This window comes from Phacochoerus africanus, chromosome 3 (assembly GCF_016906955.1).
Source record: "Phacochoerus africanus isolate WHEZ1 chromosome 3, ROS_Pafr_v1, whole genome shotgun sequence".
In the NCBI taxonomy this organism is placed as follows: Eukaryota; Metazoa; Chordata; class Mammalia; order Artiodactyla; family Suidae; genus Phacochoerus; species Phacochoerus africanus.
Window position 1 is genome coordinate 88,579,884 of NC_062546.1, and position 72,089 is coordinate 88,651,972.

Sequence of the window (72,089 nt, forward strand, 5' to 3'; positions counted from 1 at the left end):
TAGATTATATTGTTCAGTTTCCCTATGTATTTATTTGTCCTATCCAATAACTATTAAATACTATAGGGGGCATTTCTCACAGCTAGAAACTGTTGTTCTTTCACTCTATGTCCCATTTTTGCTTTTTATAGTTCATGACAGTCATACGGAGTAAATTACTTTTATATTTTCATTGTAGATTTCATCTTTCATCATTATGAAAGGACTCTTTCCATCCCATGTAACACAGTTTGCCTTGCAATCTACTTTGTGTGACATTTATATTGCTACCCTGATTTCCTTTGGTTTACATTTCCCTGGTAAATCTTTTCCAATTTTTAGTGTTAGGGTTCTGCATTGCTTTGTTATACCCAATGCAGAGTTGGAGAGTTGGGTATTTTATCTTTAATAGAAGGTAAGTCAGTCATGTTTTTACCCATAAATATCTTCAGTCTTCTGTCTTTATGTACATTTTGGTTTCTGTTTTTAACCTTCTTTATTCTTTCCTATCTTTTGTTACCAAGAATGTACTTTGTTTGCTTTAATCTTCTCCTGGACCTAGATGATAAACACACTGTTTTAGTTTTTCTCAAAGGTTACTTTTACTTTTTCCCTAGATGATTTTTTCACTCTATATTTTTCTAGTTATTGATATCTGGACTCCTTTGACTCCCTGATTCCGTGAAGGACAATTTATTGTGCATTGAAGGCTTTGGATTGCTCCCCCTGCAACTTTCCATTTTTTAAATGTAGTCTTTGCTTAGACACACTTATTCTTATTTTCTCCCAATTTTGCAAGTAGGTTTATAAAATTATTTAAAACATTTCATTGATTCCTCTATTCATTCAATAAATATACATTGAGTCTACACTATAGATCAGATGTTAAGGATAAAATAGAAAATAAGATAGACAAACCTCCTAAACTCATGAAAAAAAATCTGGTGGAAGAGATGGATAATAAATACATAATAAATATTAAACAAAGAAAGTGATATCGGCTAAAGATTGTTGCAATAAAAAAAAGGTAAACACAATAATTTAATAGAAGGAGTAAGATGTCATTGGCTTATGTAATTGGGGAAAGAAGCTTCTTTGGGGAGATGGTATTTGAGCAGTCACCTGGATGATGAGCTAGAGCCATCTATACACAGACTCAAGGAAGAGCTTCCAGGCAGAAAGAGGAGCAAGTGCTAGCTTGATACAATCAAAGGCAAGAAAGAACAGTGAGACTAAAGCAGGTAAACAAGAAGATGAGGAGTTCAAGTTTATGTCAGACTGGCAAGCAGAATCTTGTAGGACTGCATTAGATACAGTTCTTCAGAGAAATGGAATTAATAGGAGATTAGATAGAGAAGGAGATAAGGATAGAGTTTTTCTATATATAATGAAGATATATATTATATAAATAGAAGATACACACACATATACACATATAAAGAGATTTGTTATAAAGAATTGGCTCATGTATTCACGGAGGCTAGAAAGTCTCTGCCTTTAATAAGCTAGAACACAGAAAAATCAATGGTATAATTTGAATCAAAAAGCCTGAAAGAACTAGCCAAAGACCTAAGTAAGGCAGTCAGGCAGTAGTGTCTTCTTACTTGTGGAAGGGTCAGTTTTTTGTTCCATTTAGGCCTCAATTGACCAGACGAAGCCCACCCACGTTAGAGAGGACAATCTGCTTTACTCTGTCTACTTATTTAGATGTTAATCTTATCCCCCAAAGCCTCATAGATATACACAGAAAAATGTTTGAACAAATTTCTGGGAACCTCGTGTCCCAGTCAAATTGACATAAAATTAACTATCATGGGGACATAAAAAGGAGAGCAGCTTTTATTTTGAATGTGATAGCAAGCCATTGAAGGATTTTAAGCAGGGAACTGATATGATTTACTCATTTAAAATAATTAACGAATCAGGAGTTCCCGTAGTGGAGCAATGGTTAACGAATCCGACTAGGAATCATGAGGTTGCGGGTTCAGTCCCTGGCCTTGCTCAGTGGGTTAAGGATCCAGCATTGCTGGAGCTGTGGTGTAGGTCACAGACACAGCTCAGATCCCGAGTTGCTGTGGCTCTGGTGTAGGCTGGCGGCTACAGCTCCTGTTAGACCCCTAGCCTGGGAACCTCCATATGCTGTGGGATCGGCCCTAGAAAAAAGGCAAAAAGACAAAAAAAAAAATTAACGAATCGGATACAATATAAAAACCTGATACAATAGTGACAAGAAGGAATAGAATTAGGAGTTTATAACAGTAGCCCAAACTGGATGTCATGGTCATTTAGACAAGTGTGGAAGTGGAAGGATTTAGAATACATTCTGAAGGTAGATGGTATGGGACTGACTCATAAACCAGATGTTGGAGTGGGAAAAAAAGTTGTCAAGATGAAAATAATGATTATTTCAACCTAATTAACTTAGAGTGGGTTGAAGCTTTTCATTTAGTAATAAAGGGAAATCTCAAGAAGAACATAGAAATCAAGAACTCTGCTAAGAATGCAATTCCACTTTTTTTTAAGTTGAAAAACAAAATTACTAAATAATCTTTGTCATTTCACTTGAAAACAATTTTTATGTTATCTAATTCTTTTTTGTGCAGGTATAGTTGATTTACAATGTGTGGTGCTTTTAGGTGTGCATCAAGGCGGTTCAGTTGTACATGCATATATCTCTATTTTTTCTCTTTTCCATCATGGGTCATTACAGGGTTTTATATAGTTTTTTGTATTGTGCAGTGGATCCTTGTTGGTTTTCTATTTTATGTATAGTAGTGTGTATGTGTTAATCCCAAGATCCTAATTTACCCCCCATACTTTTTTTTCATATTAATTCTTCAAGGTCTGGTTTGTATTTTTTCAGATCTCAATTAAGACCTTACATTTTTAAGTTTCCTATCCAAATGAAGTCAGGTTTAACAGTGAAAATTTTGGGGGGAGGGATGGGGGGATGCTTTAACTTTTCCATTTTAATGAGTTAAATGAAATTTTCTGAAAAGAATTCATCTAAGTATATTTAAAAGCTATCCAAGAAGAGATGTAAAGTAAGCATTGTGCCTAAAAGTTGGCACTCAGTAAGAGATCAAGGCTTTCTCAGTTTCTCAGTGCTGCTGTAACAATTTACCACAAACTTAGTGAGTTTAAACAACACAAGCTGTAGGGTTTCACAGAAGATAGGGGAGTGGGAAGTGCCAGGAATTAATCCCTCCAGTGGAACAACTATTGAACTGGCAAGATCCATCAGAATCAACTATGTAGAACCCTGGAATTTTAATCAAATACTTTCAGCATTTAGGGGAGCACTTGATGAAGAAAGAGACTGGTAAATTTTGATTAACTTCAGAGTTTTGCATGGCAGCTACTATCTTCCATGTTTCAATTCCATGGAAGTCAGCTGTGGGGATGGTGGTCCACATTCCTCATGAGGCTTATTGGTGCCAGGTTGAGCAAGAGGGCCTTGACCCCCAAGGAGCAAGATTGTGTGATTCAATCTGCCTGTCAGTTCGCTGAGGGACTGACAGAGTATCTGGCCATTTTTTCAACTACCATAGGCTTAAGCAGCTTCCTGGGCAATGTCTGCTGAAAAGTTTAAATAGAACATTTTAAAATTTCTTTATCTTATCTTTTTGGATTATTTCACTGGCTGACCATGGATACAATAGAAAAGACTCCAGTGACCACCCATGACAAAACATATAGTCCTTGGAAAAATAACTTGGAAAATTCACTAAACTAATGAACAACTGTACCCCCCCCACCAAACAAGCACTCATCAACCCCTGGAAAGGAGAATATGGCATCCAGAATTTCTATATCATAATATTCAAAATGTCCAGCTCTCCACAAACAATCCAAAGCATAGAAAAAACAAGATAAAGAGAAATTAAGAGAAAACATTATTGATGATGCTCAGATAATGGAAATGCTAGAAAAAGATATTAACTGTTATAAGTATGCTCAAAGAGCTGAAGGAAACCATGTAAAAGAAATAAAGGAAATCAGAATAACTATGAGCAAGGAGGCAATAGATATAAAGATTTAGAAATGACACAAAAGGAATAAAATAGGATTTTCTAGCTGCCAATGCAGTAGCTGAAATTAAAAATTCACTAGGGAGTATCCAACAGCAGATTTGATTATGCAGAAGAAAGAATCATCAAACATGAAGATAGGGTGATTGAAATTACTAGTTTGCAGAGCATAGAGAAAAACAAAGAAAAATGAACAGAAACTAAGAGACCTATGACACATCATCAAGTGTACTAGCATATACATTCAGATATATCCAAGGAGGAGGAAAATAGAGAAAGTTACAAAAAGAAAAATTGAATAAATAATGACTGAAAACTTCAAAAATTTGATTAAAGTCATGAATTTAAAAATCTAAGAAGCCAAATGAACTTCAAAGTAGGATAAACTTAAAGAGATCCACACCATATCACATCAAAATAAACTTCCAAAAAACAAAGAAACTCTGAAAAGAAGGAACAGAGAAGTAACTCCTCAATACAAAGAATTCTCAGTAAAATTACAGTTATAGCTATCTCTCATCAGAAACCATGAAACAAGAAATCAGTAGGATATTTTCTTTATTTTATATTTAATTTATTTCAACTAAAAAAGAGAGAGAGAAGTGAAGAAAGCTGTTATCCATGCAACTCACCTCCCATCACCCACCTCTGGCAATCACCAATTTGTCCTCTGTATCTATGAGTTTCAAATCCTTCTATGCAACACCCTCCTTTCTTATTACAGTCTTTGTTTGAAAGTTTATTTTATCTTATATAAGCATAGCTACTTCAGATTATTTTTTGTTACCATTTTCATAGAATATATTTTTCCATCCCTTCACTTTCAATTTTTTTGTCCCTATATATAAAATGAGTCACTTATAGGCAGCATATAGATAGTCTTATTTTTTAATCCATTCAGCCACTCTATGTCTTTTGGGAAATTAGACATTTTACGTTTAAAGTAATTATTGTTAGGAGTTTCTGTCATGGCTCAGTAGAAATGAATATGACTAGCATCCATGAAGACTCAGGTTTGATCCCTGGCATTACTCAGTGGGTTGAGGATCTGGCATTTCTGTGAGCTGTGGTGTAGGTCACAGATGCGGCTCAGATCTGGCATTGCCGTAGCTGTGGCATAGGCTGGCGGCTACAGCTCATATTTGAACCCTAGCTTGGGAAACTCCTTATGCAGCAGGTGTGGCCCTAAAAAGACAAAAGAGAAATAAAGAAAGAAAGACAGAAAGAGAGAGAGAAAGAGAAAAAATATTTATTAATTTTAATAATAATTTATTAATTTTAATATTAATTTTAATAATAATTTATTAATTTTAATATTAATTTTAATAATAATTTATTAATTTTAATAAGAAATTATTATTAAGTATATGCTTATTGCATTTTCTTAATTGATATCTGGCTGCTTTTTTTGTAGTTCCTATCTTTTCCTTTTCTCTTCTCTTGCTTTATTCCTTTATGGTTTGATGAATTCTTTAGTAATATGCTTATATATACATTTTTGCTTTGTTGTTACTGTGAGGCTTATGAATAACAACTTGTACTTAAAACAAGCTGTTTTAAAATTATGACAAGTTTGATTCTATTGTAAAGTTCAAAATTATGACTCTCCCCATACACATTTTATGGATTCGTGTCACATTTCACATATTTATGTTATGGATATCCCTTCACTAATTTTTGTAATCAGTTATTTTTACCAGGTTTTTACTTTAACCTACATGTTAGCTTTGTAAGTGATTAATCTACTACCTTTACCATAGGAAGGTGAATATTTATTCTTTCATATGTGCTCTTGTTACTAATTAACACCATTTTTTTCAATTTAAAGAAGTCCCTTTAACTTTTCTTGTAAGACTGTTTTAGTGGTGATACACTCCTTTAGCTTTTGATTATCTGGAAAACTCTTTATCTCTCTTTTACCTCTGAATGATAACTTTGCTGGATAGTGTATTCTTAGTTGGAAGGTTTACTTTTTTCTTTCAGCACTTTGAGTATATTGTGCTATTCCCTTCTGGCATATAAAGGTTCTGCGGAAAAAAATCATCTGATAGTCTTATGGGGGATCCCTTTTATGCAACAGATTGTTTTTGTCTTATTGTTTTTAGTATTTTATCCTTGTATTTAACTTTTGACATTTTTAATTGTGTGTCTTGGTGTGGGATTCTTTGTGATCTTTTTATTTGGAACTCAGTGGGCTTCTAAGTTATGGGTATATGTTTCCTTCCTCGGGCTAGAAGAGTTTTCAGCCACTATTTCTTCAAATAACATTTTCTGCCCCCTTTTTAATTCTCCTTCTGGAATCCCTGTGGTGTCTGTTTGATGTTGCCTTATAAATCCCTTAAGCTTTCTTTACTTTTTACATTCTTTTTTTTTCTTTCTTTCTTTTTTCCTGGTGCTCTAATTGCGTGAGTCCCACTGTCTTTGCTTCAAGTTGACCAATCCTTTCTTCTGTCTCATTTGATCTTCTGTTGAACCCTCTAGTGTACTCTTAGATCTTCAAACTTCTACCTGGTACTTTCTTAAATTTTTCATCTTTTTGTTGAAGTACTTCCTGTGTTCATCCATACTTCTCCCAATTTAGTGAATAGTAATATGACTATTACTTTGAGCCCTTCATCAGGTAAAATACTTACCTCCATTTCATTGAGGTATTTTCCTAAGATTTTATCTTGTTCTTTCATTTGAAATATATTTCTCTGTTTCTTCATTTTGCTTGACTCTGTGCATTAGTTTCATTAGAGTAGATTAAATAACCTCTTTCAGTCTTGAAGACAAGGCCTTTTGTGGGAGATGAAACTTGTCATTCCACCCATCCTCAGTTCTTGGTTGTCTCTTCAACTTTTATGCTTGTCCAAGTAGCCTATTATATTTTTAATAGCTCCAAATAGTTAAGGATGTGCTGAGACTTGTCAGTATCCCAAAAGAGACACTCTAAGTACCTAGATTCAGGCTGACTAAAAACCAGACCTTCAGTCATCAGATTTTAAAGTATGCAGTATATATAGTACTGTGGGAATACAAGTTAAGTTCTGCTGGTCACAAGAGCCAGGCAACTGGAGGTGTCCTTTGGAGTCAGTCACAGAAATTAGAACTCTAATGTAGTATATAAGCTCTTCTCTGGGTTATACCAGTGTCCTGGAGCAAGGCAGAATGAATGCATCAAGATGATATCCACAGCTTACATTCCTTGATAGTAGCTTCATAGGCCATTAACTGTGTGCCAACCCGGAAGCCTGCACCTGCTGAAGTCCAGGAACAAGTAAAGAATCCTCCATAGAAAGACTGGTGAGTGTGCCTCGGTCTCCTGTGCAGTAAGGCCTGGGGATGGTAGCCTGCAAAGAACCATCTCTCTTATTGCCATAGTCCTGTAGGACCCAGGGATATAAGTCCCAGGTGAGCCACATGATCAAGGGGCATCCCCTGGGCAGCTGGCTATGAAACCAGGACACCAGACACATGTAAACATCCCCTTCAGGAGATACTGGAACCCTGAAGAGCAACAGAGGTGAGTACAAAATAGCACCTGACTTCTGAGGTCTCTGGAGAAGATTACAGTCAGCCCAAGATGCATGTTTAATTAGAAAACCACCCCTCAGACCACAGTCAAGATGATTAGCTAATAGGTCTGCTTTGCAGAAAGACCAGGCTCCTGGGTCTCTTGCCTCTTGCTGTGCCCTGCAAGTGGTAGAACTCTCTCTGTTATTTACAGTCCTGAAGGACCCATAAGTGTAAGTCCCATTGGCCATCAGAGCTATGTGATGTAGTGATGTCCCCTGGCAGCAGTTACAAAAAATCAGGGCACCAGACAAGGTTATTAATTTTTATGGGTGTCACTGATTATTAAAGTTCTATGGGAACAGGAACTCAAGCTTCCCCATATTCCAGAATACCCTAGGCATTAGCCACAGAAAATCAAGGTATGTGTAAAATCTCCTTCCAGGACATTCTGGTGCTCTGGAAACACAGCAAAGGGAGAGCATTAAGATGGTGCCTACCAGTTCTCTGGAGAGTGTTCCAGCAGACTTCTAGGTAGGCGTGTGTTAACTTAGATGCCTTACCCTGAGGCCAATGCTTTAATATGAGCAGGTGAGCCAGTTTAAGTCTGGGGGCAATTGTCTGCCTCTGAGCAGATCAAGCACACAAGACCTTTAAGGGTAGTTTCTCAGATGATTACAGTCATGTGGGTCTCAAGACACAAACCTCATTAGTTTTCAAAGTTAAATGTTTGGGGGTTTGTCTTTCAAGTGTATATTTTAAAGCTTGAATAGCCGAATGTGGGACATCGCTTCTCTGGTTTTGAGTTCCCTCCCATTGTGGGTCACTGTTCCAGGGTGGAGTTTATGGTGAGATTGTGTCCCAGCCTCTCCATCCTACTTTGAAGCTGTCTTCTTCTTTGCCCAATGTGTAATCATCCCCCAGCCAGCCTTTATGTTTTTAAAGAGAAAATTATCCCATATGTAGCTGTAGACTCAGTGTATTTGTGGGAGGATCATGGATCTTCTTAGTTCACCGTCTTAACCATTATACATTTTAAAGAGCTAAAAATTTTAAGCTATAAGTGAATAATTCTATATCCATAAAAATGTACTTCAAAAATATAGAAGTAATTAAGGCATTCCCAAGTAAACAAAAGCCAAGAGAAGTCATCACTAGTAAACCTGATCTACAAAAAAAGTGCTAAAAGTAGTTTTTCAGGCTGAAATGGAAGGACACTGACAGAAACACAAAGTCATAAGAGGAAACATAGATTTCTGGTAAAAATCTATGAGACTGAATTGGCAATCAAAAACTTCCCAATAGGATTTCTCTGGTGGCTTGGTGGGTTAAGGATCCGTCATTGTCACTACTGCAGCACAGGCTCAATCCCTGGCCTGGGAACTTCCACATGCCATTGGGCACAACCAAAAAAAAAAAAAAAAATACACAGAAATCAATGGCATTTCTATACACTAACAATGAAAGATCAGAAAGAGAAATTAGCAAAGAAATCCTGTTAACCATTGCATCCAAAAGAATAAAATACCTAGGAGTAAACCTACCTAAAGAGACAAAAGACCTGTACTCTGAAAACTATAAGACACTGATGAAAGAAATCAAAGATGACACAAATAGATGGAAAGATATACCATGCTCGTGGATTGAAAGAGTTAGTATTATCAAAATGACTATACTACCTAAGGCAATCTACAGATTCAATGCAATGCTTATCAAATTACCAAGGACATTTTTTCACAGAACTTGAACAAAATATTTTAAAGTTTGTTTGGAAGCACAAAAGACCCAGAATAGCCAAATACATCCTGAAAAGGAAAAATGGAGCTGGAGGAATCAGGCTCCCAGACTTCAGGCTATACTACAAAGCAACAATCATCAAAACCGTACGGTAATGGCACAAAGACAATAGTATAGATCAGTGGAACAGGATAGAAAGCCCAGAATTAAACCCACCCACCTACAGCCAACTCATCTATGTCAAAGGAGGCAAGAATATACAATGGAGAAAGGACAGCTTGTTCAATAAGTGCTGCTGGGAAAACTGGACAGCCACATGGAAAAGATTGAAATTAGAATACTCCCTGACACCATACACATAAATAAACTCCAAATGGATTAAAGACCTAGATACAAGACCAGACACTATAAAATTCTTAGAGGAAAACATAGGCCAAACACACTCTGACATAAACAACAGCAACATCTTCTCAGATCCACCTCTTAGAGTATTGACCATAAAAGCAAAGATAAACAAATGGGACTTAAAAGTTACTGCACAGCAAAGGAAACCCTAAACAAAATGAAAAGACAACCCACAGAATGGGAGATAATCTTTTCAAGTGAATTGACTGACAAGGGATTAATCTCCAAAATTTATAAACACCTTCTGCAGCTCCATATCGAAAAAACAAACAACCCCATTCAAAAATGGGCAGAAGATCTAAACAGACAGTTCTCCACAGAAGACATCCAGATGGCCAAAAAACACATGAAAAGCTGTTCAACATCACTCATTATTAGAGGAATGCAAATCAAAACCACAATGAGGTACCGCCTTACACCAGCCAGAATGGCCATCATCAAAAACTCTACAAACAATAAGTGCTGGAGAGGGTGTGGAGAAAAAGGAACCCTAGTACACTGTTAGTGGGATTGTAAATTGGTGCAACCACTGTGGAAAGCAGTATGGAGATTCCTCAGAAAACTAAACATAGAACTACCATTTGATCCAGCAGTCCCACCCCTGGGCATCTATCCAGAGAAAACTGTGACTCACAAAGACACATGTGCTGTGATGTTCATTGCAGCACTCTTTTCAATAGCCAAGACATGGAAACAACCTAAATGTCCATTGACAGAGGAGTGGATCCAGAAGAGGTGGTACATATATACAAGGAATATATTACTCAGCCATTAAAAAGAATGAAATACCAGCATCTTTAGCAACATGGATAGACCTAGAAACTATCATGCTAAGTGAAGTCAGCCGTACAATGAGACACCAACATCCAATGCTTTCACTGACATGTGGAATCTGAAAAAAGGACAGACTGAACTTCTTTGCAGAACAGATGCTGACTCACAGACATTGAAAAACTTATGGTCTCAGGAGGAGACAATTTGGGGGTGGGGGGATGTGCTTGGGTTGTGGATGGAAATCCTGTGAAATTGGATTGTGATGATCATTATACAACTACAGATATGATAAATTCATTTGAGCAATAAAAAATTAAATTAAAAAGATAAAAAATTTTAAAAAAGAAAAGGGAGAGAAAAGGAAAGAAAGAAAAAGAAGGAAAGAAAGAAGAAAGAAAGAAAGAAAGAAAGAAAGAAAGAAAGAAAGAAAGAAAGAAAGAAAGAAAGAAAGAAAGAAAGAAAGAAAAAGAAAAGGAAATCCAGGACCAGTGGGCATCATTGGTGAATTCTACCAAACCATAAAGAAAAATAAGCACTAGTACTACTCACATTCTTCAAAAACATAGAAGAGTAGGAACCACTTCCTAACGTATTCTGAGGCCAGCATTACCTGATACAAAAGCCAGACAAAGATGCTCTAAGAAAATAAAACTGCAGACCAATATGTCTTATAAATGTCAATGCAAAAATCCTGAACAAAATACTAGCAAACAGAATCCAGTAGGGCATTAAAAGAATTTTGCACCAAGACCAATTGGTATTTTTCCAAGGAATGCAATGGAGTTTCACCATAAGAAAATCAATCCCTGTAATACCTCATATTAGTAGAATGAAGGGGGAAAAAACCTTATGGTTATCTCAATAGACATAGAAAAAATCATTTGACAAAGTTCATGACCTTTTATGATAAAACAAAAAAAAAAACACTTAATGAACTAGGAAGAGAAGGCAACTTCCTCAATACAATAAAGTACATACACCAAAAGCCCACAGCTAATATCTTACTCAATGGTGAAAGTCTTAAACCTTTCCCCTAAGATCAGGAACAAAACAAGCATGCCCACTTTTGCTACTACTACTGAATATTGCACTGGAAGTTCTGGACAGAGCAATTGGGCAAGAAAAGCCAAGACAAGTGATTCAGTTATACATATTATAGCCAATATTGATAATAAATAGCCTTTAAAAATGTGAATCACTATATTGTACACCTGTAATTTATATATATTATACATCAACTACACTTTTATAAAAAAGAAAATATACACTACAGTAAAAAAAAAAATTGTGTTTCTATATAAAGAAATGAACATTACAAAAAGAAAATTAAGAAGACAATTCCATTTATAATAGCATCCAAAGGAACAAAATACCTAGGAATAAATTTAATCAAGGAAGCTAAAGACATGTGCACTGGAAACTATAAAACATTGCTGAAAAAAAAGGTAAAGAAGACCTAAACAAATGGAAATTCATCTGATTTCATGGCTCAGAAGACTTATTGTTAAGATGGTAATATTTCCTAAAGTGCCCTATGGATTCAATACAACCCCGATCAAAATTTTGATGACCTTTTTTTTTTGGAAATGAAAAAAAAATTATCCTTAAATTTACATGCAATTGCAATTGCAAGGTATCCCAAATAGTCAAAAAATATTGAAAAAGAAAATCAAATTCAGAAGATTCACATTTCCCTGTTACAAACTTACTGCTAAGCCACAAAAATCAAAACCATGTGATACTGGCATAAGCTGTAGAGACCAGTGGAATAGAGATGAGAGTTCAAAAACACACCCAAACATCTATGGCCAGATGATTTTTAACAGGGATACCAAGAGAGTCAAGGAGGAAAGAATAGTCTCTTCAGCAACTGGTGCTGGGATAACAGATAAGCTCAGTCATAAGAATGACATGAGATCTTCACCTCATTCCATACACAAAAAATTAAAATGGATCAATGATCTAAATATAACACCTAAAACAATAAAACTACTGAAAGAAAACATAAGAGTACTATATGAACTCAGATCTGATAATGTAGTTTTAGATTGGGCACAGAACACAAGCAACAAGAAGAAAAAAATAGATAAATTTGATTTCATAATTAAACTTTTGGGAGTTCCCTTTGTGACTCAGTGGTAATGAACCCAACTAGTATCCATGAGGATGCAGGTTTGATCCCTGACCTCTGCTCAGTGGGTTAAGGATCTGGCTTTGCTGTGGCTGTGGTGTAGGCTGGCAGCTGTAGTTTCAATTCAGCCACTAGCCTGGGAACTTCCACATGCCACAGGTGCAGCCCTAAAAAGCCCCCCAAAAATTAACTTTTTTGCATCAAAGAAGATTAACAAGGAAGTGAAAAGACAACTTTCATATAAAGAACTCTTACTTCTCAACAATAGTAAAAAAAAAAAATCCAATTTAAATATGGGCAAAATACTTAGTCATTTCTTCATATTGGCCAGCAAATATAGGAAAAGGCAACATTACTGGCCATCAAGAAATATAAATAAAACCCCAAATGAGATATCACTGCATACACCCACTAGGATGGCCATACCTTTTTTTTTTTTTTTTAATGGAAAGAAAAATGACAAGTATTGGTAAGAATGTGAAGAAATTTTAACCTTGTACATTTCTGGTCAAATGTAAAATCATGCAGCCACTGTGAGAAACAGTTTGGAAGTTTCTCAAAAAGCTATGTATGGAATTACTATATAACCAAGCAATTCTACTCCTGGTTTTATATCCAAGAAAAAAATGAAAATATAGGTTCACATGGAAGCTTGTATTTGAATGTTCGTAGGAACATTATTCATAATACCCTAAAGGTAGTAACAACTCAAACGTCCATCAATGGATAAATGGGTAAACAAATTGTGGTATATATACACAACAGCATATTATTCCACCATAAAAAGGAGAAAAGTTTTGATACATTCTTCAACTTGGATAAACCTTGAAAACATTATGCTAAGTAAAAGAACCCAGACACCAAATGTAACATATTGTATGATTCCTTTTATATGAAACATCTAGTATAGGAAACTCTACAGAGACATTACTTTTGCCAGGGATGGAGGGTGGAATAGGGAGTAATTACTTGGTGGGTAGAAGTTTTCTTCTGGAGTAACGAAACCTTTTAAACTTAGATAGACGTAGTGGTTGCACAGCATTGTGAATGCCCTAAATGCCACTGAATTGTACCCCTTAAAATGATGAACTATGATGCATATTTTCAATTTTTAAAAACACACGTTTTATAGTTTTGAAGGTAAGAATTTCAAAATCAGTCTCACTGGATTAAAGTCAATGCGCCAGCAGGGCTGGTTCCTTTTGTAGGCTTTGAGGGGAAAAATCTGACTCCTTTGTCATTTTTAGAAACTGCCTACACGTCTAAGTTTATGATCCTTTCCTCATCCCCACTCCAATTTCTTGCTTCCATTGTCATGCTTCCTACTTCTCCCTCTAATTGTGAGTCTCCTGCCTCCCCTCTTTGAGAACCCTTGTGATTATAAAAGAGCCCATCTGGAGATACGTGGGGTAATCTCCCTTCTCAAAAGCTGTAGCTTAATCACATCTGAAAAGCTTATTTATTTGTTTGTTTTACCATGTGGGGTAGCATATTCACAGGTTCCAGGGGTGAGGAAGTGGACATCTATAGGGAACCATTATTCGGGCTCCTATAAGGGCTAAAGATCTAAATGTGAGAGTGCTTTGTCTATGAATGGTCTTTAAAGCTGTAAGAGCAGAGTATGAATACTCCACCCTCCCTTTGTATCATGATTTTCCCATTATCAAGGTCTTTTTTATTTTTTTATTTTTTTGCTTTTTTTTTGCAGGGAGGAACCGGGGGCACTGCACCTGCAGAATATGGAAGTTCCCAGGCTAAGGGTCGAATTGGAGCTGCAGATGCCAGCCTACACCACAGCAACAGCAACGTAGGATCCAAGCTGCATCTACGACCTACACCACTGCTCAGGGCAATACCAGATTGTTAACCCACTGAGCAAGGCCAGAGATCAAACCAACATCCTTATGGATACTAGTCAGATTTGTTTCTGCTGAGCCACAAGGGGAACTCCCATCAAGGTCTTATTTTTGAGCCATCCCCTTTTAAAAGAAACACAAATGAGTATAAAATTGAGTTACAACAGTGTTCTATCAAAAGTTTAGCAAACATTTCTCTATTGTTTTCTGTCCTGTACTATAGCAGAGGATAAGGATGATGTCAGGGGAAAAAATGTTCAATTGTAGGCAGGGAAACTAATTTTTTCCTTCACAGATGCCTCCAGTTACTTTTCCCTTCTAAAAGCTTTCCAGTACATATCTAAGAATGGCTCTCTTCCTTTATGTGACCTGATGTGACAAGTGCCTCTAATACATACACTGAGGTCTTTCCTTCTTTCATCTATCTGGTAACATTTTTAAAGTATCTACTCTATGACAGTAGTGAACAGGAGAGATTAGCCCTCACAGAATGTAAATTCAAGGGGAAGTAAAAGTAATAAATAAATGTATGACTTCAAGTAGTGATACAGTGAAGGGAAATTTAGAGGGTGAGGGAAAGATAGTAATGAGGGCAGTGGCCCTCTCTCAGTGTTGCTGAGAATTGCTGAGGCACAGGTCCAAGGATAGAGCAGCTGGTGGTCAGGCAGGCTGCAGGAAACCAGGAATTTGAGAATAGTCATTGTGATTATTGCTGATCTAATTATTTAAGTTGCATCCTATTTGATGTTAATATTAAGTTTAAACTGCTCCTTCTTTTTCTTTTTTTTTCTTTGACTTCTTAAGGCCTCACCTGTGGCATATGGAGGTTCCCAGGATAGGGGTCAAATTCAAGCTATAGCTGCCAGCCTACACCACAGCCACGGCAACACCAGATCCAAGCCATGTCTGCTACCTATACCTCAGCTCACCGCAACACTGGATCCTAACTCGAAGAGCGAGGCCAGGGATTGAACCTGCATCCTTATAAGGATACCAGTCAGATTTGATCCACTGAGCCATGACAGGAACTCCTAAATGGCATCTTCTTTCCTCCATGTCTGTAATCTTCTCGCTTCTTATTTTATTTAATAAATACAGTGTTTACTATAGGTCAAATGTTGGGTTAAACACCTTATCAATAGTAATTGGATTTAATTTAAATGTCCTTCGAGGCAGTCAATTATTATTAGCCTCATTTTACAGTCAAGAACACTGAGGCACAGAAAGGTTATACAACTAGCCCAATGTCACATTACTAGTGCAGATGGGATCAGGATTTACGCCCAAGGTATACACCTTCAGAGTCCATACTCTTGATTCTATTTTGTGTTGCCTCTCCATTAAACACTATGTATATTTTCTCTCCATTCTTTTTTTTTTTTTTTTTGGTGGGGGAGATATCTAGTTTGTAATATCACTGTTTCAGTATTCTACATCATCAGTTTTGTGATTTTTCTCTCTTCGATGAGGATTTAAATTCTGCAATTGTATGTTTAGTTTCTTTGCAGTCCTCATTATCATTTCAGACTATTTCTTCCTCATTGTTTTTTGTTCCTGTTTCATGGGAACAAGACTTCATGCCTCCTTCAGAGTAGTTCAAGAAGTTTCTCAATGTTTTATTCCCTATATCTTGTTGTGCCTTCTTTTTAATATATTCTATGTTGGGTTTTTCCATTTTCCTAATCTTAAAATTAGCAGAGATGCATCTAGACTTGGTATGTACCTGCAGGTGTGCTGTGTAATTCCAGTCACCTCATTTGCTGGCCACTTTGGTTTTGGTAAAGCCACTTCCCATGTGTATGGCCAGAGGGCTATACACAAGAATTGCACAAGGTTTCCAAACTCCAGTATATAACAAATTGTGGTCTAGTACAGTCCAGCTGCAGAAATGCCCTTCAATTCTCTGGGTCACTGACTCTAAAGTGAAAAAGTACCTCCAAATTAGACTCCAGCATGCAATGCTTCTAGGGTTCTTCCTACCTGCAGGACTTTACTCACTGAGACTACATCTTCTGTGTAATACTATCCACATCTACATCCTTATTGCTTTTCTTCTCTGTAGATTTTTTGGAATTTTATTCTCTCAGGGGACATTATTAGGTGTGTAGGGAAGGGAACCACATTCTGAGCATCACAAAGTAAAATAGAAGAGACAGTGCTGGCATTTAACTGATTGGCTCCACTTCAAATTTTTTCACAGCAGCCTCCACTTTGATGGTTAATGCCTGTGCAGTCATGGTCATTGAATATTTTGAATATCAGCTCTGGGTAAAGACACATTCTACAGGAGATCAAACCTGCTCTGTTTCTTTGGCAAAGCATATGTGGCCCCCTCCCAACTGTGGTTCTCATTTTAGTTTTATAGGTCTTGTAACTTCTGCGGGCACTCCCATAGATTCTGGTAGCACGTTACCCATCATCTGGGTTATTGGTGTGGTTTATTCAATCCCCAAATACTAATAATAAACTACTATATGCCAAGCATTTTGCTAGACCCCGGGGCTACAATTCTAAGTCATAAATATATGACCCTGCTCCCAGATTTCCATCTTTTCCCACGTCTTCCTAGTTGGAATCTGGAAAACTCTCTAAAATTGCTATCCAGCAATCATTTCAAACTGGAAAATGATAATATGCTTTTAACGAGACTCATAAACAAAGCAATGTGGAAAATAGAAAAAAGCTCTGGGCTGGAAATCAGGCAGCTTAATTTCTCATCCTTGCTTTGCCACTAATGGTTGAGGACCTTGGGTGAATCACTTAACCCCTCAAGGTCTCAGTTTCCTAAGTGTGAAATAAATGAGTTGGACCAGATTCTCTCCAAGATTCTTTCCAGCCAAAAACTTCTACGTCCGCAAGATAAATGTTCTTCTCATTAATGTGGAGGCTCAGAAGCCATTTTTTATCAGTAGATCTCAAACCTTATGTTTATCAATACAGTAGTCTGATTCTCCTGACCCTCTTTATACCATTCCTAATAAGAAATGTACCAACCATATGTGAAACACATGGGATCTGTCCAAAGGCTGTGCAAGATACATAAATTTCACAAGGGAAAGATGCAAAACACATGTTGACACATCTCAAATCCACATGTACACTTTGGTTACGGTTTAATGGTACTTAATTTTGATGGTTATTCAGAAATATGTTTAAGGTACTCCTTTGGAAGTGACTTTTAGATAGAGCCCAAGAGTCCTTGTGTAAAAACAAGTAGAGTTTACTAAATTTCTCTGAGGTGCCCAGAGAAATAGAAGTCTTCTGAAGTTGATCACAGAACTAGGCTTCTCACACCTTGCAGCATCTTGATAAAGTCACAATAAAATGGAAGGCTAAGTGAACATCAAACTAGTTGCCTCTCATATTAGGAGATCGCAGTTCCACCTGTAAGCTCACAATGGAAAGACCCAGCTGGACCACCTGCTTTGGCCATCAGTCCCAGTTTGGGGCCCTCTTCCAGAGTTCTGTATGCCATGCAAATGTAAGTTTATGCCCTTCTTGCTATCTTCTGATTTCTACTCATTCCTCAGCACCCCATTCTAATGTCACCTCCTCTGTGAAGCCTTCCCTAATCTCTCCAAGGACTATTCCTCCATTTATGTCCCTTACCCTTTCTCTCACTCTACATCTATTATTGTTCTTATAATGCTAAACAACATATGTTTGTTCTTCATATTGAGTAATAAATGTGCTTTGTGATTTTTGGAATTCCTAGTGCCTAGCAATACAGTTGGCATATTTGTTAATGAATCTGTGAGTGAATGAATGGATGGATGGATGAATGAATGTTAACACTGAAAGTCTAAGATTTGGTAGGATCTTTAATCTTGGAGGTTTGATAGGAATGGCCAAAGTCAATATCCTGTTTCAGAACAGAGAATTTGTAAATCTCTCATGGAAGAATTTGAATTCAAAGAAAGGTATACAAGGTCTTTCTAGTGAAATAAGACATAGTGAGCACTGGCTTCCATATCCCATGTCATCCTCCTTCCAAATGAGTGTGTAAGGAAAGGAAGGCATGTTGCTGGTGTGGGAAGGGTGCCTCAAACTGTTTGCTTACTGTTAAATTTGAGAAGAAAGTATTTCTGTGATACAGAGGATACAAGATACACAAGAAGGGAGAGACCAAGATCTGACAGATCAAGGCCAACCAGCTGCAGAGCTAAGGAACTAGCAAAGCTCCTGTAGATGCTGATGCCCCATCTTCTAAGCCTGTGCTGTTCCACATTGAGAACATGGCCAAGATGCACTGTAAATGCAAAATACACACCAAATTTCAAAGGCTTAATTCAGAAGAAAAACAATGTTAAAATGGGAGTTTGGGATTAGTAGATGCCAACTGTTGCATTTGGTGTGGATAAGCAATGAGATCCTGCTGTATAGCACAGAGAAATATATCCAATCACTTGTGATGGAACATGATGGAGGATAATATAAGAAAAAGAAAGTAAAGTTAACTGGGTCACTTTGCTGTATAGCAGAAATTGACAGAACATTGTAGATCAATTAGAATAAAAAATTGTTAATATCTTATTTTACTATTTTTTATATCCACCCTGTACTAAAATGTTGAAATGATAATAGTTTGAATACACTAAGTAAAATAAAAATATGTCATTTTAAATTTGATTTTTTAACTTTTGGCAAAGTGGCTACTAGGAACTTTTAAATTGTCTATGTGGCTCACATCACGTTTCTACTGGACATTGCCTTTCTGAGTCATTGCTTTTCCTTTTTAAAAAAAATAAAGTATGGTTGATTTACAATGTTTCCTCAATTTTTGATGTTCAGCAAATTGATCCAATCACACAGTTCCCTCTGTTGTACAGTAGGACTTCATGGCTTATCCATTCCAAATGTAACAGTTTGCATCCACCAACCCCAAACTCCCCATCCATCCCACTCACTCCCCACTCTTTCCTGGAAACAAGAAGTCTGCTCTTCTTGGCCATGATCTGTTTCTGTTTTGTAGATAGGATCATCTGTGCCATATTGCTTTTCTTTTAATTCTAGCCATCATTTCATCAGCTTAGAGTTATCTTTGGTTAAGGGAAGGTTAACCAAAGAAGCTCTGGAAGGATCATATATTTCCAAGACCCAGAAGTGCCTCTCTTGGTAAACTGACATACATTCATAGAGGCAAGAGACCTTGCCCTGTAGGCAAGTCACTGGACTTCATATTGACCACCATAAGCGCCTGCATGTTTTCTTCAGTTCTGCCTGAATTTTTCCACTTCATATCAGCAGGAAATCATGGAAGAGGAATTGACATTTTTCACAAGCACATACTGATAAGAGCAAGTGGCCAGGCTAAGGGCAGCAAACTCACATGTCTATAAAGGCCAAGCAGATAACAAGTGAAGCAAGCCAAGTGTATTCTCTCAGTACGATCGTGCTTCATCTGCACATTAAATACAGAGGATTTCTTCACTTCCCCAAAGAAGTATACTCTCCTTTATTTCTGTTTTTGTTTTTATTTTTGCAACATGTGATTTCTTGGCCAAAGTTTCATTTCTCTGCTTTTGCTTTAAAAAGAAATTTCACTCAACTCTTAACTCAATTTAAGAATAAAAAACAGTTCAAACATAATGATTGATTGCCATCGACACTGGCCTCAGGATAGGGACTCTGTAGGGAGTTGTAGGGACTGTGGAGAAGTAGGGAACAGGTCCCCACCCACAGGAGCAGCCCTGACTCACTTGGCCAGTAGGTGCCAAGTGTTAATGTGGGCCCCCTGTGGCCAGATCTGATTTTTCAAGATGTCAGAAATCTGGATAGTAATATAAAATCTCCTAATTTTCAAGTGTTTCCAACTAATGCAAATGTTTTTAAAACACAGTATAAGCCAGAATTCTGTGATCCAAACAAAATAATCTCTATAGACTAGAGCTGGTTCATAGGCCACCAGTTTCCAATCATTGGTCCAGTGCTAGATATTAGATAATGTAGGGGGGAAAAAAAGAAAGAGAAAAGGAAATTACTATTTTTGAACATATATGACTGGAATTTCATTTTTTTCCTCATTTCATCATCCCAATAGCCTGTGAAGTGTTATTAGCTTCATTTTCACAACTGAAGAAACAGAGGTTCATTTGAGTTAAATGATTTTTCCAAGATAAGTCAACTAAGAACCTTTCAAACTGGGGGATGCTGTGTGCTTATCATTCCCTAAAACTGTCTTCATGCTAATGCTTCCTATTCACTCCCAGCTCATGAGATCTCATTCAGCTACCAGCTCTCCAGGTCATCCCTCCTCATCCCATCATTACCCACCTCCTCTGATCTCCTGGGCACTCACCTCCTGGGATGCAGTCTTGGCAATTAGAAAGTACCATGCCATTTTGATCTCTCCTCAAGTAGGCAGGGACTGGGATCCAGGTTTCTGACCCCTTAGTATGAAACACAAAGACCTACACTTAATGTAGTTTCAATAGATGTTTGTTGCTTGTGATACCACTGTATCATCTCTTGGCTCACTCACTTGCCCCTCCCTTCTTTGTGTGTCTTCCATTCATCTCCTTCACCTCTTCACTCAGATCATTCACGGTGACTGTATTACATCATTGATGAATGATTTCATGTGAGACCCATGGAATATGGGAACAGCTGCTGGGAAGGGAGGAGAGTAAGGACCAGCCCTGGCAAGCCTTCATTTGCCAGACAGAATCCCGAGGCACAGAGGGAGTGAGGGCTGGGCCATTGTTACTCAAGACTGGAGTCACAGCACTGGAAAGAGAATTCAGTCTTGCAGACAGACTGAGTGAGAATTAGAATCCCAACAGGCTTGCCAGAACTGAGGTCTTCTTCGCCCGATGTCCTCCTTTTTCCCTAACACTCCCAGTGTGTCCCAGAGCTTTCTCACTTCAACACAATGAAACTATTTTTGGCTAGACCTGATAGTCTCCATGCAAGCAAAATAACTCCCAGCTGGGATAAACTCCTCTCCTTCTCCATAATAGGCTGCCAGCAATCTGCACCAACACTGTGGCCCCTCTAGCTGTTCACTCCTGGGTCCCCATAAAGAGGGGGAATATAGCAATACCCCAAATCTGGTATACTCCTGAAGCAAATTACTAGTAACTGGTGGAAGCCTTTCCACATTCCTTATTTTGTTTGACATTTACAATAGCCCTATAATTAACAGGCAGGTGTTATTATGCCTGCTTTAGAGATAATAAAACTATAGACCATAGAGGTTAAGTGACTTGCCTAAGTCATTAGCAGCACTGATGCTCAAACACAAACAAGCTTCTGAATCTTCAAATGTATCCTCTTGGGTTTAATCTTCCACAATAATTTCTACTCTTCTGATTCAAAAACTTCTACCTTGCCACAGTGTAAAATTGGAAAAAATATTAAAATGTAGAAAGAAGAAAATAAAGGACAGTCCTAGTCTTGCAACTCAAAAATAACTGTGATTAACATGTTGATATATTTTCTTCCCTTATTTTTTTTCTGTGTGTATTTTTGAACTGATTCAAGAGCATGCTATTTATATGGAGTTTGTATTATATAATATATCTACTCAACATTAGGTTAGAATAAATTCCTCTGTCATTAAGTACTCGTTGAAAACATATTTTCAGGGGTGGGAGGAGGGAAAAGTTACAAATTTCTATCCATGTTGTTGTAAATGACATTGTTTCATTCTTTTTATGGCTGAGTTAATATTCCTAGAGATAATCATTCTAAGGGAAGGTAGTCAGACCATAAAAGACAAACATCATATGATATCATTTATATGTGAAATCTTTTTATTTATTTATTTATTTATTTATTTATTTATTATTTTTTAGGGTGGCTCCCATGGCATATGGAGGTTCCCAGGCTAGGGGTCCAATTGGAACTGCAGCCACCAGCCTACGCCACAACCACAGCAATGCCAGATCTGAGCCACATCTATGACCTACACCACAGTTCACAGCAACGCTGGATATTTAACCCACTGAGTGAGGCCAGGGATCGAACCTCCAACCTCATTGTTCCTAGTTGGATTCGTTTCCGCTGCACCACGACGGGAACTCCTATATGTGAAATCTTTTTTTAAAAAAAGATATAAATGAACCTATTTACAGAACAGAGAAAGACTCACAGACTTTGAAAACAAACCATGGTTACCAAAGGGGACAGGTGGTGGAGGGAGGGAAGAACCAGAAATTTGGAATTGACATGTGCACCCGGAGGTATATGGTTGACCAACAGAGCCCTCCTGTATAGCACAGGGGATTCTACCCAATATTCTGTGATAATCTATGTGGGAAAAGATTGAAATGTGTGGACATGTATAACTGAATCACTTTGTTGTACAGCAGAAATTGTCAAAACACTAAGTCAACAATACTTTAATAAAACATTAAAATAAAAAAGAATATAGTCTCTCACAGATAAAAATAAAATAAAGTCCCCCCAAAAAGGTACAAATGGCTAGTTATAGTATAAATGAGTACCAGAGACATACTGTACAACATGATCAAGATAATCAACACTGCTGTACATTACAATGAAAATTGTTAAAAGAATAAATCCTAGGAATTCTCATTACAAGGAATTTTTTTTTCTATTTCTTTAATAGTGTATCTATATGAAATAATGTTCACTAAATTTGTGGTAATCATTTCATGATGTTTATAAGTCATATCATTATGCTGTACATCTTGAACTAATGCAGTGCTGATTGTCGATTATATTTCAATAAAACTGGAAAAAATGATGCTGTGATAAACATATTTTTGATTAAATTTTGGTCCTCATCACTGGCTAAGTTAAACAGTGAAAATTTTCCTTAGGTTATATGATGAACCAAGCAATTAATCAACAAGCATTCCAAGGCTGTGAGCTGAAGCATCTCACAAGGGCTGGATGCAGGGGATACAGGGAACAGAAACTATACTCTTTCTCTCTCTTTCTTTCTTTAGTTTGTTTGTTTGTCTTTCTTTCTTTCTTTCTTTCTTTCTTTCTTTCTTTCTTTCTTTCTTTCTTTCTTTCTTTCTTTCTTTCTTTCTTTCTTTGTCTTTTGGGGCCATACTCGTGGAGTATGGAGGTTCCCAGGCTAGGGGTTGAATTGGAGCTGTAGCTGCCAGCCTGTGCCACAGCCACAGCAACATTAGATCCAAACCGTGTCTGCAGCTTACACCACAGCTCATTGCTATGCCAGATCCTCAACCCACTGAGCAAGGTCAGGGATTGAGCCTGTGTCTTCATGGATACTAGTCAGGTTCATTACCTCTGAGCTACGACAGGAACTCCAGGGCACTATTTTCTCAATGGCCAATTGTTTTCACTTTTGAGGCCAAACTATTTTCCAAATCTCATCCTTCTCTGACACCCATGCCCTAGTTCGGGGCACTTCTGCTGTTTTCCCCACACTGGTCTCTTGCTCTTGGCCTCCCTCATGACTCCAAACCTCCTCTCTGAATGGCAGTCTGGATGAGCTCTCTAAAGCTGTATCTATGCCATTACGCAGGGAAAATCCATCACTGAATTTCCATTGCCTTCCTGAAGAACATCCAGATTTTCTTAGAGTTTCTTAAATTCTGACACTATACAATCAGAATCAAAGCCAAGTTCTGGTGCACAGCAGGCATTCAAAACTTACACTGTTATGCTTCTCACTCTCTAGACATGTCAGTACGAAATCATTCCATTTTGATTGTTTGTCTCCCTCCCATTAGCCTAGAAACCCCCTTACCACAGGGTCCCTACTCCGTCTCCAGGTTCCAGCACGGCCTCCTCCTTTGGAAGGGGGCATTTAAGGAATTCTAGATGCACTGGTTCTGTATGTTTAGAAAGGGATCCAGAATTATATGCACAATTAAGCCAACCTCCGAGGAAAACCATGCTCAGAGAACTTTAGAAGCCGCTAATGGTTTCAGACAGAGTTGTCATTAAAATTTAGAAAATACATTAAAAATACAGTTTTAAAACCATCCTCTCCTTTTATTTCAGGGATGAGACTCTCACATCCCTCTCCTTTCATTGATTTTCCAGCTTTGGATGGAGCCACCCAAGTTCTGAAATTTCTACCGACCGAGCCTGATCAGTTCTGATTTGGGGTTGCTCACAGTAATGAGTTTGAACAGCATCCTCAAGCTATTTCCACTTCTATTTCTTCTTAAATGAACAAAAAATGAAAGACAAAAAAAATAGTGTCAAACTGGCAAGGCAGAAGATGGAGACTTTCTTAGTAGTGTTTATGTCTTTCCTGTTGCATAGTTTCTCCCTGCATGGAATGTTCCACCATCTTAGCAGCAGGAGCTGACAGGACAAGGATTACAGTTTTGTGCAGTTCACATATACTCTCTCATTGGATTCTGACAATGCTGTGTGAGGGACTTAGGATAGGCATCACTACATCTAAAAAGTACAGACATAGAGTTCTCATTGTAGCTAAGAATCTGACATAGTGTCAGTGTGAACTGTGGTGTAGGTTACAGATGTGGCTCAGATCTGGCATTGCTGTGGCTGTGGTGTAGGCTGGCAGTTGCAGCTCTGATTCAACCCCTAGCCTGGGAACTTCCATATGCAGCAGGTGTGGCCATAAAAAGAAAATAAAAATTTAAAAAATAAATGAAGGCACAATGTATGTGTAATATATATGGCACAGATGAACCTATCTACAGAAAAGAAACAAGCTCAGGGACTTGCCAAGAGGGAAGTGGATGGAGTGGGATGGACTGGGAGTTTGAGGTTAGTAGATGCAAACTTGCATTTGGAGTGGAAAGGCAGTGAGATCCTTCTGTACAGCACAGGGAACTATATCTGGAAACTTGTGATGGAACGTGATGGAGGGTAATATGAGAAAAATAAAAATATATATATACACATATATATACATATATATATATATATATATATATATATATATATATATATATATGACTGGGTCACTTTGCTGTACATCAGAAATTGATAGAGCATTATAAATCAGCTATAATATAAAAAATTAAAATCTTAAAAAAAACTTCAATAGATGTCCATTCTCTGCACAAGGAAATAGCCATTGTAGCCGGGACTAAAGGTTGCCTGCATTATGCTCTCACGCAGAGGAGCCAATGTCCTCTACAAGGGACTAAGGTAGCTTGTTTTCACTCTGAACTCTTATTCACATGCTCTTCCTTAAAGCTTCTGAACCTTTCACAAGCCCTGCTCCTGCCTGGAATTCCAAAACTTCAAAAACTGCTTCATGTTCTAGATCTAAGTCTCCTCTCAGAAGACTAGCCTTCCCCAGTTTCTGACTTCTTGCTCCACTTACATTGACTCTGATCTATAAGCTGCCATTTCCTCTAATGAGGTGGTTGTGCCATGTTAGTCTTGACTCCCCAATTTGCCAATAAATTCCTTGAAGGTCAAAACTCTGCCTTAATGACTTCTTTGTGAGCCCCAAACCAAGCCCCCTACCCTCGAGCACACAGTAGGTGCTCAAAAGTCCCTGAGGGATGAGTGGATGTGAATCAGTGCCATGACAGCAGGTGTGAAAGATGGAGGATGGGAGATGGGAGTCTGGGAACCTGGCTGAGGTTATGAGGCCTTGGGAAACTCTCCTTCCTGAGCTCATGCTGCTCATTTAGAAAAGAAAGGCATTAGACAGGCTCATTACAAATATTTCTTCAAGTTCTGTGAATCCATAAATGTATGGAGTAGATGGGAAATTTTCTTCTAGAAGACAATGAGATTTTTTTTTTTTTGGGAAGGGCCATACCCCTGCCATGGATTAGAAAAAAAAATCATTGAAGACCTACTTTCTCACCAAATGTTGATCATGCATCCTGTAAATCCATTGATTTTTTAAGCCCCCAGACCCCATGGCCATAATGAGATCCACACACTTGTCAGGTGCTGAAGTCATTTGGTCTTTGGCTTTCATCCCACCAGCCCCCAGCACATGGGAGTTGGCCATGACTTTCACACACGTGTTCCCTCTTACCTAATCTTTCAAAAGGAAACACAGCATTATAAAGTTTAGAGAGAGGCAGGAAGGGAGAAGAAAGGAGGTGAAGAAAAAGAGAACCTGAAAAATAGTTTTCCAACCAAGGAAAGAATGTCAAATGCATGGACCATTAATCCAGAAAGCCATTCTGAATCTGGAGGGGACTATTTTTGTGAATGTATGGGGTGTAGTGGTCACAATACACACAAGCACACACCCTCTAGTTCTATCTGAATATAAATACATACAAGGCTTACAAATTAAGCATATTTGTCAGGCTGAGCAAACTGGTGGTAGTTAAATTCATGGGGTATGTGCATTACATAAAAACCAGAATCTTAGCAGCCCAAGACCTTATAAAGTAGCTAATCATCACCAACACCGTAATTACTCATGAGCCCAAGGAATGTACGCCAGGCCTCCTCAGACTTGTCTAATATCGGGCAAGAAAGGACCATAATTATATTTCATATCTGGGGCCAACCCTAGAAATGCATGTACAGAGAAAAGTGTCTCAACTCTCCATGCCCTCTGAAGTGAGTTTAGGCACTTGGACTTGTTGCCTTAAAGAAAACAGTAAATCCTGCTTGCTTGAGATAAAATTCAAAGAAAAAAAAAATCAGAAAAATATTTCCAAATGCCAAATCAGGGGGGAAAAGTGCCCTTTAACTAATTGAAAAGGCTGGGAAAAATTTTAATGAGAAAAGTATACATTACCAAGTAGTATGCAAATTAAATTAGTAAAATCAAGTAAGTAGAGGGGGAAAAGCTAAACCCCCAGGATTACAGGATATAGGATGTTTTCATGACAAACATAAAGGTTTTCTCAATTGAATGCTATAAATTCTGAAATTATTTTAATTCCATTACTTCTCTTGATCCCAACAATATCTGAGCAGTAGGCAAAGCAAGGGATATTAGTCCCATATTTGACCAGAGAGAAAACTGCCATCCCGAAAAGTGAAGGGACTTATCCAAGATCACACAGCTGCTTACCAGCAGAGTTTGAAGTAAAGCCTGAGCCCTCTGAGACCTGATCAAACATCCATCTCTCCTTTCCAAAACACCCCCTAGGGTTGGAGGCATGTTGATCTATTTCTTACTTCTGTAAACTCTTGGCTAGAAAAAGCTAATACATTCTTACCGGATTTGGATTCAGAACAAATTTTTTAATGTTGAGACAAGCAGTCTAACAAAACATTTTCACCTACATAATCTGGTCTGAATCTCAAAATTCTAAAAACTTCCCATGAAAAGAATGTAAAACTTTTTTTCCAGTATCAAGAGTGAGCAGTCTGATGGGCCCCCAAAGGCTGATGCAGTGAGTCTCTGATAATGAAGTGTGACAGTAATTAGGTCTTTGAAACCACTCCAACATGGGAGTCCTGGGACTGAAATGGACCACTCATTAGCTGTGTGATCTTAGGCCAATGATTTAACCTCTCTAAGCTTCAGTTACCTATGAAAAATGGAACAATACCTACACATCAAAGACCATGAGAAATTTCATGACATATAGCATGTACCAACGATTGCTGTTCCTCTCCCTTTCCTTGTTTCAGTCTTCTTAAAATCCAGTTTGTGAAAATAATGAGGGCACTTCTAGATCATTATGCTGAAGAGCCACCTGACCATTGCATACGTTGGGTTTTGATTCAGAAAGATTCAAATGATACAGTCCATTCACTGATAAATACTTATATGTGGCCACTGTTCCAGGCACTGGTCTTAGCATGATGAATAAAATGGACACAGTCTTCCTCTTCTTAGAACTTGTGTTCAAAAAACTGGACAGCTTCTTGACATTGGTCAATATTTCTGCATATGGAAGGTGGGATGCTTAGTGAGCAAGTCCATTGGTAAGACTCTCGTGAAACATGATCTGGTCCATTTAATTCCCCAAGGGAAAGACGAGCTCCCTGGGAGGTATGCTCCCTGGTGCACAGAAAGGTATTGAGTATTTACTGGGTGCTCCTTTGCATCCAGTAAAGCAATTGGTTGACTCTTTTCTCCAGAATCATGGTCACTGAGATCATATCTTTATTGAATCTCATGGGACACCCCACCCACCAAGCTAGAGAGAACTTGGAGGTGAGTTGCTGTACCTGACAACTTTCCTAAAAGTTGGGGTTTTGTCTAAAAGCATAGCTCTGTCATTTTGTAGCCAACAGATGCACTTCTAGCACATGAGAGGTGGAGGCAGCTTACCTCACCTCAAGGGGCCCAGACCTTTACCAACACCCCCCTCCCCCACCCCACCCTGTTTCCTCTCTGCCACAGAGCTCTCTTCCAAGTGGCCATTATGAAGTAAAACAGACCAAAAGGCCAGCCAAGTCTGCCACAGTTTGCTTCTGTGCTCTCCTAGACCTTCTCTAGGCTTAGAGTTTGGGCCTCAGGTCCCTGGGAACACCAGTGCCAAACAGGTTGCCAATGAGGGACAAGACATGAAAGTATCCTTGTGGCAGTATAAGTAGTCCCCCATCCTTTTTTTCATTTTTATTTTTCTTCTCTGTGGCTCCTAACAAAATCATTTTTCTGGTTTTGAAAGGGATTTGCAGGAATGCAGAGAACAGAATGGTGACTCAGAAGATGGTGACCTAGTCATCTGCTTTGCATTGTCGAGTACATTTTTCACATGTTACTGGGTGAAACTAGCAATAAAGGGCACCAAATGCCAGAAATAGAACAAAAGAGATAAAGAAAAAGAAAAGGCAAAAGATCTTATTTCCTCTAGAGAAATCTGCCTTGATTCAGGACATTGGTGTGGTAGGAAAAAATCATTTTGCTTTGAACAGCTCTTTCTGACTCACATTTTGGAAAGAATGTGCTGAGCAGATAACAGCCCCCTGCCCCCCAAAACAGCTCTGCTGAAATCTGAACACTCTAAGTCCTCCTTGTTGACTTGTGAAAGAGATCTCTCTATATTCATTTGGGCTCTGTGCTCGTCACATGATACCAATACATTCCAAATGCTAAGATACAAGATTACTACTTAACCATAGAACAAACCATCAGGAATTTTAATCAAGACAATATCCAATAATGAATAAAGATGGAATGTTTTTGGAGGGATTCCAGAATACACATTTGGGAATTTTTAATCTTGCTCATCTTTGAATCTAGCAAAAATGTTTTAAACTTTTCTGACCATGCCATTTTAGGCTGAATCCAGAAACCAGCTACTATCTAAGGTATTAAAGCATTTCATCTACACAGACATTGAATTCTCCAAATCTTGGCCAGTAATTGATACCAGATTAGGTGAAATATGAATCAATAGACATGTTCCTTTTCATGCAGTGTTTAAGCTGAATTATTTTATGATATGAAAGATGAAAAGAAGTCAAGATAATAATGATCAGTGTGGGACAAGGTTATATTTTTTAATATTGCTATATTTTAGGAATGACTTTATTTTACTGTTTGCATTCAGAACAGATGGATGTGTAATGGTTTATCTAATTATTTAATTAAACCATGGCTAAATATTTAGCATGACTTTGAAAGCTGTCTGAATCAACATTAATTGTAAAGAGGTATTTTTATAATAGTTTTATTATCAGCAGTAGCTGACTGGAAATGTGAGTTTCAACATTATTTTAATTGTCTTTGAAACAGGAAGAAGGGTGTTGCCCAATACTGAGTTTGAAGGTTGCCCATGGAGTTATTCTTCCTGTTGTCAGTTGGGGTTTTCCCACCCCACCCTAAGCACCACAACCAAATGGAGACAAAGAAGATGTTCCTCACACAAGACTGCTTTGAGCATTGGTATTTGGGTCTTTAAAAAGGACCAAGTGATGGTTGGAAGATAGATGTGAAAGATGGAACATAGATTAAATGTGACGTGTTACACTATAGGAAAGGTATTTTTACAGAAAATGCATGCAGTAGATCAAAGACTTCACTGCACTTATTTTTGTCTTTACACACCTACTAAAGCTGCATTTCTGCTGATGAGTGAAATCCTAGCTCTTTGGTCATCCCAGGAACCTAAATTGATACATCACCCAGCAGCATTAAAATGTTGGTTTTGTATGATTAAAAGTCTGGGTGCACAATTTCACTGGAAGGAACAAGAGTTATAGTCATTTAAAGTAAATCAAGACTAAATAATGAAAATGAGAAAAATGGTCTGTGTAATTGCCCTGTTGGTCGTCTCAAGATCCCAGCTGAAGGGGAGATTAGAACTGAGGTCTGGGCTGGGGATTTTTCGGAGGACTGGATGTTAATCTTAGGGCAGGTTCTCTGACGCACCCTGAGTAACTCCGATATGAATGAGGAGCAAGAGGGGGCCAAAAAAGCATTTCTGAAGCTCTCTTGGACAGTAATGGATTGGTCTGCTTTTTCTTTTCACTTTGTTTATTTTTAAAAAAGAATTATTTTCAAATCATCTTGAATATTACAGATATTTACCTGTGTCTCCTAATCAAGCATTTCAGACAGAACCTGGGCTGTGTAGTGAGAGTTTAAAAGCGGAATAACTCTACGCTGTGGAACAAACTCATCACAGAAAAGAACTGACAGTGCTCCCAAAGAATAGGAGAAGCTAATAGAGTTATATATGTTTTAAGAGGTAGATACGATCACGTGTGCACAATATAAAACAGAAGGTTTCTAATGATTGAAAAAGGAGGGGGGAAAAGCTCCTTGGTAGTAGCTTGGTGAACTTTGGCTGAACTTCTCTGTTTGGCAGGCTCTGGTGCGGACAGTCTAGGATGAGGCATTAGGGCTCACATCTGAGAAGTTGACATCAAGCAGACAGCAAGACATGATATCTTATTTTCCTGAGCCATGCTGACACAAATTGAACTCCCCTTATTATTTTCTTATGCCAGTAAAGTTGCACTTGGAATTTAAGCATTTTGTGTGCAGATGTTGAAGGCTGGGTTGGTTTAATTTAAATAATTTGCAGATTGTTTAGTAGCACTCCAAAGACAGGAGTGTGCTTCATCTGAGTTCAATTTTATGAGCTTTGGTTTCTGATCTTCCGCAAGGTAAAAACTGAGCTCTCTCAGTTTCAGTAAAACCCAAGCGTTCAAAAATACTGCTGCTGCCCCAACCGCTGCTGGCTGTTAATTGAAGAAAATGGAAAGGCCCCAATATTGCCTCTAATTTGCTCATTTTCGCAGTTCTCCATTTGAGGAAAAACAATGTGCCTTAGGAAAGACCAGATAGGGGCTCGGAGGGGAAAGGCCCGAGATGGTCAGGTATCAAAATTCAAAATCAGACATAATGAGGGCTGACTTGTTAAATACTCATTCCTGGCTTTTTGGCTTTAGAATCATTTGGCTTCCAATTTTTCGGGGCCGTAGCAATTACGCATTTCACTGTTTATGCAGCTCCCTTTCTCCATCAGACCTTTCTTTCTCTGATGTTTACTTACCCAGTCCTTCTAAAGATTATATGTGAGCTCCCTGGAGCCCAGGCATAGATGCGTGATTGTATTCCCATTTATAAGAGTTGACTGCTTTCATTTTCCAGCTCAGGGTTTGTTTGCCCAGCCAGGCCCCACATACTAAACAATACAAGAGAATGCTTCTTGGAAGAAAGTAAGATGTCAGTGTACATTACAACCCCCCTGAGGTAAGTGGAGAGCATTCATAAAGGACTAAAGAAAAGTACTTTATAATGAAATGTACCTCATATAATTTATGACCTAATACTCAGGGATGAGTTTTTCTCTTTGGGAATGTATGTCTGCACGTGAGAGAGAAGAGCATGTGCGATTGTAGAAAATTCTTAATAATGATCTGGGGAAAATATGTTCTTTCCCATTTGGGCCATGACCAAAAGTGATTTGCATCAGCCTCTGTAACTTCACAAGGATGTGGCGTGGTCCACCCCCAGGCCTCTGACCCCCTGCTGTGGTCAGTGTGTTGGGTGTGGTCATGGCCTTGATCTCAAATGCAGAAAATTTTCCTTCCCTGCACAAGGGGGAAGGGAGAGTGGGATATGTATGAAAAAGTGGGTGGTGAGTGTGTGAAGGGGGGTGGTGGCTTGGACTTCTTCATCTGGGGAGGATTCAGAGCTCCCTCTCGCAAACCAGCCCTCAGTAGCTATGTACTAAACTATAGGAGAGAAATAGCCACAGTTGGAGTTGAAAGTTGTGGGCTGCTAGAGTTTTTACTTTTCCCTTGTGATGGACAAGATAAGAGTGACTCCAACCAGATCTATTTATTTAGAAGAGAAAATACCAATAGACACTTTTATTTTCCTTCACTTTAGCTCCCCTAATGAAAAATCTCACAGGGGCACCAATTTGACCTTTGGATTGGAATGGAAGCATCTTCCATGCAAATGAAGCCAAAGTGGTTGGAATTATAGTTTATCCTAAGATTTTAGAGTTGGAAATGATTATAGGGATAATCTGGTCTACACCCTCATTGTTCAGATAAGAACACTGACTCCCAGGGAGACAATGTGACTTAGCTAACTTCACATAGCTTGTTAGTGGAGGATCCAAGCCCAGAAGCCAGGGCTCCTGATGTCCTCATCCCACCACAAGATTCAGCCATCCCCTACTCCTGCAGGAAGTCCAAATTCACCACAAGAAGAAGGGAGAGTTGTCTCTAAGAAGCATTTCAAAAGAAAATTCATAGATTACTAATGCAGTTTTACAAGTGATTTGGTCTATAAATCCTCTTCCTTACCACCTCCCAAGCCAGAGAAACTCAAAGCCCCATCACCCAACCAGAATACCAGGTGAGGATGAAGGACTCCCATATCTAGAGCCATTACAGGGCAGGATGCCCAACTTCTCTCCCTACAACCCGTCCTGAGTCTCCAAGAAGATGGTCTGTAGGAAAGGCTTATTGGTGCTTCTTTTACTAAAAATGGGATCAGGAGTGGATGATCCCAGGAAGATTCAATCAGAGATTAAATTAGGAAAGCAGGGCAGCCCAGGTGAGGATATGTTATCAGGATGAAGGGGCAATTGAGACCATCCATTAGACCACACCTCAAGAAGCCATGTACACTCCTCTCTGGATGATGTCTGGTGGGGGAAGGAAGGACAAATGTATCCTTGGATCCTGTCTCCCCCTGTCAGAAGCTTGCCTTACAGGCATTATTAATGCCTCTGCACTTCTAGGTTGTACACATGTGGGCCTGAGCACCATCCCAAGATGGCATCATCAGAGAAGCTCTGGGACTGGAGTCAAGAGATGGGGACCGACCACTTGTCAGAGGTGCTACCTGTTAGAAGTGAGGCATTGCTGGTTCGAGTCCTCACAGAGCTGGAACAAAGGCAGGTGCGGCCAAGAGTCCCTGAGGTAGTACATGGAGGAGTCCAGCGTGCCTTGAGAAATAAATTCTGTCCTCTAAACTCATCTTCCAGTATGTATGTAGGTAAAAATATAAAGATATAGCATCAATAGAAAGTCAGGCAAAGCACACTAAGTCACAAACAAATAAAATGTGCTGTGCATATGGCTCTGCCTTGCCCTATTCTTTACCTTTACAATTATGTTTGTAAAATAACAGCTCTGATAACTAACGTTTGGGCACCACATGAATCCACTGATCACTTGGAAGGGGCTCAGGTTCAAAACAATTGTATAATGAATGTCACCAACGTCCCCAGCAGTTTTTACCCTAACCAAGTCGTCAGTTTAAAACTCCACCAGAGAATCTCTCCAGCCTATGCCTTGGTCACAAAAATACCTTCACCCTGACCTTAATGATAAGCTTGGGCTTACTTGCTTTATAGGTTTGCTTGTGTAAGCAATTATGTCTGAGGAAAAAAAGTTCAAAAATACCCCCAAAACTACAAGGCTCCCTCAATGCTGTTATCCCATCCCTTCTAATGACCTAGGGGTTCCATGAAACAATTAACAGGAATGGGAAACCAAGGCAAATGCGTGGCCCACAAACAATGGCTCAATGAAGGCATGAACACTTCCAGAAGATTCCTATGGGTTCTGGGATGGCCAGGCTTTATGGCTAATTAGAGCAGATCCCTAACTCCTAAGACTGCAGCCAAGGAGGATCAGGGCACCTGCATTCCTCTGAGGCCTTCCATCAAGTAGGAACCCAGAGGGTGAGAGCTGGGAAGGCCTTTTAAAGATACCATGTGGTTTAAATTGTTGTTAATTGATTGAGTTGAATCCCCCCACAAAGATATGGAATCCTAACCCCCTAGTAAGTCAGAATGTGACCTCATTTGGAGAGAGGGTCTTTATGGAGGTAATAGGTTAAAATGAGGGCACTAGGATAGGTCCTAATCCAATATGACTGGCATGCTTATAGAGAGAAGAAATTTTGACACTGAGACACACAGGGAGAAGGTCATGGGAAGATGGAGACAGAGATCAAGGTAATGCCAAAGACTGCCAGCAAGCCACCAGAGGCTAGGAGAGACGTATGGAACAGGGTCTTCCTCACAGCCTTCAGACACAACCAATCCCGTGAACCCCTTAATCTCAGACCTCAAACCTCCAGGATGGTTTGGCAATACAATCCTGTTAGTTGAGGTCACCCAGGTTTTGGTATTTTGCTTAGTAACCCTAGAAAACTAATAATACTATCCCTTTCCCAATTTACTGTGGAAGTAAATGGGGGAAACTTAGGCCCAGAAAAGAGAAGTAAATTATTCTAACAGTTTGTGCCCCATTTGTTCTCCCACCCACTGAAGAAATGGCCGACTTTCAGAAATGAACAGATCAATTTGATGGAAATGACAAAATAAGGAGAACACAGCAGAGGTGTGGATTGGGAGTGGATGAAAACAAAGATAGCCAGAGGGCAATTCCTGGCATGACCCCTGAAGCTGGGGGTGCTATGTTGATGGCTATAAGTTCAGTCCCCAACTGAGCCAGACACCAGATTTATAAGCTGGAAATGGTGTCAGTTAGCAGGTAGCTCTGGGTGCCTGAACCTCTCCGCTGACTACACTGTTGGGAGGTCCTAAAGCAACTTGGAGTGTCTCCCAATCAGGGGGACAAAGGAGAGATAGCCACAGTGCATGCCGCCAAATAAGTAACTCTCAGTCCAACAGCTAGACCCAGTCCCTACCTGCAGCGGGCACTCAGTGGGGTGACCTAATAAGAGAGGGCAGTTAGGAAGGCAATCATACTTGTTATGAATTCCAGGTCCAGCATTTAACATTTGGCTCAGGAACCTTCACGGTAGATGTAGAAGTACACCATCCACATCCCACTTCACAGAAGGACTCTTGCCTTCCTGAGGCAACCCCATCTGGCAACTGGTCCCAGGCTGGATATAAAGACAGGGCCAGTGCAGCCACTTGACGCAGTCTGGTAACAAACTCTGCAGTTTGGTAAGGCTCTGCTGGATCTACCTGCCAATTCAACTTCTCCTTCTGCCCAATCCTCCCTCTCCCCTCCTTCCTTTTGCAGGTGTTGATCTCTAACCAACATCTGCACCCAAAATTCCACCATCTGCTTCTGGAGAACCCACCCCCAGGAACCTCACAGAGCCTCGCTAAATCATTTGTGAAGTCATAGTAGCAGTGGTTTTTCTTCAAGGCTTTAGGAAAGAAAGTGAAATGGAAGCAGAGGACTTTCAACCCCAGGACTGGCACACAGGTCATGCTTGTTAGAGTTTTTTCCCTTTCCTTTTGCTCCCGAAAGCCTCTGGTGCTGTGTAGACACCTCCATCCTTAGGTTGTCTCTGGGCCATGGATGATTCCTAGACACCAGCAAAAAGGCAGGTGGTACCTCTTTGAAGAAGCCATCACCTGCACCAGGAGATGACAAGGTGGGTGGTTCAGAGAGAGAAGGATCTGTGTGTTTAAGGTATAGGAACACAAGAGCCTCTGTCACAAAATCTGCAAGGAAACCCGACTGAATCTCAGTCCACTGAGGACAAACCAATGGCTATTCATTTTCAAAAAGAATTAATTAGACTTTGTTCAACTAAAATACAGTCTTGCAAAGGCTTTATGGGAACTTCTTTCTGAATTTGACTTAAGACTGAAGATGTTTTCTGGATCAAGACAGTGCTCGGAGGATTTGGGAGCCAGCCTGGAGAGTCTGCCTTTCCTGGGAATGCCCCCACTAAAACTGGGTCAGGGGTGGGGAGAAGGCATCGACTGAGAGAAAGTGAATCCAGATAGAAATTCCACCACACAGTAGTTCTCTGGGTGACGTCCAGCCTCGTTTCATAAAGGAACCAAAATTTCCATCTGATAGCTATTAAAGCAAGGGAGTTAAAAGAATTATTGGTCATATTGGAATTCCACGTGTCCTTGGGACCAGTGAAGGAATGGAAAGTGGAATGAGTGTCTGCATCTGAGCCCCATAATGATAGAGATGGGGTCCAGCCCCCAGAGCCTAGGAAGCCTTGGTCCTGCCCAGGGGCTGCTCTGAGAGAGGTTACTCCTGGGCTTCAGCTGGGGTGAAGTTGTCAATAATCCAAGGACATTCATTTGAAGAAAATCTGTCCAAGCTCAGGCTTGAGAGACTTGAAAATTGTTTGGAACTGGAACCCAGCTTTAATGGTGATTCCTTCCTGGGGGAGGGAGGCCTTAGCTGAGGTCCGGAGAGAGGAATTCACCCTTAAAGACCTTGGAAGATGCAGTTTAGCATCTAAAGGAAGAGGGGCGGTCAGGAGAGCAGAGTGGAACAGAGCTCGGCCAGGTTAGGTGGCAGGAAGCTGAAGGGGAGTAGGGAGTCAACTTAGGTAACCAGAAAAGAGTCCAGAAGTCCCTGGCATAGTCTCTGTTAGGATACAGGTTCAATCCCTGGCCTCTATCAGTGAGTTAAGGATCTGGCGTGGCCATAAGCTGCAGTGTGGGTCACAGAGGCAGCTCAGCTCCAGAATTGCTGTGGCTGTGGCATAAGCCTCAACTGCAGCTCCGATTTGACTCCTAGCCTAGGACTTTCCATGTGCCAGGTCATGTAAAAAGAAAGAAAGAAAGAAAGAAAGAAAGAAAGAAAGAAAGAAAGAAAGAAAGAAAGAAAGAAAGAAAGAAAGAAAGATCCAGCCTGACACCCAGCATTGAAAATCCTACCGGGGTTTGGTCTCATCAGGACAAAAGTGCAGGGCAGCTTTGGAGATAGGGAGAGGAGGTTTTCTAGAGAGAGCCTTCCTTCCTGTTAGAGAAAAAAACCTTCAGGAACTCAGCCAAGAGACCCCTGTCAACACAAAGAGGATCACCTGAAACCACGGGTGCTGAAACAAGCCCCCTTGTAAGCATCCAGTATCCTTTAGGGAAATTGGTTTGTAAGGAGAGATGGAAAAAAAAAAATGGGAAAATGAAGTGAAGGGGAAAACGACAGGGAAGAGAAAGTCAGGGTGCTATAAATAACCAAGGAAACCACAAAATAAGTTTTTAAACAGAGGTATGTGGTGGTTTCCTCGAGTCCCCCAAGAAATATAAACTTCTCCACTGCCCCAGCATCTTCTGACGTGCTTGGAAATACATGGTGCAGGGCAGGGTCAGAAGAAAGAGCCTTTCCCAGGAGACTTCCACACGGTGGGTGCCATGAAGCTCTCTGCATGTAATAAGGCACTTATTCACAGCCACCTGTGAGAGGGGATTGTCACCTCCAAGTAGCCCCTGGGGACATTGGCACTTAATAACATGCAGTGACATATCCAGCTGCCCATGGCTGAAAAGAACCAGAGTGGGCGTTCCCATTGTGGCTCAGCAGTAATGAACCTGACTAGTATTCATGAGGATGCAGGTTGCATCCCTAGCCTTGTTCAGTGGGTTAAGGATCCAGAATTGCCATGAGCTGTGGTGTAGGTCACAGAGAAGGCTTGGATCCTGCATTGTTGTGGCTTTGGTGTAAGCTGGCAACTGTGGCTCTGATTTGACCCCTGGCTGGGAACTTCCATGTGCCATGGGCACAGCCCTAAAAAGACAAAAAAAAAAAAAACAAAACCCAAAAAAACAAAAAAAAAACAACAAAAAAGAAAAGAACCAGAGTGGAACTTACATCCAGACCTACTCCCTGTTAGCCAAGGTAAAGTGCTTCCTAACCAAGGGCTCACTCTCCTGTGACAGAGAGAAGGCAACAGAATAGCCACTGCCACACCAAGACAGATGGAAAAGAAAAGTCCCAACCTTAGTACACAAAGGTGTGCAGAGATGTTTTCTCTCCCCATCCGGAGAGGAGATAGAGAGGGGAATTTGCTGAAACATCTGGCTCATGAAACCAGAGTTCTAAAGGAAATTCCAACTGTCAGGGAGGCCCTGAATGAAAGGCAGACAAGGATCTGAGCATCTCTGTTCTGTTTCCCTTCGTTTATCCAGGGCTGCCCAGTGACCTATGTCCCCAGGAGGATGGGTTTTTTGGAAAGTCAGGGGAGGGAGGGAGGGTGTAAATTTCCAAGTCAGGGGAAGCAATTAGGCAAAGAACAACTCAGGTACAAGTTTTGATCAGAGATAACTACATTGAGAGACAGGCTGAACCAAGATGTTCCCTGGGGGATGGGGAACCGGGCGTCAGGAAGGCAGTGCTGGGGCAACCCTGACCGTCCCCTCCCAGACGCAGAGGGCAATCACTCACTGTCAGGGTGTTTCTGGGGGGCAGAAACTCAGAGCTGCGGGCTGTGCCAGCCGGTAATTACCCACTCCCTTTCCTGCACTTTTAAACTCCTGTGGTAAGTGTTCATCAGGAGCTCATTCCCAGTGAAAGAACCTGACTTTTCAAAATTAATATGTGCTTGTTAGCTGTGCCCTAAATCAATGCATCATGTTAATTGCACTTGGCAATAAGAAATCTTGCGTTTGTGAAAGCAAGTTGTTGCAGGAAGCTTGTTATGACTGATGAGTGTCGGAAATGTTTCGAAGAGGCAGCTGTGGGGCAATTGCGGGGCATCTTCCTGGGCCTGGAGCCAGGTGGAGTGGCGGGGAGCAGTGTGTTGCCATTCACATCCTCAGAGAGGGCTGGATATACATCCGGGGATCCAGAGGATCCCATTTGTAAAACAGAGCACATCCTTAAATGGCAGAGTACCGGGTGTGACATGGGACATGTGAGGGCCTGGCACTCAGTACATGGAAGCCAACTACTGGGTATCTTCCTTTTGCCCAGATACACTTTCCTGGCCCAACACTGCTCTGGGCTTCTGACCTGCAAGCCACTTCCCCTGCACAGGGCTCCCAGTTGGAAGGTCCAAAGCCAGCACCAGCCAGGGAGGCAGGGAAATAAGACTGAGGCACTCACTTTCCTGAGGCTTCCTCCCTTGGGGACCTGCAGGTTAACAGCACCCACAGAGGAAGGCACAGGTCCTGCTGAGCCACTCATTGCACACAGTTCTGTCTCCTCCATGCTCTGGAGATGGCTCTCTCCCCTTAAGGCTTCCCTACCTACCCTCACCCCTATGAAATAATCCCTTAATTAAACTCTCTCCAAATGGCCCCAATCTGAGGATGTTATGTGCTCCCTGCTGGGACCCTGACTAATATCCAAAGTTTTCCACTTGCTGGCTGGGTAGGAAACACCTAGGACACAAAGAGTTATGACCTCCAGTCCCATCATGGACTACAGGTCAGCCAAAGTGATTGCTTACCCCCACCCTAAGGCCTGGGGAATGGAAGTCCCTCACAGGGGAAGATGTGGCCTGGGATGCAGAGAAGGTGACACCAGAGACATGTCTCCCATATCCCACTGGCCCTGCCAAAGACAACCACATCTCTATTCTCCAAGCCTACCCATCTGTGGCCCTGAGGTCTGACACATATAGAACTTTCTTTCACTCAGAGACCAGAATAAGAGTGAGAAGGGCTGCAACATTAGATTGAAAACTCAAAACCTGAAATCAGAAATTTCAAAGGAGTTGGAGAGGAGGTAGTACAGATCAATGGGTTTAGGTTAGTTTGATGCTATAAGTAGACCTGGCCCCAGCTGTGGGCAGAATGTGCCCTGCTGAGTGGTATGACTAGAGGGGACATTCCTGAGAGATCTGTGTGCTTCTGAATCTGGATTTACACCTGTGGAGGTTTTTACCCACAGGAATCTTCATTAAAGGCAAACAATACTTTAAGAGAATGAATCAGAAAACTTGCTCCTCAGGTCACCCAGAATTTTTTTTTTTTTTGTCTTTTGTCTTTTTAGGGCTATACCCATGGCATATGGAGGTTCCCAAGCTAGGGGTCAAATCGGAGCTACAGCTGCTGGCCTACACCACAGCCACAGCAATGTGGCATCTGAGCCACATCTGTAACTTATACCACAGCTCACAGCAACACTGGATCCTTAACCCACTGAGCAAGGCCAGGGATTATACTCACAATCTCACGGTTAATAGTTGGGTTCGTTAACCACTGAGCCACAACGGGAACTCCAAGATCACCCAGAATTCTGAGAAAGGGACTTGAAACATGTTTAGGGGACAGGGGAGAGGGTATGGTGGGCAGGGATCTTTCTCCCACCCTGGCACCAGCTCTTCCTTCCTGTGTTTCACTAGAGGTAAAGGATTTTGGAATTCACTGATTTTTTTTTAAAAGACCATTAAGTTCTTGGATTAATAAGTTTATAAGGTTCTACAACAGAGAACAGAACCTTATAAAGGTTCCTGTGGTCTTTACTAAGTCTGGCAATTTTAAAACATGGCCACAGATACTTTGTCACCCCTCCCATAGAAAGGCGGTCTTTATCCCTTCCCCTTGAGTCCCGAGGGCCTGTGATTGGCTTGATCTCTGGTGAATGGTGGGAGTGACAACTGTGATATTCAAGGCTGAGTCAGAAAAGGCCTTACAGCATCTTCTTTGTTCGCTGGATCGCTCCTTCCTAAAGATGGGAGCTAATGACTTGGAGGCCACCATGGTGAAGGCCTTCAGGAGGCATCCTGATCAGTGGTCCCAGCTGGGCTGGTCCCTCAGCCATCCTGGCTGACTGCCAGGCCTGGGAGGAAGAGATATTCTCATGCCTCCTGCAGCCCCAGCCACCCCAGCCCCAGCCATTGGAAAGAGCTAAGCCATTCCCGCTGCACCCCTTTTGAATCCCTGACCCACAGAATCCATACACAATGCACAAAATGATGATTGTTCCTCTCTACTAAGTTTTGGCATGTTGGTTAGAGATAGATCACTGAAGCACTTGAAAAAGAAGGAGCAGCATCGATGAAGGAAGGGATGAAGGAGATGCTTGGAATTCTCTGATGGTTAGTTCCTTTTGTGCAAGCTCCTTGTATGTCCTCACACATCCTGGTTGAGATCTGGCCTCAGCCACCTTTCCAACCCCAGTCTACCCCACACTGCATCAGCCTCTGCCAGCTACAGTATCCTTAACATTTGCCAGTGTGGTCCTTGACTATCTCCTTTCCCTCTACCCAGGATGCCCTTCCTCGCCTGCATTCACCTGAAGAGCTCCTTTTTATTCTTCACGAACTCCCATGGCACCTCCTCCAGGCAGCCTTCTTGGAACTCCCTGTCTCTCTGGGGCTGCTGCAGCTGCAACATGTGCTTGTCCCTGTTGTAATACTTTTCATCCCCCTCTCTGTGAGCATGTGACCATTGCAGCATTTTTGTCCATCTCTTACCCAGCACCTGGGACAAAGTCACTCTTACTTCATATTTTCTCAATAAATGAATGTGGAACTTCAAACTCCATCCTCCCAACTGTGTGACCTTTAGGCAAACTTCTTAACCTCCCTGATCCCAACCAGGTGGAGCTAACATAAAGTAGGTAAAGTATAGGTATCAGTAACCATCATTATTACCTCAGCCCCATTTACCAGCAATAGTATATGTCCATCATTCTGTAGCTTAAAAGGTGGAAAGAAAGGGCTGGAGAGCCCCTTGTTCTAAGAAGGTCTTTAGTATTGCATGTATTCCTAAAACTCAAACAGGAAGGAAAGGATAAGGGAGACAAAGAAAGGAATAGTGGAGGGCACCCCTCCTAGAGGGCTGGTGGCATGGTGCACTGAGAATTTATATCAGGAAGCCAATTGACCTGACCTACCAGGGGCCAAGGACCTGGCCTCACCCTTCCAGCTAGAAGCTGTGGTCAGTCTGTTGGATGTCTGGCATTTCTGGACATCACTGTTATTTCACATCATCACCTTTGGGGACTCAACTTCCCACTAGTTGCCTTTTGTACTCAGGTGTTGCTTCATGCTCTTTGAGAAAATCCTTCCAAACACTCAGCTTTCTGGCCTTGTGAGGTGCAGGGGCCTGTTGTTCCAAGTAGTAAGGGCACCATGGGCAAAGATGCTGCCCTCTGAGGCAAGAAATGAAGACCCTGAGTGTCAGCCTCCAGGTATGTGGCACCAGGAGATCAGGGAGTAGGCACAGCTTTGAGGGAAATGGAATGCATCCCCAAACATTTCCTCCTGGGTGCCACTTCCACTCTATTCTATTCTAGCCTGCAATGAGTTAAATCTACACTTGGCCCCTGACTGTCCATCTCTCTCCTTGTCTGGATGGTGAGTTCCCAGAGGGTAAAATGACTGATTATTCAACTATCCAGCAATAAACATCACTCAAGCCCATTGGCAACATGGGTATTCTGAGGTGCAAGAGAGAAAAAAAAATACCTCTTTAACAACATCATTTCTCTTCTATATGAAGGTTGAAACACACGGAGGGAATAGGAGCTCTTGGTTGAAGCAAAGGAGACACAAGATTCTATTTTTGGTATAGAAAATTTCAGATTAGCAGCTCTAAAATGATTGTATCTACTACCTTCCAAATTACTATAAGCCAGACCATGGAGTAACAAAGGACAAAAGTTACTTTCATATTAGCATACATGTCATGTTTAATCAATCAGAAAAGAATTATAATTACTTTGCTCTCTTTTTAGCAAACTTTAAAGAAAGGGAGTCATGAACTTAGAAAGTAAATGTCATCCTGTTTGGATAGTTATAGTTTTATTGGTAATTCATTGCAGATTTTATTCAGATAACTTAAATTATTTCCTTTCCTGCTCATCTTCAATTCTACAGGCCATTTCAAGCACAAACATAAGGACTACAGATGTAAAAATAGATCAATATTACAATCTAGTTATTGTAATTTGCTGCTTTCAATGTGTATCTGTTTATTAGGCAATGACTTATGCCTACATCTTTAAAGAAGTGTCACTTGGGTGGGAGAGAGCAGAGATTAAGGAGCAAATGTCCTTGAACTTCCACTGTCAATCAGGGGGCACAGCATGGTTTGGAGGGTGGCGGGTGGGAAATATGGGTTTTGGAGTCAGGTGACTTTGGATTTATTTAAAATTGAACTGAGATCACACACACACACACAAGCATCATAATCATTTGTAGTGATCACTTAAGAAACAACCTCTTTTGCTAAGCAGATCATCCCCTACACTTTTTCTTTCATGTTCTGGCATTTTGAACATGTAGCTATTAGACTTCTCAGCCTCTAAGCTGGGAGATAAGGGTCTGGAGTGTACTTACAGCATCCTCTCCTGTCTCCCTAAAGGGATGGAGCAGCCTGATGGATATTCCCCCAGGCTGGACTCAGAGGCCAAGTGAGCTGCTCAGAAGTTGAGTGGGAAAATTGAGGCTAAACGCAAGAGGGTAGCTGCCTTGGAGACTTGGCTGGCTGAGTCCTTGTGCGTCCTCCTAGGTGCTCAGCACACACTGCACCCTCGCCACAGATTTTTCTGTGGTTTAGGAACCTGGGATGTCGCCAGCAAAAACTCCAGCCCACATCGTCTAATACACCTCTGACCTCACATTGCCGGAAAGAGGCCAGGTCAAATGGCTTTTCTCAAATGTCATAAGGCGTGCCCTGCATTGAAAGATGAGGATTCATTCCCCAGGTGGTGACACAGTTTGGGCGTGTCCATTTCTGAACCGATTCACTCTCAGATGAATTATTCTTGGCAGAATGATTCCTCCATATTGAAATCATCATTCAACCAGAGTGTCCAGACCACATGAGCCCTTCTTGCTAGCAGTAGAATCTACCCCCAGACACCTGGCTAGGTTTGAAAGACCACTGGATAGGAATGCAGAGCCCTGGCTGAGACTCCCATCTGGATGGCAGACCCGGCCAGTCCTTGTTGGCCACAGAACCTCCCTTAGTAAAGCAGAACGACTAATTCATGTCCTACCTGTCTCCCTATTGTTCAGCAAAGCAAATATTGTGCATGAAAGGCTTTGAAAAGGTGCAGTGTTATATGAGTGTCAGGAATTCATACTATTAGTTGTTCCTTTCTTGGAAGTATTGTTGCTCATCAACCACATATCCTTTTTCCAGGGACTCTTGCTGCATCTCATGTCTATAGCCTGCCTCCTGATGAGGAGACATTCTCTTTGCAAGAGAGATCATGTCTTAAATTTTTTTTTCTTGTCTTTCACAAAACATAATATGGGATTTCTCACTGTGGCACAATTGGATCAGCAGAGTCTCTGGAGTATTGGTCACAGGTTCGATCCTTGGTCAAACCCAGTGGGTTAAGTATCCAGCATCAGGGTAGATCACAACTGTGGCTGTTTTATAGGAACCCTATGGGCCACCAGAGCACTGAAGAAAAAAAGATTAAAAAAACACAAAAAACTTAATAGGTACCTGATTTTAAAAAATAATAATAATTACCTAGGACCAGTCGCATAATAGACACCTGATAATTTTTTTTGACAAATTAAGCTGAATTGACTTAATCAGGCCTGTCAAAAAGCCTAGGGAGGCCAGGCAGGCCATGTAAATTAGTGAAACTGGCCAGATCAGAGCACAGCAGGGTGAGAGGGAATTGAGGGGACATATTCCCCATTGAGAAGGTCATAGCATCAGCCAACTGGGGACAAACAGAAGTGTGGCCCAGGTTTGCCAAGTATACTGATTTTTCAAGAGAGCCAGCATCCAATTGTTATATGAAATTAGTTGACATATGATTCAAATTTTACAAATACGGAGGAAACCAGCACAGGCAGGCCAAGCAAAAATATCCAAGGGCCATATTTGCCTATAGGGTCACCAGTTTGCCACCTGTGACTTAGCAATTCAGTGTTGATCATCCCTTGTTAAAACAAATGAAAGCAAACACAAAGATTTCCCACCACCCTCGATTCTAATTCTCCTAGCAGCATATTAGAGCAACCAGATCGAGCCCAGCCCCTGATAATCCTACAAACCCTAAACCTTCCCAACCACCTGTGGTGAAGGCCAGTGTCCCCCTACAGGATGTGACAAACATATGGCACATGCCATGTGCAGCTCAGTAACTGCTGCAGACTGAATGTTTTTGTCCCCCCTGCCCTCCCCCCAAATATACATATTAAATTCTAATGCTTTGGAAGGTAATTAGGTCATGAGGATGGAGCTCTCATGAATGGGATTAGTGCCCTTATAAAAAAAAAAAGACTCTAAAGAGCTCCCTGTTGCTTCCACAATGTAAGGAAACAATGAAACATGAACTAGGAAGTGAGCCCTCACCAGACACCAAATCTGCAGTTCCTTAATCTGGATCACCTAGCCCCCAGAACTGTAAGAAAATAAATTTCTGAGTTTACAAGCCACTCAGTCTATGATATTCTCTTATAACAGCCCTTTAGACCAAGACAGTGACTTAGCACAGTACCCAACAGTACCCACCCTGGTCAATACTCCATTCAATGAGGTGAGTCCACTGACCACAAATGTGAATACCATGGAAATATGAAATCACTTTAAATTTTCAGGCACTTGTGTCCCATTTGTCCAATTACCTCATATCATCTGGCGCCAGACTGCAAGCCACACTGAACATACTTGGCCTCCGTCTTTCCTCCATTCTCTCACAAAGGAAGAGCCCAGCACCATGGGCCATGGTCAACTCAGGTCTCTCTCTCTTATTTTTTTTCTCTATAATGGCTTTATTTTTAATTTCCCCCTTTTTTATTAAAGTACAGTTGATTTACAATGTTGTGCCAATTTCTGCTGTACAGCAAAGTGACCCAGTCATATATGTGTGTGTGTGTGTGTGTGTGTATAAAGATGTGTGTGTGTGTGTGTGTGTGTGTGTGTGTGTATGACTGAAATTTATTTTCTTATAGTTCTGGGGCCTAGGCAATCAAGATTAAGGAACCACAGATTTGGTGTCTAGTGAGGGCTCACTTACAAGTGTGTAGATATGTATACATATATATATTCCCTTTCTTATCTTATCTTCTATCCTGTTCCATCCCAAGAGACCAGATACAGTTCCCTGTGCTGTACAGTAGGACCTCATTGATTATCCACTCTAAATGTAATAATTTGCATGTGCAAACCCCCAACTCCTTGTCTGTCAGACTCCCTACCCCCTCCCCCTTGGCAGAACTTGACAGAACAAGTCCGTTCTCTATGACTGTGAGTCTGTTTCTGTTTTGTAGATAGGTTCATTTGTGCCATATTTTAGATCCCACATATAAGCGACATCATATAGTATTTATCTTTGTCTTTCTGACTTATTTCACTTAGTATGAGAATCTGTAGTTCCATCCATGTTGCTAAAAATGGCATTATCTTGTTCTTTTTAATGGCTGAGTAGTATTCCATTGAATATATGTACCACATCTTCTTAATCTATCTATCCATGAACATTTAGGTTGCTTCCATGTCCTGGCTATTGTGAATAGTGCTGCTATGAACAAATGGATGCATATGTTTTTTGAATTGTAGTTTTGTCCTGATAGACTCCAGGAGTGGGATTGCTGGGTCATATGGTAGTTCTATATTTAGTTTTTAGAGGAAGCGCCATACTGTTTTCCATAGTAGTTGCACAAATTTGAATTCCCACCAACAATATAGGAGGGTTCCCTTTTCTCCAAAACCTCTCCAGCATTTGTTATTTTGTAGATTTGTTAAAGATGGCCATTCTGACTGGTGTGAGGTGGTGCCTCATTATAGTTTTGATTTGCATTTCTCTAATAATTAAAGATGTTAAACATTTTTTCTATGCCTTCTGGCCATCTGTATGTCTTCTTTTGAGAAATGTCTATTTAGGTCTTCTGCCCATTTTTCAACTGGATTGTTTGTTTTTTGTTATTAAGTTTTATGAGTTGTCTGTATATTTTGGAGATTAAGTCCTTGTCGGGTGCATCATTTGCAAATATTTTCTCTCATTCCATTGGTAGTGTTTTCTTTTCTTTTTTTATGGTTTTCTTTTCTGTGCAAAATAATTTAAGTTCGATTAGGTCCTATTTTTTTATTTCTGTTTTTACTGCTATCACCTTGAGGGACTGACCTAAGAAAATGTATGTACAGTTTATGTCAGAGGTTTTGCTTATGTTCTCGTCTAGGGAATTCTGGTCTCTCTTAATAGCTGCTACTCAATTTCTCCTCTTTAATTTTTTCCTCCTAATCACTGGACCAATACATCTTGGTAATAATAAAAATTATCTGTAACTCACCCCTATCTGTCAATTCCTGCTACCCTCTCAGGCCCCACTCCCTGTGTGCAAACTCTGCAACCCAGGATCTTCCAACCTTAGATCTCTTGTGACCTAGGAATGACTTCAGTCCAAGGGTCACCCTGCACTCTGTCTGGTGGCTGCCTGCCCGCTCCACCATTAACACCTGTCCACCCTCCAGCCCCGTCTCCTTTTCTTGGCAAGATGCATGGAGTCAGAGGCCAGAGTGAGACTGACTACAGTGCTAGTCAGGGCCCAGCCAGTGACCTTGGACTAGGCTGTTCTTATAGCTGCATGATGGTGACATTAACCCTTCCCTGGGTAGCCTTCCTCTGCAATATTTGAGATCAGGTAAATGAAAGAAAGTCATAAAACAGGATGTACCAGCCCAACCAGAGAATTCAACAAGAATATTATACTGAATAATTCAATGTGGCCTCAACTCCCAGCTCCAGTGCTCCTGCCATGAAGCCTCCTGATATTTGTGGGCTCTGATCTTGCCTGCCTTTGAATTACGATATCTCATTGGACTTGAACCCCTTCCCACTTATCATCTGATGTCTTGTACTGCTGTTGGTCTTTATCTCCTATGTTTGCAACTTCCTTTAGGAGAAAGTCATTGTCTTGCTTATAAATCCAACTATCAGGCCCTTCAAAGGAAACTCTGCCAGTTCCCCATCCTCTCTGTAAGAGGAAGGGCAGCTCCAATAAGATTGCTTCTTCTCCAGCCCTATCTCCCACTGCAATCCTGTCCCAATCCACACTGTTGCCTATTGGAACTACTGCAGTTCCCCAAACTGGCCACACCCATCCATGACCAATAATAGTAAGCCAACCACCGGTCCCAGCACATCACACTACTGACTCATTTAATGCTTACATAACCCTAAAAGGTGGACATCAATATCATGCTTATTTGTGGAATTCCCATCTTGGCTCAGCAGAAACAAATCCTACTAGGAACCATGAGGTTGCGGGTTCAATCCCTGGCCTCTCTCAGTGGGTTAAGGATCCGACATTGCCATGAGCTGTGTCTGTAGGTTGCAGACACAGCTGGGATCTGGTGTTGCTGTGGTTGTGTTGTAGGCCAGCAGCTGTAGCTCTGATTAGACCCCTAGCCTGGGAAACTCCATTTGTCATGCATGAGGCCCTAAAGAGACAAAAGACATAATATATATATATATTATGCTCATTTGCAGGTGGGGAAACTGCCACATGAGAGGCTCACTCGCCCAAAGTCTCACAGATAGAATGTGCTGGAGCCCGGTTTCAAATTGAACAGCTGTTGCTCAAGAGTCCAGCTCAGGCTTTTTCTTTTGCCTAAAACGCACTTCTCTTACTTCACCTTTGTCTTCAATACACTACTCAGACAGCACCTCTTTTAGGGAGCTGTTTCCTTCCAATTCCCTCCCCTCCCTCTGACCCATCCCATCCTCCAGCCTTTAGCTCATCTCTGTACCCAATATGTGCTCCACTTTTGCTCTCCCACACTGTACTGAAAACATCTGTTGACTCATCTGTTTCCATGTCTATAGTTGAGGACTGGAACCCTGTTCATTTCAGAGACACCAGCACCTGGAACAGTTTGGTAAGACCAGTGTCCATAGGTGACATGGCATGAATGGATGAATGAATGAGTAATGACTAGGTCTCATTTCCTGCCTGCCCATCAAGGCTTAATGTGGAGAAAGCTTTTTCTGTAGCAGAGAATTGAGAGAGGGCTGGTGAGGCATGGATTATCTTCCCTCCAAAGTCCACAACAGCGTGGTTGATGGCAGATGCTACATGACTAAATGACCACCACATAGAATGCCCTCCTGTTGTCTGAGTCCATCCTACCTCTAAAATCCTTCTTGGTCCTTCCATTTGGGGTTTTCTACTAGACTTTTCCTTGAATCTCCCCTCCTCCAGCCTTGACATGAACAGCCTACCCCAACAGTCTTCCCCCTACCCAGATTTCTAACACTGGAGAGAGGCATGAAGGAAGCCACCTGTGGCGGGTGTGCCCACATCCTTTATACAGGGCAGGGGGCCCAGCTGGTTTACTGAGAAAGGCAGCATCTATTTCTATCCTTGGGGGGAGGGGAGGAATGACATGTCAGAGGGCGGCCCCCACCCTTTCTGAACAGGACAGCCTTGTGTATAGCTCTCCAGCTCATTTTGCCCAGGCAGCCTGTCCACAGATTCTTGCTCTTTCCAACTTCCCGGCTGATTCACTGGCAGCCGCTCCACCAAGGCAATGAGAACCTATGGCTTGTATGCCAACCCCAGGTTCAAGACAATAATCCTACTTATGTGGGAGTTCCCTTCATGGTTCAGTGGTTAATGACCTCGACTAGGACCCATGAGGGTGTGGGTTTGATCCCTGGCCTCGCTCAGTGGCTTAAGGATCCAGCATTGCTGTGAGCTGTGCTGTAGGTGGCAGATGCAGTTCAGATCCCAAGTTGTTATGGCTGTGGTGCAGGCCAGCAGCTGTAGCTCCAATTAGACCCCTAGCCTGAGAACATCTGTATACAGTGAGTGTGGCCCTAAAAAGCAAAAAAAAAAAAAGAAAAGAAAAGAAAAGAAAAGAAGAAAAAAAATCTAATCCTACTTATGTGAAAAAGCTAATTTATGGTGAGATGTATGGACTAATTCTCCCCGGGACCAGGGGAAAGTTTCAGGGAAGATTGACTTGAAGGCCAGCCAAACACATTGAGGTTAACTATAAAGAAATAAGAGCCTCCTCTTGGTGACAAGTGCTAGTTCAAGAACCCTGGATGATCCTGATGTGGGGCCTTGTTTAGGACTCAGTCTTCCAAGGAGTGGGTAAAAGAAGCACCCCCAGGTCAATGGGATGACCTCAAGCTGGATAACCTGAGGGCCTTTTTCTAAAAAGCCACTGGAGAGAGTTTCCTGGGGTCTTCCTATCCCAATATACAGCCAGCTTCTCCTCCCTGCTACCCAGTGGGCACTCCGCCTACCACATGTGGAGGGGGTGTCTGGTAATTAGGAACTTGAGCTGTTGGTGGGGCAGCTGAGATTGCTGTCTGTTTTATTTTTTGCTCTAATGGGATGATGAGGTTAACAGGATAAGGTCTTCATTTTCCAAGAGCAGTTGGGAAAAGAAACACCAGAATCCTCTCCCAGCTGTCACACAGGTAGTGGTTGGGTGACCAAAGGAAAAGTCAGCCAGCCTCAGAGTGAATGTGTGGACCCAGGGCTGGTGTTGCTCAGAAACTGAGGACAGCCCCCTGACACCCCGCACCTCCTCCAGATCCCCCTCCAGGGCCCACCTTCTCAACCTAGCAAGCAGTTACCCAGAGTGTTTCTGCAGTGGCCAAGGGGAAGGAAGACAGCAGAGCTCAGCCCCCTCCCCACCTCAGAGAGGAAGCAGCATCAGGAGGGAAGAGGGCCAAGTTGCTTAGTGTCTGGAGGGGGGTGCTAGGCAGGCTTGTGGAAGCCCCTCACTCCCGGCCCCCCTTCCCCTGCACTGCCCATCTTTCTTCTTTCAGATTTTTACCTTCTTTTTCCTCCTCCTATTCTTGTCCTCAGTCTTCTTACGTGGATAGAGCAGGGCAGTCTGAGAAGAGCTGGGTTCAAATTCAGCCTTTGCTGGAGTTCCCGTCATGGCTCAGCAGTAATGAACCTGACTAGTATCCATGAGGAGGCAGGTTTGATCCCTGGCCCTTCTCAGTGGCTTAAGGATCCAAATCTGTGGTGAAGGTCACAGACACACCTCAGATCCCACATTGCTGTGGCTATGGTGTAGGCCAGCAGCTACAGCTCTGATTTGACCCCTAGCCTGGGAACTTCCACATGCCATGGGTGAGGCCCCCCAAAAAAAGACAAACAAAAAATGAAAGGAATAAATAAGACTTATGACATGGGAATAAATGTTTACTTAAAAAAAAAAATTTCTGCCTTTGCCAATTCTTGGCCGTATGACCCAGGGTGAGTTATTTCTGATTTCCGTGTCCTCTTCTGAAGAACAGGGGGCAGGGAATGACTGACTGTTCCTCACAGTGTGGTGGTGGGATAGACAAAATAAGATAAAGTACTCAGCCCAGTTAAGATCAAGTGCTTAGCAAAGCGGGCTTCTATACACACAGGTTTGAACCAAGACACTTTTTCACTGCTCACCATTCATTCATCCATCCCAGCACCCTTGAATACCTGTGATGTTCCAGACCCTGTGCTCTGTTTGGAGGAAAAGGTGAATAGTAAAGGCATAGCTCCTGTCAAAATCCTCATGAGAAGCGAGGGGGGTGGATAGGGAAAGTGCTATGGTGGGGACATGTGAGGCAGAGATGGGTCCTGAAAACTTGCAGTACTTCCAGACACTGGCCTCCTCCTCTATGTGGTGGGTGACTGTGTCTTTCTGAAAAGCTGTCATATGGATGATGGCAGCATGGAAGGGCCTGGAGACAGGAGCTCAGGTAACGGCAGCTTCCTGCCTTTTCTCCCTGCTTCACTGTTTCCTCTTCTCCACTCTGTGCTCGTCCATGTTCATCTCCTATGCCCACACCCTTCCTTTCCTCTCCCCCTCTCATCTCCCCTCTTTCCCATTTCTTCTTCATTTCCTGTCCAATATTCCTCCCTTGCACCCCTGCTTTTCACTAGAAGGAACCATTCTGGGGTCCTGGTTCCCTGGGACCTTGTCCTTCTCCCCAAAGCTCAGAGGCAGCTGGGTAGCAGATGGCAGGAGGGGGCTGGAAAGCTGATGGGGGGGTGGGGACAGGATGCCTGCACTTTGCTTTCCCACTCCAGGTCATCCCCAATGGGAAGGGGCTGCACTCCATCCAGAAGGCTCTGGTGATCACAACCTGTCTGGTGTCAGCTGCTGGGTCCTTCCTCTTGGACCCAGTGGGTGCCTTTTGTTGTGTCTGTTGGAACCACAATCAACCTAGCTGGGAGTTCACTCTCCTCAGGGGGAACTTGTCTTCCCTTACTGCAGACATCTGTGCCAGCAGGAGCTGCCCTTTGCTTATCCAACCCCCTCACCCCAGTCGATAAAGATTTTTTTCCTGGGAATTTTTCAAGCAGGAACTGAGAAAGCCCCTCTCCAGAGGCAAACGTTTTGTGACAAGAGGTCCAAAAACTGAGTGGCAGTGTCTCCCACCATGTGGAGGAAGCAGTGAAAGGTAATAAAATAAACACACAGAGAGAAGCAAAAACAACAGAGAAAGAGAAACAGACAATGAGTAACTATTGGAGGCAGTGGAACTCCTGGTTCCAAGTGTTCTTGGGGTCTCTCCTCCCACCTGCTTCATTTCACTCTTCACCTCTTCACGTTATTTTGTGCAATACCCCTCCTCATTCCATGTCTCCCCTTTTCCTAAGCTAGTTGGATATATAGGGGTTTGCCACTTACAGCCTTAGGAAACCTACTTAACTTTCCAAGATACCAGAGATGTGTTGGTATGAAGAAGTCATGGCCTCTGCCCTTCAGGAGCTTGCAGTTCAGTGAGGAAGAAATGCAGCTGCACAGGTAACTATAGTGCCCAACTCCAGTAAGGATAAAAAGCTGGAGCAAGGGCAGCCTGCTCAGTATACAGGGCAGGAGCAGTGGCTTCCAAGAGGAAGGAATAACCATGCTAAAGGTTGCATAGGAGGCAGCAAGGCAGGATGATACTGACAGAAGGAACACCTCTTATCCCCAGGGATTTTAGTTATCACCTGTAAATGGATGGTACATATTACAGAATTCTAGAATGTTAATGTATCAGGTTATGTTTGAGTGCAAGTATTGTACCTGCCTGAGAATAGCTTAAACAATAAAAGGATTTAGTAATCTCTGTAACAAGAAGTACTGAGTTTGTGGTGCCAGGGTTGGATCAGCAGCTCAGTCATGCTGTTAAGGACCCAATCCATCCCACCTCTTTGTTATGCAACCTCAATGTCTTATCTTTTCTCATGTCATTTGCTCTCACCTCATGACCACAATATGGCTGCTGTAGCTTCAGGAATCACATCCTCACTTGGTCATGTCCCAAATAGCAATGAAGGGAGTAGGAGGAAAAGAGCTTCTCCTATGAAACATCTGTCCTTTTAATGAGTAGGAACAGCTTTTTCCGGGTGTCCAGACTTTCCCCTTATAACTCACTGGCCAGAATTGAAGCAGATGATCACCCCTCACTACAAGGAAGGCTGGGAAGAGAACTTGACTTTGTCAGCCTTTATGCAGAAGGCAAGCTAAGAGGAAAAAGCCTGATGGCTGTTGGATAGGTAACCGATAACATCTAGCATCTAGCAGAGAGTTTCAGGGTCTTTTCTGTTTGTTTTTTTACAGCTTTATTGAGGTATCATTCATAAGCCAAAAATGTATACAATTTGATGAGCTTAGACAGATGCATACATTTGTGATACCATCACCATAATCATGGTAATAAACATATCCATCAATTCTCAAAGTTTTCTTATGTCCTTTTACGTTTTTGAATTTTTTGTGGTAATACCTGTTATGAGATCTCCCCTATTAAGTTTTTAATTAAATCTACAAACCATAACGTCAACAATAGGTCCTATGTTGTACAGCAGATATTTACAACTTATCCTTTAGAACTTACTCATTGTGTATAACTGAAACTTTATATCCATTGAATAACAATGTCCCATTTTGCTTTCCCTCCAGACCCTGGCAACCACCACTCTATTCTCTGCTTCTATTGGTTTGACACATATACATGGAAGTACACAGTATTTTTCTGTCTGTGACTGACTTGTTTCAGTTAGCATAATCTCTTCCAGGTTCATCTATTTTTGCAAATGTTAGAATTTCTTTCTTTTGAAAGGCTGAATAATATTCCGTCATTTGTATAGACCACATTATCTTTATCCATTTACCTGTCAATGAACACATGGGCTGTTCTCAATGTCTTGGTTGTTATGAATAACACTGTAATGAACATGGGAGTGTAAATATCTCTTCAAGATCCTGATTTCAATTTTATTGCATATACAGGCATACCTCAGAGATATTGTGGGTTTGGCTCTAGACCACTGAAATAAAATGAATATCACAATAAAGTGAGTCACATCAATTTTTTGGTTTCCCAGTGGCTATAAGAGTTGTGTAGTCTGTAGTCTACTAAATGTGATAACACTATTAAAAAAAAAGCACATATCTTAATTTAAAAAATACTTTTTGCTTAAAAAGTGTTAATCATCATCTGAGTTGTAGTAGTAACCTCAAAGGTCACTAATCATAGTTCTCATAACAAATATAATAATAATGGGAGTTTCCGTTGTGGTTCCAAATCCAACTAGTACCCATGGGGATGCAGGTTTGATCCCTGGCCTTGATCAGTGGGTCAGAGATCCGGCATTGCTGTGAGCTGTGTTGTAAGTGGCACATGTGGCTCAGATCCAGCATAGCTGTGGCTGTGGTGCAGGTCGGCAGCTGTAGCTCTGATTCGACCCCTAGCCTGGGAGCTTCCTTATGCTGCCAGTGTGGCCATAAAAAGCAAAAACAAAAACAAAACAAACAAAAATAAAACAAAAATAATAATAATGAAAAATTTTGAAATGTTGCTAGAATTACCAAAATGTGGCACAGAGACATGAAGTGAGCAAATGTTGTTGGCAAAATGGCACTTTATAGACTTGCTCCATGCAGGGTTGCCACAAACCTTCAATTTATAAAAACCCAGTATCTGCAAAGCACAAAAAAGTCAAGTGCAATAAACCAGGATACGCCTGTATACCCAGAAGTACAATTTCTATATCATATTGTAGTTCTATTTTTAGTTTTTTGAGGACCCTCCATACTGTTTTCCATAGTGGTTATACCATTTTATATTTTTACCAACTAGAATTGGGATCTCACCATACAAGTGTTTTAATTTCTCCATATCCTTACCAACACTTCTTATTTTTGTTGTTTTTGTTGTTATATTAGCCCTTTTAACAGATGTGAGGTGATGATGTTTTGTGGCTTTGATTTACATCTCCCTGATAATTAGTCATGTTGAATACCTTTTCATACACCTAGCAGAATGGATCTCTTCACTGGAAAAATGTCTATTCAAGTTCTTTGCCCATTTTTTATATCAGGTTGTTATTTTGTTCCTGAGTTGTAGAAGTTTTTAAAAATATATTTTGGATATATATCAGATAAATGATTTACAAATATGTTCTCACATACCATAGGTTGTAAGATAGGCACATAGACCAATGGGACAGAATAAAACCCGCAGAAATAAACCCACATATATATAGCCAACTGCTTTTCAACAAAGGTGACAAGAATATACAAGGGGGAAAGGAGGAGTCTCTTCAACAAATGGTTTGAGGAAAACTGGATGCCCACATCCAAAACTGGAGCCCCTGCTTGCACCACACACAAAAATCAACTCAAAGTGGGTTAAAGACTTAAACGTAAGACCTGAAACTGTAAAATTTCTAGGAGAAAACTTTTCGACATTGGTCTTAACAATATTTTCTTGGCTATGACATCAAAAGCACAGGTAACCAAAGCAAAAATAGACGTGATACTACAATGAAAATGCTCTGCAGAGCAAAGGAAACACTTAGAATAAAAAGGTCTTTTTTGCTGATAAGGAAGCTAGAAGTCAGTCAAATGAAGCAATTCAGCAAGCTCAGACAAGAGTTGGAGGCAAAATCAGACTGGAACTCAGGACTCTGGTCTTCCAGCCCAGCATCCTCTCCACTGAACCCCGTGGCCAGTATCTCATAGCCCCTGGCTTTTGAATTTATCAACATAATGGCCTTGTCTCTAGAATCAAGATATCTCAGATCCCCTGGTCCACATTGTGATGAAATCAGTAATATTGAGGGGGTCAGATGATGTGACAAATTTGGAAGTGTTTTAGGAGTGATTTTTCTGAAGTCTCCCTGCTCCCATCCTGGTCTCTCCCCTTCTTCCCAGGCCTTTGCCCCAGAGAGGAAGTGAGGACCCTTAAGATGGAAAGAAGGAAGGCAGAGGAGTTGCCAGAATGGCCAGCTCATCTACACCCATGCTCCCTCCACACCTGCTTTGAACCCATGTGGCTTTAGCACACAGTCCAAATAAAAAAGATCCCTGACTCAAGGGCCCCATAGACACCAGTTCCCATCCTGGCTCTGTCCATGGGGCAGTGAAGCCTCAGTCTTCACCTCTGGAAAAGAGAGAGTAGAGCTGGACATCCAGAGAGGACTTTCCAGCTTGAAAATGTTAGAATGTATTTTTCCCCAAAGTTCCAAGTCTGCTGGTTAAATGGACTCCTAGTGCACGGGGGCAGAATGTCTCCAGGCTTCAGACAAATGGCCCCAGTTCTCTGAACCTCTTTTCAAAGGACCCACTTCCATGTACCATCCCTGGCTCTTCTCAGACTCTTGTTCTTCACGTTCCCCAACATCACCCCCAAGTTCAAGCCAAGGCTGGAACAGGCTCTGAGAAGGCTTTGCCCTTTATTCCTCTGTACCAGAAAAGTGCTGTGCGGAAACCACAACCATACCACTGGATGTGTGAGTCGGGGGGGCTTTGTCCCCTTCAGACTGCAGAGAGAGGGCCAGAGCAGGAGGAGGAGAAAAAGGTAAAGGGCCCGCGGCTCACACCTCACTTATTGTAAGTAGCCCATGTGGTTTGACTTTGCACCCACTTCTCCAGTGGGAGTCTGCGTGTTAGCACCTGGGGACACCTGTCTCCAATTAGCCCAGCCATTTCCCTAAGAAATGATACCCCCATGAAGATGGGCCTCCAGCAGTCTCCCGGCCCACAGAGAGAGCCCTGGCTTTGTCCACGCTTTCAGCCAGCAGCAGAAATGGGAGAGGAAAAGAGGCGGGGAGGTTTGTGGGGGCGGGGGCTTCCATGAGGGGCAGAGAGAAAGAGCAGAAACACCTCCCCAGCAGTGAACCTTCCCTCTGGCCGGAGAACACCTGGTGGCCTTGTGGCTGCCAGGCAGGGAGATGTTTGACATTCCTCAGTGGCCACGCTGGACCAGAAATGGAAGCCAGCCTACCCGGAGGGCTTCAGAGGGCTCTGGGGCGGCGGGGGTCACCTTTGGGGGTCTGACTGGATTTCATGGTCCCAGCTTGTCTGGATGATTTGCAGAAGATTCCAGCCCACTGGGCCCCCTGCTGAGAGAACTCCCTCAGCTGCGAAAAGGCTGCCAGTTGCTCTGTGGGGCCTTCAATAACATTAGAAAAATAAAACAAACCCTCCTCCCCCGAGCTACCTTGAGAGCTTCCCCCTTAATACATTTGATTGACTGAAAGTAAATTACTTATTCTCACACCTTCAGCAGGAGATTAGACTTCCAATATGGAGCTAATAGGGCTCAGTCCTAATACGGAGACTGAGAAGGGATGGATTTCTGGAGCCACCAAGCACACACTGTAATTCCATTTTCAAAGTGAATGCATTGATTAATTCTTACAATTGCATTCCAAGGTGCCTCCGCAAACAAGCCAGGTAAAACCCTCATGGCGTGGTCATTTGGAGGTTGCTTTTTTTTTTTTTTTTTGGTTTTTTAATTCACGTACCATAAAATTGAGATGTAATTCACAAACCATAAAATCAACCCCATTTAAAATGTACAATTCGACACTTCCAAGTATACTCACAGAGTTGTGCAACCACCCCCACAATCTACTTTTAGAACATTTCTATCACCTCAAAGGGAAACCTGGTAGCAGATCTACCCTCTTCTCCCTTCCTTCCAGCACCCCCCACACCCACAAACATCCATCCCCTTTTTCTCAATGTACATATATATCTGCCTACTCTGCACATTTCATAGAAAAGGAGTCAGACAATATGTGACTTTTTGTGAACTGGCTTCTCTCACTTAGCTTAATGTTTTCAAAATTCATCATGCCAGATCCTTAAACCACTGAGCGAGGCCAGGGATTAAACCCACGTCCTCCTGAATACAATTCAGGTTCGTTATCACTGAGGGACAGTGGGAACTGCCATGGTGTTGATTCTTTATGGGGCCATTCATGAGCCTGAGCCGTAGAGAACAAAGTCACCCATAACGGATGATCTGAAGTCCCAGCCATGCAGTGTGACAGGGAGCTCTTGCCATTCTAGAACCAGGGGATGGACATAAGCTTGGATCCCCGGACTTGAGCAGTCCTTTGAGATGGTCAATCTAGTTACCCCTTTTTGCAGACAACAAAGCTGTTTGAGAGAGAGATCCAGCCACAGAGCCAGAAGACCTGGGTTTGAGTTCTGATTTCACAACCAAATAGCCACAAAATCTTACCCAAGACACTCCATCTTTCTAAGTTTAGATTTTTTCATCTAGAAATCAGAGACCCAGTGCCTAGGCACCTGGGTGCGCACACACCCACACCTGAAATAATCATGGTGGTTTCGTTCCGTTTCTAAGTGACTGGTTTAGGTATCTGCAGCCCCTCTCTGCTTTGGCAAAAAGAAACAGTTCCTAAATCTTGGGGACCAAATCTTGGGTTACTGGGCAATGTTGGGATTGCATTGAAATGGAGCCTCCTTCCTAAGAGTGTGGCTTGACACAGTAAGTGGAATCCACCCGTAAAAGGTTGTAGAGTGTGACACAATTGCAGGACAGACCACCCAAAAAAAATTCTTAACCGCTGTGATGGAGTGCTTAGAGGGGCCTGGCAAGGGGTCTCTCAGAACTCCCAAATGTGCTGGCCAAAGCCCAAGGCAGCTGTAAGCACCTGCCAGATGCCGAAAGTCTGCAGTCCTAGACTGTCAGTGGAGACAGCAGCTTGGGGGTGGAGAAGGAGATGGGACAAAGGGAAGCGGCCCTAGCCCTCTCCAGCCCTAAGGCTGTGCTGGAATCAGGCCAGCTGCAAAGAAAAGCCCTGATGCCTCAACTACATCTAGGTTACAACAACACAGGCCTTGATCAACTAAAGTCAACAACAAAAGATCAAAGTCTGCTCAGTTGGCTTCAAGGTCATAGGGAAGGGCTATGAGTAAGAGTCTAGTGGCAGCAGGGAATGAAATACAAAGGCTTGGGTTCTGAATTTCCTCTGTCTTGGTTTTTCCTTGCGATGCTGTTCTTTATAAGGTAAAGAGAACTGTCTGGGGTATGTCTGAAATGAAGGACTGGTCTAGATGAAATGACACTGGTTTTCTATGGATGGTAGTCTGCCTTCCTGGGGTAGCTCTAACCCTCCCTTTGAGGGTAGCCACTCGATGACTATCCTTGAGGCTCTGCTTCCTTATTTGACAAACAGGCACAATCAGATCTGTCAAAAGGGTTGCAGTACTGTGTATCTACACATACATGTGAATGCCCAGAAAGAATTTCTTGGGAAGAGAAGGAAACTAACAAAACTGTTTCATGTGGCACCTCCGAGGATAGAAGCAGGATCACATGGCATGAAAGGAGCACTGATGAAGAAGAGGAGCCCCCATTCACCCTATACTCTCATTCACTCTGGGTGGGGTTTGGGTGGGCAGGAAGGAGGTGGAGTAGATCTCTTTGTGTGGCTTTCCCAGTGGTAGATACACTTCAATTTCCGGACCCTTTCTGTGTGTTTTGTTGTTTAACACTTGCAAACACACAATGCGATAGCTGCTAGTCCCATCCTATATTTTACTCCTGAGGATGATAAGGCATAAAGAGAGCAGACCTTGAGCAGCAGAAGCAGGATTAAACCCCAGCAATCCTCTTCCACCCCACAGCCATAGACTCAGAGAATATCAGTCGGTTTTTCAAATTGGTACCTAGACCAGTGCCAGAGACATTGCATGTACTCAATAAAGTTGTCGAATCAATAAGTAGATAATTTACATGTCTATTCATTGTGGAAACTCTGAAAAATGAAGAAAATGTGTAGAAGAAAATTGAATTGAACAATACTCCCATGATGCAGAGATAACCACTGTGTTTTTGTATTTTTCTTCCAACATTTTTTCTGAAAATAGATAATATTTTAAAAGGAGCAATATTTACATAATTGAATTTACAATGTACATATAATTTTCTGTCCAGCTTCTTTCACTTAAAATGGTTTCATGAGTATTTTCCCATGTCATTTAAAATTCTTCAGAAGCATTGTTTTAATGATTGTGTGATATTTTACTGTGTTGTTATATTATAGTTTACTTAACCATTCCACTATGGTTGGACATTTGAGCGTCTTCCAAATAACTCTGCAATAAACATCTCTGTATGTATAAATCTTGGTCCCAGTTTCTATTTCCTTGGCAGACATTTCTAGAAGAGGAATTACGGGTCAAACATTAGAAACATTTTTAAGTCTCTAGGTACATACTGCAAAATTGTTTTCCAGAAAGGTAATGCCAATTGCATTCCCCAAAGAATGTATAACTATCTTATCCTCCTTTCACCAAAATTGCAGATTAATTATTCAAAACATTTTTCCCCTTTGATAGGTGAAAAAATAACTCATTTCTATATGTGTATTTATTATTAGCAATGCTGAACATGTTTCTATGTTTGTTGCTCACTTATAGTTCTTCCATGAGAGTTTCTCTCCTTATTTAATTTTCCTATTGTGGTATTCATGTTTCTTATTGACTTGTAAGTGCTTTTTATATATGAAAGCTATCAGTCCTTTGTCAGACTTGCTTCACTGAAATTTGCTTTTGAGATGGAATCTCCCATCTTTACCTCTTAATCTTTTTCTCTGGTTGTATACAAAATAGTTTTATCTACACTTCCAGTGACATCTGTAAACCTTGTCACTTTACACATTCTTTCAGAGTATAAACCATCAACAAGGACACGTGGTATCAGGAGCTGGCATCATGCATCACTCAAATTCAGAAACTGAGGTGCCCAGCTCATTGCGCTGGACCCAGTATCTACCACCATCACCCGTATCAGCTGCCTGCCTGCTTGCTTGCCCTAGGGCCACGCCATGCAGCTGACATTGACTGCTCTGACAGGCGTGCACTTGAAGTGGCATTTTACCAATCACCAGTCTCAGATCACAGAACTCTGGGCTCAGCTGCAGGTGTCAGCAGCCAGGATGGAAACCATGACAATGATTAGTGACACAGGGGCGCCAACAGATGTTTCTGTCCCTTACAGTTGCTGATCTAACAAGTCATCTCACAGCTGGTACTGCTCTCCTGGGCCTTGTAGTTTCAGAGCTGAAGAGAAGGAGTTGGGGGAAGCAAACCTTCATTTTTCTGAGGACTGACCTGGGCAGGGAGGGCCAGAAAAGAATGATTTCCAGGGCTCTAACCAATAGAGTAAAAAGGATGTTGATCATGTGCATGGCAGGTGCCTGACTGCCTAAAAATACAAAGTTCCAGAGGTCCATCTGTCACAACCCAATTCATTCCTTCATTCGTTCAAAATATGCCCACCAGATGTGTGAAATGGAAATCTTCCCAGAAAAGATTTTGCAGGAACCAAATTGTAAAGAGTAATTGGGCCTCCACAGGAAGGGCATTTCTGAGAGTGGGAACAGCATTCACAAAGTCTCAGGGAACAAGAGAGAACTGTAAGTTTTATTGTCTCAACAGAATAAATCTCTCTGATGCATCTGAGAGAGGCCTATTGCCCAGCAGAGTAAATGGCCCCTCTAAGCAAGACATTCATGACATACCACAGCGGGTCTGCAAGCCAATGAAAAAAACACAGGAGTCTGGCCCAGTCCTCCCCTTTCCTTGAGATTGGCTGGCAGAGGCCTCAACTTGAAAAGGGTCTTAGAAATCTTTTTCAATCCCATCAGTTTACTAGAGGGAAACCAAGGCGCAGAGGAGTTATAGGACACATGTGCTCAGAATGAGATGCAGGGCTGGGATCCAAACCCAGCTCTGGAATCCGCTGCCTGGGGTGCCCCTCATTATCATCTGTGGGGAGACAAGTGAGCCCCAGAGACTGGGAGATAGTGGACTCAGGCAAACATGGATCATGTGTCGATAGGAGTGACCCCTCCAGAAAATTCCCTGCCCCGTCCCGAAAGGCAGTTGGACTGAGTGGGTTCTGGTCCCATCAGGGACTCACGGGGACTGTCGTGACTCTGTCCACTGACACCAGGGAGAATCTGTTTTTGTCCCTGCTGATGGGGTACATTTCAAGGCCAAAGAGCCAATTACAGACCCTTCCTTATGGGCTCACTTTCAAACCCCCACAGAGTAAATGTGTCTTAGCTTCAAACTTGTTAAAGATGGAGTGCGTGACTAAGTTCGCTAGTGAGGGCTGGGAGCAGGGCCCTGTGACACGTGGAAGACACCACATGACTTGCTGGGTCTCCTGATGGCAACTTCACTCTGAGCAGCAATTCAAAATGCATCTGTGAGAGATAACTTAACATTCCCCAGTTTGCTCTCCACCAAAAAATCCATAAATCACACCCTCTCTCATTCCCGAGGGCTGGGATTGCCAGGAAGCTGTGTCTTAGAGAATAACTAGGCTTTTCTGCACCATGACTTGCTGACTGTCCTGTTTTTATTTTTGTCCTCCTACCCTTGTCTTCAAAGTCACATTTCTTGGATTGAGTGTGTGTTTGTGTGTGTGCACACGTGTGTGTGTGGAGCGGGTGCTTGTGTGTGGTTTTTGCTGTCTCCTATGAATGTATGTGCTGTGTTTGTGAGTGTTTGTGAGTGCATGTGTGAGGCACTGGGTGTGTGTGTGTGTTATGTATGTATCTGCGGTGTGTGATATAGTGTGTGTATATGTGTGTGATGTATGTGATATGTTTGTGTGTGTGGTGTAAAGTGTGGGTATGTGTCATATGCGTAATGTGTGTGATGTGTGTGTGTGGTATGTGTGGATGTGTCTGTTATGTATGTTATATATGTTACTTATGTATGGGATGTGTGTGATATATGTGTGTATAGTCTGTATGTGGTATGTGTGGTATATGTGTGTGTGATGTGGGGGAGTTATGTATGTGTGGTATATGTATGTGCGTAGTGTGTGTATATGTGACGTGTGGTATGTGTGGTATGTGTGGGTGTGCGTGGTATGTGTATTGTATGTGTGTGGTGTTTCTGGTATATGTGGATGTGTGATATGTGTGTATGTGTGGGAAGTATGGTACGTGTAATATGGTTGTGTTATGTGTAGTTTGGTGCATGGTGTGTGTGGATGTGTGTGGTATGTATGTGTGGCATGCATAGTTTGTGTGGTATGGTTGTGTTATGTGTGGTATGTGCAGATGTATGTGGTATGTGTATATTGTGCATGTGTGTGTGGCATGTGTGGTATGTGTGTATGTGTGATACGTATGAGTAGATGTGTGTGGTATGTGAATGTTGTGCATATGTAGTATTTGTGGCATATGTGGATGTGTGATATGTATGTGTGGCATATGTGGTATGTGTGAATGTGGATGTGTGTGGTATGTGTGCATTGTGCATGTGTAGGTTTGCTGGGGACTCTGGACCCCCTCAGTCAGCAAACTCATGTCCTTTGATTCTAATAAAACTGCCAATATTGATTCTTTAAAAATCCCCTCCCCGTTTCTCCCTGTTTTTCAATTTTGGAGGCCTAGTAAAAATGTCAGTGTTCCTATCATGGCTCAGCTGTTAATGAAGCAACTAGCATCCATGAGTATGCTGGTTTGATTCCTGGCCTCGCAGTGGGTTAAGGCTCTGGAAGTGCCATGAGCTGTGGTGTAGGTCGCAGATGCAGCTTGGATCCTGCATTGCTGTGGCTGTGTACGTGTAGGCCAGCGGCTGCAGCTCTGATTACACCCCTAGCCTGGGAACCTCCATATGCTGCAGGTATGGCCCTAAAAAGACAAATTAAAATTAAATTAAAAATAAAATAAAATGTCAGCCCTCTTGGCTGGGCCTCTAATTTTCTTTTTTTTTTCTTTTATTTATTTATTTATTTATTTATTTATTTATTTATTTTAATTGTTATTTCCCCAATATAATTTTTTTCCTACTGTACAGCATGGTGACCTAGTTACACATACATGTACACATTCAATTTTCTCACATTATCAGGCTCCATCATAAATGACTAGACATAGTTCCCAGTTCTGCACAGCAGGATCTCATTGCTAATCCATTCTAAAGGCAATAGTTTGCATCTATTAACCCCAAGTTCCCAATCCAACCCACTCCCTCCCACTCCCCCTCCCCCCTCCCCCTCCCCCTCCCCCTTGGCAACCACAAGTCTACTCTCCAAGACCACAATTTTCTTTTCTATGGAAAGGTTCACTTGTGCCATATATTAGATTCCAGATATAAGTGATAATCATACAGAATTTGTCTTTCTTTTTCTGACTTACTTCACTCAGGATGAGAGTCTCTAGTTCCATCCATGTTGCTACAAATAGCAGTATTTTGTTCTTTTTTATGGCTGAGTAGTATTCCATTGTGTATATATACCACATCTTCCTAATCCAATCATCTGCCAATGGACATTTGGGTTGTTTCCATGTCTTGGTCATTGTGAATAGAGCTGCAATGAACATGCAGGTGAATGTGTCTTTTTTAAAGGAAAGTTTTGTCCAGATATATGCCCAAGAGTGGGATTGCTGGGTCATATGGTAGTTCTATGGATAGATTTCTAAGGTATCTCCATACTGATCTCCATAGTGTTTGTACCAGCTTACATTCCTACCAACAGTACAGGAGGGCTCCCTTTTCTCCACACCCACTTCAGCATTTGTTATTTGTGGACTTATTAATGATGGTCATTCCGACTGGTGTGAGGTGGTATCTCATGGTAGTTTTGATTTGCATTTCTCTAATAATCAGGGATGTTGAGCATTGTTTCAAGTGGTTGCTGGTCATCTGTACATCTTCCTTGGAAAAATGTCTATTCAGGTCTTTTGCCCATTTTTCCATTGGGTTGTTGGCTTTTTTGCTGTTGAGTTATATAAGTTGCTTGTTTATTCTAGAGATTAAGCCCTTGTCTGTTGCATCATTCAAAACTAATTTCTCCCATTCTGTAAGTTATCTTTTTGTTTTCTTTTTGATTTCCTTTGCTGTGCAAAAGCTTGTCAGTTTGATTAGGTCCCATTGATTTATTTTTGCTTTTATTTCTGTTGCTTTGGGAGACTGACCTGAGCAAATATTCACAAGGTTGATGTCAGAGAATGTTTTGCGTATGTTCTCTTCTAGGAGTTTGATGGTGTCTTGTCTTATATTTAAGTCTTTTAGCCATTTTGAGTTTATTTTGGTGCATGGTGTGAGGGTATGTTCTAGTTTCATTGCTTTGCATGCAGCTGTCTAGGTTTCCCAGTAATACTTGCTGAAAATACTGTATTTTTCCCATTTTATGTTCTTGCCTCCTTTGTCAAAGATTAATTGACCATAGGTGTCTGGATTAATTTCTGGGTTCTCTATCCTATTCCATTGGTCTGTCTGTCTGTTTTGGTACCAGCACCATACTGTCTTGATGACTGTGGCTTTGTAATATTGCCTGAAGTCTTGGAGAGTTATGTCATCTTTCTATTTTTTCGTTTCTTTGTGTTTTTCTTCCCACTGTAAAAACTTCATCAACATATCTTCAAATTTCTATGAAACTTTTTTTTTTGCTTTTTGGGGCCATACTCATGGCATATGCAAGTTCCCCCAAGCTAGGGGTCAACTTGGAGCTACAGCTGCTGGCCTACACCACAGCCACAGCAATGTCAGATCCAAGCTACATCTGCAACTTACACCATAGCTCATGGCAATGCCAGATCCCTGATCTAATGAGCGAGGCCAGGGATTGAACCCACATCTTCATGGATGCTATTCAGATTTGTTTCCACTGTGCCACAATGAAAAATCCTCTATGAAACTTTTTAATATTAATTTTATATTTTTAACTTCCAAGGGATCCTTATTATGCTCTGAATGTTCTTTTTATAGCCCCCATTCTTGTTCCACAGATACAACCTATTTTATGACTCTGATTGTATTAATTGGATACAGTTTTCCTGTGCTTCCACATTTTCCTTTGTCCAATCTTCAGAACAGAAGTTTTTCTTAAATGTCTGGTGACCCCCATCTCCCTGGGCAGAGGGATGTGACTGGAACTGGAAGTGGTTGGAAGCCGTGTGTGCATGGATGGACAGGTTGACAAGAGAGCTCACTATAGAGGAAGATACAGTGGCCCCACTTTCTTATCTTGGCCCCCCACATCTTATTCTCTGTGAGTTCTGCCTTAACTGATCGGTTTATTTAGATAGAAATTCCCAAACTTCTGCAGGCAGTACAAGTCCTGGAGGTCAGTTTTCAGGGCCAAGAGATAGAGGGAGGATAGGTGAGCATGGAGGGTTGCTGTTCGGAAAAGAGCCTTGCCCTCAAACCCTTCTTTGTACTGTGGTCACCCTCCCCATATATCAGTGTCCTCGGGGTTAAAAGGTGCCTTCACCTTGTCCAGAGCTGACCTCTGTAATGCTGTTGCTGAGAGTCAGGACCCACTGCCTGCTGCGTGGACTGGGGGAAAGCATCTTGGGATCTGCCTGCTCTTCATAAAGAATTTGAACTGCCTTCTTGCTGAAAGCTCCTAACCTTCATGATCAGAGGTAAATGCCTGCAATTTCTGAGCATTTCTGTGGCTCTGTGGTGGGATAAGCCCCTTTCTCCTTGGCTTCCCCCATCCTGGCAGGCAAGGCCACAGCACTCTCTCCTCTGCAAAGTTAGTTCCATTCATTTGTCACTTTCCATCTTCAAAAATTGTGTTGACATCTCTCAACTGCCATCATTCCCTCTCTTTTTGTCCTTGGGACTTTTTTGTTCCTTAAAGTACTTTTTTAGGATTTTGGAAGAGTAGGCATTTAAATTATGAATATTTAAATGTATGTTCCAATCTGCCCTGTTTACTCCTAGATCCTTGTCTTCAAATCCCTATGCTTCAGGTTATTACTCATATTCAAGAGGCCGAAGAAGCCACAGAGAATATTTTTCTGGCCTTGGAATTCAAAAATAATCCACTGCCAAGAGAAGAAGAAATTCTGATCCCTTTAGTATAAACATCAAGTCATCAAATGATTTTTAGGCACTTGTTACAGAGTTAGAAGCAGGAAGGCAGGCATCCTTGCTCTCAGCAAGTCAGTTGGTGGTTTAGGTGGGGAGGCAGACGTGGAAAAGAGCCAGTGTGATCATGGATGCGTGCGGGGTGGAAAGATGAGGTGAGAGCAGACAGCGAACAAGTCTGTGTGTGGTGGGGAGGAGGTGGCATGGAGCTGAGCCCCTCTTCTTACTAAGCTCTATATCTGCTCTGCACTCCTCTCGGCTCACATGCTGACACATGAACAGCTACACCAACATCAGCCAACAGCTGCTGCAAGAGCCATGGAAAGTTCCTGGGTCCTAGGGTGTGCTCAGTAAGAACTGATGGAATAAGTGAAAGATCTAGATCTAAATGGTGCTCCATAACACATCAGCTGTATGAATCACATAGGGGTGTCTATTTCAAAAGGACAGTGAAGGGGAGTTCTCACTGCGACTCAATGAGTTAAGAACCTGATCAGTATCCATGAGGATATGGGTTCGATCCCTGGCCTCGCTCAGTGGGTTAAAGGATCCAGGGTTGCCAAAAGCTGTGGTGTAGGTCACAGATGCATCTCAGATCTGACATTGTTGTGGCTGTGGTGTAGGTTGGTGGGTGTGACTCTGGGCCCCTAGCTTGGCCCTAAAAATAAAAGGACAGTTGACGGAGTGATTAATTCTCTGTCTGATGGGTTAAGGAGGCATTGACAGAGGCCTCTTCTTCCTATAAAGCTCTAAGACATTGCTTACATGTATTCACACACTAATGCATACATTCTATCCATCATCCTTTGTTATAGATATACACAGGTCACAAATCTCCTGTCCAGAATTTCTGAGTCATGTGAATTTACAGCACAGAGGTCTGCAAATTACAATGTGAGAAACCCTCTGACTATACAGAGTTTACAACAAAGAAGAAGTCAGGATAAGGAAGGAGAATGCCAAGGAGGAGAGGGTTGGGGGCACATGGCAGTCAGGGACCAGCCCCAGTTGCAGAAAATGAAACTCCCACCTGGGAAATTCTTACCACACACAAGCCTGCAAAAGAAGTGTGGAGCTGGGGGAGGGGGAGGGGGCATCAGAGACAATGTCCTCCAGTCTCAGAGAAACCAACAGGTTGCTTCCAACAAAGCAAAAGGTGCCAGTGGGGAAATAGATTTGCAGGAGCACATGTGCTTGAAAGGGATAACTCAGAGCTTTTGAACAGGAATTGGAGGGACAAAAGGAAGAGAGCGTGGAGGCTCCTGATAGAGAAAGAGGCAGGGGACTCCCAGGCCGCAGAGTGCCAAGAACAGAGAGTGTTTTAAATCCTGCTGTGACAAAAGGGTAGCTTAATATCAAGCTGCTATCAATGGTAGCAGAGAGCACATCCTCGTGTCCTCCATGCCACCAGGACAGGAGTATGGGAGGAACAAGGCTCAGGAAATCCAAAGGAAAAGCAAGTGGAATTCATTTTTTCCACAGACCGTTTCCCTCTGCCTGCTATCAAGCGAGACCCTGGTCAATTAAAAAAGAGAGTGGAGGGGCAAGGTGAGTGGGTCTCAAAATCTTAAAGCAACTTTGGGGTGCAGGGCAGCTTACATGACCCACCTCACCAAGAGATGACAGGCACCATTGCAGAGATGAGGTCCAGAGAGGCTGAGCATCTTGCTGAAGGTTGCACAGCAAACTGGCAGCAAAGTTAGGACCAGAATCCAGGTCTCCTGACTCAGAGTCCAATATCTATTCTCCCAGAAGATCTGCTCCTCTTTTTGTACAGCAGTGATCTCAGTTTTAGTAAATCTCGGTTTCTGTGACATTAAGTTGCCCTGGTCAAATCCCATCCCTGGGTGGCCATTCCATATGCATAGTCCAGTCTTCAGAGGAGACAAAGCATGAGTTTTAATGGTGGACTCCTCTTTTGCCCACCTCTCCCCTCCCCAGCCACCCTCTTTCATCTCACTGCCATTTGTCTCCTAAAGATTTAATCAGAAAATACCTGCCAGTACATTGACATGTGTCCTAGCCTGTTGTCTCTCTCCTCTACTAGACTCTAAGGGCAGGGCCTTTATTTGCTTTGTTGACTATGGTGTTCTTAGTGCTACAACAATGCCTTGAACATGTACACTAAGCACTAAATACATGTGGATTGGATGGATGAAGGCATAAAAACTTAGCTCTGAATACCAGCTCTGCTACTTATTATCTGTGTGGTCTTAGCTAGGTGATGTACCCTCTCTGAGGCTCAGTTTCTTTAGCTGTAAAATGGGGATAGTAAGAGTCACTATGCAAATAAGTTGTGAGAATTTGTTAATAAGGGAAACAGCATATCTGGCACAAAATATGCATAAACACACTACATGGTGGCTACTATTATCATTGTGGGTGTCCACACAATTGCCTACCCTTGCCTTAAGAATGAAGGCCCTGTATTGTCAGTTGTATGGAAGTTGTCAGTGAGCTGGGATGTGAGATTTCATTCCCACACAGCCAGGAGCCCACCTCAGAGGCAGCTCTTAAACCATCCTCCCCACTTCCTTGACAGGTGACAAGTCTCATACTGGTCATCTCCTGCCTGGCACACAGGCCCTCAACTGACCCTGCCTCAGATGTGGCCTGCTCTGTCCCCTGCCCTGCCTCCAGGCCAGGAATGTTAAGAGCCCTAGCTTCCCACACTTTGAGTGAGAGGGGTGTGAGAAGCTGTGTAAAAGCTCTCCTCTAGGTAACAAAGGGGGGAGATCCTGGGGCAAGGGGGTAGCTGGCAGGGCCCAATGTAGCCATGGACCTCTCTTCCAGAACCAGCAGAGCTACAAAGAGAGAGAGTGGGAAGAAGGAAGCCATCTTTATGGTGTGATTTAAATGGCCTGGGAGGGCCCCCCTACTTCAAAATGAGACCCAAAAGGGAGGTTTTTTATTTTTAATTAGGAAGTCTCACTATGCAAATAATACCATTAACATAAGATAGCCTCTAGGAATCACTGATGTATTTCAAAACTCCTTAGAGTCATTGATTCACTGGTTCACAAATACTTATTGAGGACCCACTATGTTCCAGATGCTGTTCTCCCCTTAACATGGTGATGTAGGCACGTGACCTTCATCTGTAAAGGGCCTTGTATTCGTTCGAAGCAAAGAGTGATCCAAAGGCATTTCTGCCCTCCAGAAACTTACCCTGTGGGATTCACCCGGGAGAGGACATGGGTTAGTGCATTTAAACTGAGATCCAGATGACCTACACGTGAAGTCATGTCTATAGCCTAAATCTAAAGAAGTAAAACCGTGCCTATGCTATGCAGATTGGGAAGAGCTAAATGTTAAATGAAAAGGAATAATGAAGAGAAATATTTGGAACTTTACAGATACTCCTAGGCAGGTTAGCAATATTTCTGTATCAGCATTCCTAGGGGGCTTACTTTAAAGGGAAACAATACTGTGGATTCAGGAGTCCCGTGTAACCTTGGTTTAACTACTTGACCTCTCTGAACTTCAGCTTCCTCATGTGTAAAATGAGAATCATAATCCCCACCTTATGGCATTGTTAAGAGTAGCAAATGGAAAAATATATCAAATTGCTTAATACACGGCCTGAAACATGTTAAATGCAAAATATTTATTGTTTCAGTTACTATTGCTGAGTAGAAAATGACCCCCAAATCGGTAGTATAAAACAACTGTTTTTATTTGCTGATAATTGTATGGATCATGGATTCTAGAAGGGCTTGGCCTACACTTGGCCTCTCATGGCCTCTGGCTTCCCCTGGAGCAAACATGTCAAGAGGACCAGGGGAAGTTGCAGATTATTTTCTTCCATCCCTGGGAAGTCAATAGCATCACTTCTGCCAAACTGTATTGGTCAGAGCTGTCACAAACCAGCCTGGATTTGAGAGGAGGGGACATAGACCCCACTTCCCAATAAAAAGCATGTCAAAGGCTTTTGGGGTCATGTTGAAAATAGCCACATCTATTATCATCTTCATCTTCAAGAGCCAATAAAAAATACCATCCCCTGCGAAATACCTGAAGTAGTCCTGGGACTCAAGGGACAACTTTGGGTGAACGCTTATACTTTTTTTATGAAACCCTTGTTTCCCAGCATTTTAAAATACAGTGTACTAGGAGTTCCCACTATGGTGCAAGGGGATTGGTGGTGTCTCTAGGGCACTGGGATACAGGTTCAACCCCTGGCCCAGCACTGTAGGTTAAACCATCTGGAATTGCCACAGCCTTGCAATAGGTCTCAACTGTGGCTCAGATCTGATCCCTGGCCCTGGCCAGGAAAGATTAAAAATAAATATATTAAAATAAAGTAAAATAAAATGTAGTAACAGAACATTTGAGGTAGAGTAAGCCTGACAGATCAGGAGGTGACAGCCACTGACTCTTTCCAGGATCTAGGGGCATGCCAAGCCATGGAGTACCAGATGAAGGAGCGGCAGGGACAGTCAGGAGGCAGAGAGAGCAAAAGGAACTTTGGTCAAGTACCTTTATTGTGGTTTCTAGAAGGATTTATGAAGTCAGAGGAAATGCATTTAGGGTTGACTAGAATCGTCTTGGTGGCCCTGAGGTGTGGGGACTGTCCCTGGTAGTCTGGTACCTGACACTTTTAGTGGATAATAGTCTGGAGCATGACAGCTTCATAAAGCAGGTGTTTGGGAGAGTGGGCGCTGGATTGGTGGGTTAAAAAGCACACGTG